The 72,089-nt window shown below is 40.4% G+C and overlaps 2 protein-coding genes and 5 pseudogenes across 4 annotated transcripts; 4 read left to right on the forward strand and 3 right to left on the reverse strand.

Moving 5' to 3' along the window:
- Positions 1 to 10,336: 10,336 nt before the first annotated feature.
- Positions 10,337 to 13,750, forward strand: LOC149113348 (uncharacterized). The gene is made up of 6 exons (XM_089288262.1): positions 10,337 to 10,380; positions 11,187 to 11,262; positions 11,363 to 11,393; positions 12,101 to 12,268; positions 12,778 to 12,945; positions 13,455 to 13,750. Exons 5-6 carry the CDS (start codon positions 12,846 to 12,848, stop codon positions 13,613 to 13,615), a joined length of 261 nt encoding a protein of 86 aa, XP_089144388.1. The 5' UTR covers positions 10,337 to 10,380; positions 11,187 to 11,262; positions 11,363 to 11,393; positions 12,101 to 12,268; positions 12,778 to 12,845; the 3' UTR covers positions 13,616 to 13,750.
- Positions 13,751 to 18,791: 5,041 nt separating this feature from the next.
- LOC149113349 (uncharacterized) lies at positions 18,792 to 21,025 on the forward strand (annotated as a pseudogene).
- A 124-nt stretch (positions 21,026 to 21,149) lies between these two features.
- On the forward strand, positions 21,150 to 23,183 carry LOC149113350 (uncharacterized; annotated as a pseudogene).
- Positions 23,184 to 26,915: 3,732 nt separating this feature from the next.
- LOC149113351 (uncharacterized) lies at positions 26,916 to 28,506 on the reverse strand (annotated as a pseudogene).
- On the forward strand, positions 28,493 to 30,018 carry LOC149113352 (uncharacterized; annotated as a pseudogene).
- Positions 30,019 to 30,020: 2 nt separating this feature from the next.
- LOC110046659 (uncharacterized) lies at positions 30,021 to 31,602 on the reverse strand (annotated as a pseudogene).
- A 9,856-nt stretch (positions 31,603 to 41,458) lies between these two features.
- Positions 41,459 to 45,589, reverse strand: LOC110048954 (uncharacterized). Of its 3 annotated transcripts, none has more exons than XR_016206770.1 (4): positions 45,059 to 45,589; positions 44,625 to 44,876; positions 44,068 to 44,248; positions 41,459 to 41,619 (listed from the first exon to the last, which is right to left on the reverse strand). XR_016206770.1 is itself a non-coding variant. In XM_089288252.1 (2 exons), exons 1-2 carry the CDS (start codon positions 45,298 to 45,300, stop codon positions 44,621 to 44,623), a joined length of 498 nt encoding a protein of 165 aa, XP_089144378.1. In that variant the 5' UTR covers positions 45,301 to 45,589. The 3 variants fall into 3 exon arrangements, 1 of the variants encoding a protein (XP_089144378.1); XR_016206769.1 differs by lacking the exon at positions 41,459 to 41,619 and adding an exon at positions 42,082 to 43,579; XM_089288252.1 differs by lacking the exons at positions 41,459 to 41,619; positions 44,068 to 44,248 and having other exon boundaries at positions 44,621 to 44,876.
- Between the last annotated feature and the right edge of the window lie 26,500 nt (positions 45,590 to 72,089).

Below are 72,089 nucleotides of genomic sequence, written 5' to 3' on the forward strand. Positions count from 1 at the left end.
GGGATTTCCACGCAAAAAAGGGCAGGATGGCGGGATTAACAGGAAAAAAAAAATGGGTGGGAAAAAGGGGAATTGATAACTCTATTGTTGACCCTCTGTCATAAACAACACGCCAAACAGTCCACAGACTTGCGCGTGATCATCTACATTTACAGTGCCAGAACGAACAAACTGGAAGAACAAAAAGCTCGATGAAATTGATGCAACAAACATAAGAACGGCACTCAGACAGACTTATGACTTTCCGCAAGGAAAGCTACAGCTATCTCTGGCGAAGCCGGACAAAGATAAATGTGACACCCGTGATAAGAAGCAGCATAACTTACAACAGTTTAGCAAACAGCCAGGTCCGGCGTAATGATACAAAATGCAAGTAACCAACATGTTCAGGGAATATTTCAAACTCTGTCCCTTCAGAGCTAATATTGAGAGAGCTTAAAACATATCTTGCAGTACAAATGAGCCAAAGAAAAAAACTAGCACGTGGCAAAAAACAGAGGTGTCAAACTCTACGAATTACAACGGAAACCATACAGACCTAAACCTCTAACGGCTTTACTCTGGTGAAATGTCCTCCCAAAAACACAGGATTATTGCTTAGAGAAACGTTCAAAGATCCCACTATCGTACAATACAAAAGGGGCAGATCCTTAAAGATATATACTAGTTCCAGTAAAACTTTCAAAGCGGCTTTTACACGTGGTTAGGAGTTGTGTAGGCCTGTCACCCCATTGTTATCACTGAGTTGAATATTTACATAGATATATGTGCTCTAAAGCCGCCCTCATTTTGCAATATTATTGAACATCGGCTCACTAAAACAAGTATTATCAAAGCTCAGTTTGCAGTTCCCAAGACGTACCTACACGTGTTGCACTTGAAAACGGCGCAAGCGTAGCTTCTACATTTGTTCAAGGGGAGGCTTCTTTCATGAAAAAAGAAATCGTCGAGACAGAATGACTGCAAGGGCGCTGATGATAAAGAATTTAAGAAAGGTATAAAGCCAGCTAGGAGAATGTCAAACTAAGACTAACAGCCATCCTTGCATTCTTAATGTCAGTCTTACGGAATTTTATTATTAGGTCATTTCCGAGTTACCTTGGGCCTCTTTTTCAAAACAAGTCTTTATGTAAAACCTTTGAAATGAAATTTGTCTATTTATTCATTCATTCATTCATTCATTTATTTATTTATTTATTTATTCATTTATTCATTTATTTATTTATTTATTCATTTATTCATTTATTTATTTATTTATTTATTTATTTATTTATTTTTTGCATGAAAATAAACATCTAGACGGAACACATTTTCATATGAATGGTTTCCCACTAACACTCGATTTCTTGCAGAGGGAAAAGGCAACACGAAAGTGGTTTATTTCATTTTATAAATAAGTTTTTCTGATTGCATTCTTTTTCATCTTTAGCTAGAACCAATGCATTTAAACGAGCCTTTAGATCACAGACAGTTTTTTAAAGAACGATAATTAATTAAGCGTTATTTGGATACAAATTTGTGCGTGTTAATAACATGTTTGCTTGAGATGTCACTGTAATGTAAAAATATCACACAAATTCATACTCCACGTCATGCATGAGCCCGCGCGCTAAGGAATGAAGCGAACGATGATAGGGCAGATGGCCACTGCTATAGCTTTTCCTGGACTTAACAATCTTGGACGTTCTGTGACCCCTATTTTTGTTTTGATGAATCGTTTTCTCTACCGATTTTCTACGTTTAGCGAAAAAAATGGAGAAAATCTATAGACTAGAATTTTTTTTTTTTTTTGCAAAATGCATCATCGAATTCCGTTCTTTTAAGCTTTTCGTTTACCTGTGCGACGGTTTCAACTGCCTCCTGAGGGGTTAAGTTTTGTGAAAACATTGGTAATATTTAGAATTATATACTCATCAGACCCACTTCTACAAAATATGACTAACATCGTTTGCCTCGGTTGACTCACCTTTGATATTTTTAACTATAAACCCCCTTACACCATGCTGAATTACATGTTTCAATTTTTCAAAATCAGGGTAGTTTTCCACGCGCTTAATCTCTAAAACGAAGTCTATGACCCCTAATTTTTTTTTTTTTTTTTGCATTTCTGATACAAGTAACTCATTATCTGACTGCAGCAAAAAAAATTTTTAAAAAGTCTATCGACTGGAACATTTTCCCGCCAACGTCCTTAATCCTTATGTTTTTTCCATCTAATTTGAGGCTCGATTTTCACTGAAAACAGTTCTAAACTAAAAGGATATTAAATTCTCTCGAGAGAAGATGACAAACTTGTCTAGTCGACCCTACTTCCACTCATTTTTGCCATCTTTTGTTTACAATTGTAATCTTTGATCGTTATTTTCATAAACAACGTTAGCCTTAAAATTGACATAAGGAAAGGAAGACTACCCAGTTTTAGTGTTGACGTTACTTTTAGATGATCTTAAGTTTTTTAAAGTTTCTAACGTAAGGACGAATTTGAAGTTTTTCCCGCTCGATAAAAATTTTTCGTAAGTAAATACTACGAAGCGTACCCCAAACAAACGAATGTGGGCATGCGCTGTTCACGTAGGGGCCAAACCACCCCCCTAATGTTTCATGATGGCTATATTTGCTTGGTTTATATATTTCTGAACCAAGTTTGGCACATGAGCTTTCTTTGTTCTCCAGTTTATTTTAATTTGGAAGGTGTGATAAAATGTCAGATTATGACGTCATAATTGATGACGTCACAAAAATTATTATGTCATTGGAAAGACCTTGAATTGAGGAGTAAAATGCCCGAAACCGTTTTTTGCTATGATGATTATTTTTTGAGATATGGTAAATTAAATATTTTTTGTTGTCCCCCCCGGAATTTGCTTAACCATGCTGTCGTTCTTAAGTCAGTCTCTCTGGTTTATTTTTTTCAGTTTTATTCTAGGAAGGCCGGTAATAATCTAGAAAAATGGAAAGCTTGATGTTGTCAAAAATCGTATGCTTTTAGAAATTTGATTTTCGGCTTTGTTAGGATGGTATTAACAGTAAAAAAACGGGTGACGTCACAGCTTATTACGTAACAAAACTAATTTTAACGCAATAACACTAGGGGGAACAGTTTTTGCTCCGAGTTTCTTCTCTATTTTTGCTTTAGTCATCTGGCACATCACATGTGCAACATAGCTGCATTTGCTGGAACAAAATTACGGCTCCAATTTGGGGATTTTTCTTAAGGGGGGACCCCATATTTTGCAGGGTTATTTTTCATATTTAAAAATGCCATATTTCATTCAATTTTTGTGATATGGACAAAATTTTTTCGGGTTTCAACTCCCCTTGATGTGCTCTTTCGAACACATTGTAAAAAATACGCATATTAAAAACTTCAAAAGTGGCAAAAAACATGAGGTCATCACTGTGACGTCACAACTTTGACATTTACTGACATTTTTCACGTAAATATAATTGGCAATAAGTCTCCTGCTCATCTGCCACGTTTGGTGTAGAAAGAGTCAATACTTTTTAAGTAATGCGAAAGAATGTGAAATACGCAAGAACTGACGAAACATTTGGGGGGTGGTTTGGCCCCTACGTGGTTTTTCAGTCAGCAAGAAAGAAACTAGGAATTTATGATGTACATGCGATGTTACATCGGTCATGGTAAGATAGCTAAATAGTAAGCCATAAAATGTTTGACTGAACAAACTACAGTAATCTGACACGTCACCAGATTAATGTAGATACCATCTTATTTTCTAACAGGCAATTTGATTCGTTCTTTGATGCAACCCACACTGTGATTGGTGTGACACGCGCACATGCATAGCTCCCTCACTCACCGATCACATAGCCCTTCCAACCCCCAAGAGGATGTTTTGCTCAAAAATGCTCCAGTTAGATAAGAGACCTTTTCGCATTTTATACGAGTCGTAAGTTTACCCTTTTTACACAACACAACACAACACTACTTAACCGAAAATAGAAAGAAACAGAAAAAAACCTCTCTGACACGTTGAAAGTCTGATTTAATTAAATTGCACTATAACTTGGTGCCACGCAGTTTTTTAATACTTTTTACCTTTAAAAATATCGGACTGAAATGAATGTCATCAAATAAAACTATTAAACTGCTACTGCAGAGACGTTAAAACCGTCCAGAAATGAAAGCTTCTTTTTTTTTTTTTTTTTTTTTTTTTTTTTTTAATATCCTGGAAACAATAGCCGATAGCCTGTTGGTTTCGCCGATGGAAAGGACTTTTCCCACTTGCAGCACGCCAAATTTTACCGGTGGATTTTTCCACCGGTGACGTAAATACACATTAACCAATGAGCAAACAAGTACTGACCACACGTCATAACGTCGCGCGCGATCAACGGCATAACGCGCAGAGCAAATGTCAGCTGAGTTCAAGCACTATAAAAAGATTTTTCATTTAGCTTTTGTTGTCGATGGATATGCATGGAAGTAATTGTATATGGTCTATCCAACTTAATTTCAAGTCTTTGAAAGAAGGACGGGGAATAGCAGTGGAACGCTCTGTATTCGACCAATACGTGTTTCTTTACTTACAGACCTGATCTGAGTTTCTGCTTGATCCGGATCGTTTGAGAGAATTAAGTTGGGACCTTTCGAAGAAGAACAGAGCCGTTCCTGCAGCTTCTGTAATTGTTGCACTTTTAGTTCATTTAATGAATGACCAAGTTTCTTCCCTACAAAGAAAGGGCATCGCAACAAATTTGCATCGGCCGTTTTAACGACCTAACCGTGTTGAAAGCAGTCGTCAATCGATGAAGGACTTTAAAGAATAGCGCTTTTATTCCCTGCCGTTCGTTGCGACTTCGATTCTCAACGTTATTTAATCAAGAGGGCTTTACAGAATTTAAGTTTTCCCTAACTAATTCCGTCTTCTTTATTTTGTTCGGATTCTTGTCGATACAAGCTTGATCTACATAGGTGTAAAGCATTTGTTAGGCAGCTCTCTGGTCGATCGCTGGATAATCTAGACTAAAACAAATAATTCCAGATCGGTTTGAACACGCTTTTGTCTTTTCAGGAGGCGATACTACATGCCACAGCTTTTGCCGTTTGTCAATATTGCTGACTACATACTGCACTGTACACAAATAAATTCATTTGAGTTACGGAAGAGAACTCGTAAACGTTTTGATGGAAATCATTTTCTGCTCCCGCGACGATCGCGCGCGGAACACATGAAAAGTGCGAAAAGTCATCGTGTTTTTCACGCCAACAATTTACGCTCTGATTCACATTCATGCAACTGAAACTAGTTGACCACTCACGACTTACGTCGCTCGCACTTGCCCTCACGACTTCGTCGCTCGAAGATTACCCTCTCACTTCACTCGAGGGAGATAAATAAGTCAAGGATTAAGAAAAGCTCTACTTGTGGCAAGTCTAATGGGGATATTGCAGACGCATTTCCATTCTAGAAGAAAACTTCTTTCTGACAATATAGATCTAAAAAAGAATTTTGCAAGAAAAGGAATCGATGCCCTCACGAGCTTTAAAACGTCTTCAGAGATTTTGTCTGAATTCGTTGCCTTAGATTTTCACGATTTAGGCAACAAAAAAATCGCTTTTGAAAATTCAGTTATTTAATGTTCTTAGTCATGTTCGGTCCCCTTAAAAATAACATACCGGTAATCTAACAACAACAGGTCGTTCCCACCGAGTTCAATTTCACCATCATGTACATGTTTTAGCACAGTACTCCTGCGCCAGTTTTAGGTTTCAGATCATACAGTCGTTTCAACAATTTCTGTAAACGGTTCCGCGAGACTGCCGCGCGCCACTTGTCGGCTTGTGTCAATGTGCTTCATCAACCATAGGTAAATAGGTAGCCTTCCTTACCCTCGGTCATAGTTTATAGCCAAAGGTTAGTGAGACCGAGCAACTCAATTTCAGGAATAAATAGTTCAAAATTAAACGTAAGCAGGTGAATATTAACGTTAAAGGCCGACGTTTCGGCGTCATCGTGACACCATTCTCAAGGCAAAGTGAACAAATTATGCAAAGATTTGATTTCTACACGATCTCTACAAATTAGCATAATAACAAAGCATCACAAGTTCTTCAAGTGAATACCTTTGCGCGAATCGAGTCCGTTTGCACGTCTAGGAATGGTTTAAGTTTTCTTATAAAAACGATGTTCTTAATTAGGCAATCCAATTTGCTAGAACATTTAGAAAGCACGTGAAATTGTTCTGAAAGACAAGGAGTACGTTCGAGTTATGTAATTCGCTCAAATACACGTAGTGTTTACAAATTGACGACGATTTATGTTTGCGTCTATCAACGCGTTCGTGGAGGTAGCCGCGAGTGTAACCAACATATCCTGCATCACACAGTTTAAATTGAAATTTACAAACTAGGCATTGTTGGTTAACAATGCTAATTTGTAGAGACTGTATAGAAATCAAATCCTCGCATTATTTAGTCACTTTGCCTTGAGAATGGTGTGACGATAACGCCGAAACGTTGCCTTTTAACGTTAATATTCGCCTGCTCGTGTTTTAAGAATCATTATTGATCAAGAAATTAAACGTAATATGCTAGAAACCTCTAACTCGAAGTAGGCAAACCCGTTACTATGTACAAACGTAGCCAAGGAGCGAAACTCGGGTCGTGAAACAACTCCAGCTGTCAGGGAGAGAATTGAACATGCAACCTCCGGATTTCAAGTTCAGCGCCCTAACTACTCAACCAAGCTGCCTCCCGGCAATAATCTAATTAATCGTCAAGGCTGATGGCGAATTTTGTATAAAATTTCCTGGCTTTTAGTTCCTAAATTTGACCATGTCGATATGATCTATAGAATTTTTGCAACTTACGGTTTTACCAAGATTCGATTACGTACGGATACCTCCGCTAAAAGCAGCGACGAGGCGGGGGTGGGGGAAAGCGGTAGGGGGTACAAGGACAGCGAAAGAATGCATCGCTGAGCATTACTAATTAACTCAAACCCAGACACAACGATTTTGGTCGTTTTAACACAAATTCGATACAACGGAGTTTCATCTATAACGAGCTCCCGTTAAAACAAATATTAAAGTTAATCTTTTGGCCCTTCGTTATATCTGGCTTCTAATGTAAACCCAAAATAGGTTTGTCCCAACAGACCAAGAAATAAACCCAATCAATTCACTTACGTAGTTCATACCAATAGAAAAAGCGGCATTGAATCTTAATTGTTTTCCGTTTCCTGAAGTTGTTTATTTCCGTTTCCGAAACCGTTCAGTTCGTTTCCGTTAGTTGTTCGTGTCTCCTTCTTGTTTTTTTCGCGCCTGATTAAGCTCATGTGCCCTACTGTACATTATGCTCGAATTATCTCAAGCATGTTAGAGCGACTAATGATAAATTAGAGCATTTTTTGATCGGTTCTTGCCCGAAAATCATAGTTGACTGGTCGTGTTTCAGAAAAGAAATAAATAGAGACAAAGGTAGTTCGAGATAAAATTGAAAAGAGACGAGCTTTCAGGCTCAGTGCTCTTGACTCGGTCGATCGCAACCCTCAAATGTCCACAGAGGACTCAGCAGAGATAAACTGTTTCATTTGAGTTAGGGAGCAGTACTCGTAAACGTTTTGATGATCGACGATCGCGCGCGGAGCGCATGAAAAGTGCGAAATGTCAATCATGTTTTTTCACGCCAAAAATTTACGCCCTGACGTTGCTCGCACTTGCCCTCACGACTTCGTCGCCCGAAGATTACCCTCTCACTTCGCTTGAGGGAGATAAATAAGTCAAGGATTAAGAAAAGGTCGATTTGTGGCAAGTCTTATGGGGATATTGCATGAGCATTTCCATTCTAGAGGAAAACTTCTGGAGATAATATAGAACTAAAAAAGATGCAACAAAAGGAATCGATGCACTCACGAACTTTAAGGCGTCTTCAGAGATTTTGTCTGAATTCGTTGCCTTAGATTTTCATGATTTAGGCAACAAAAAAATCGCTTTTGAAAATTCAGTTATTTAATGTTCTTAGTCATGTTCGGTCCCCTTAAAAATAACATACCGGTAATCTAACAACAACAGGTCCTTCCCACCGAGTTCAATTTCATCATCATGTACCTGTTTTAGCACAGTACTCTTGCGCCAGTTTTCGGTTTCAGATTGTACAGTCGTTTTAACAAGAATCAAAACTTGATCAGGATTTTAAGTTAGGCATGGAATCATGTCGTGTTTTATATCGCGCGGCGAGCACCCCAGAAAACAATTTCTGTAAACGGTACCGCGAGACTGTCGCGCGCCACTCGTCGACTTGTGGGTCGATGTGCTTCACCAAGCGATAAGTAAATAGATAGCCTTCATTTAACCTCGTTCATTGTTTATAGCCAAAGGTTAGTGAGACCGAGCAACTCAATTTCAGGAATAAATAGTTCAAAATTAAACGTAAGCAGGTGAATATTAACGTTAAAAGCCGACGTTTCGGCGTCATCGTGACACCATTCTCAAGGCAAAGTGAATAAATAATGCGAAGATTTGATTTCTATACAGTCTCCACAAATTAGCATTAATAACAAATGATCACAAGTTTTTCAAGTGAATACCTTTGCGTGAATTGAGTCCGTTTGCACGTTTAGGAATGGTTTAAGTTTTCTTATAAAAAGGATCTTCTTAATTAGGCAATCCAATTTGGTAGAACATTTAGTAAGCACGTGAAATTGTTCTGAAAGACAAGGAGGTACGTTGGAGTTATGTTCGCTCAAATACAGATAATTTTTACAAATTGACAACGATTTATGTTTGTGTCTATTAACGCGTTCGTGGAGGTGGCCGCGAGTGTAACCAACATATCCTGCATCACACAGGTTAAATTGAAATTTATAAACTAGGCATTGTTGGTTAACAATGCTAATTTGTAGAGACTGTATAGAAATCAAATCCTCGCATTATTTATTCACTTTGCCTTGAGAATGGTGTGACGATAACGCCGAAACGTTGGCTTTTAACGTTAATATTCGCCTGCTTATGTTCTAAGAAATGATTCTTGATCAAGAAATTAAACGTAATATGGTAAAAACCTCTAACTCGAAGTAGGCAAACCCGTTGACTATGTACAAACGTAGCCAAGGAGCTAACTCGGGTCGTGAAACAACTCCAGCTGTCAGGGAGAGAATTGAATATGCCACCTCCGGATTTCAAGTTCAGCGCCCTAACCACTCAACCAAGCTGCCTTCCGGCAATAATCTAATTAATCGCCAAGGCTGATGGCGAATTTTGTGTTAAATTTCCTAGCTTTTAGTTCCTAATTTTGACCATGTCCATGTGATCTATAGAATTTTTGCAACTTACTGTTTTGTCAAGATTCGATTATGTACGGATACCTCCGCTAAAAGCAGCGACGAGGCGGGGATTGGGGAAAGCGGTAGGGGTACAAGGACAGCGAAAGAATGCATTGCTGCGCATTACTAATTAACTCAAACCCAGACACAACGCTTTTGGTCGTTTAAACACAAATTCGACACAACGGAGTTTCATCTATAACGAGCTCCCGTTAAAACAAATATTAAAGTTAATCTTTTGGCCCCTCGTTATATCTGGCTTCCAATGTAAACCCAAAATAGTTTTGTCCCAACAGACCAAGAAATAAACCCAATCAATTCACTTACGCAGTTCATACCAATAGAAAAAGCGGCATTGAATCTTAATTGTTTTCCGTTTCCTGAAGTTGTTTATTTCCGTTTCCGAAACCGCTCAGTTCGTTTCCGTTAGTTGTTCGTGTCTCCTTCTTGTTTTTTTTTTTTGCGCCTGATTAAGCTCATGTGCCCTACTGTACATTATGCTCGAATTATCTCAAGCATGTTAGAGCGACTAATGATAAATTAGAGCATTTTTTGATCAGTTCTTGCACGAAAATCATAGTTGACTGGTCGTGTTTCAGAAAAGAAATAAATAAAGACAAAGGTAGTTCGAAATAAAAGACAAAGAAACTTGAGCTCTTGGGCTCAGTTCTCTTGACTCGGTCGCAACCCTCGAATGTCCACAGAGGACTCAGCAGCGATAAACTGTTTCGCCTTGTCGGAAAGCCTTAAAAAATTTCAAAATACGGGTATCAAAGAGCGTTATGCTAAGCATTTGAAGTCCTATGCACCAAGAATTAGGCTTCCACGCCTACCAAAGTGTGGAAAACAGAAGGCACAACAAATATTTTCCAAGGTTTTCTAAAATTAGATTTCCGTTTCCTGAAGTAGATTATTTCGTTTCCTGTTTTTCTTTGACTTGGATGTAATTCATTAAATTCACATCACGCAAAAGCATGAATTATAGAGGGCCTATTAAGGTATAAAAATAACGTCTCCAACCATTCGTTGTCAGTTCTTGAGGAAGGTGGTATTTGACATTGCGTTTTAACCTGTTGCAAATTCCAAGGAAAAGGTAAAGATCGAATATTGATTGATTCTGTCACTGCAGTATTTTAAGGTATACACAGAGACCTTTGACTGAAGCTACGCCAGACTGAAATAAGCTTTGAGTGAGGTTCTAAAGAGTTTATGCACGTAGGGAAAGTTCAGGGCTATCTGAACGAAAGTAGTTTCTTTTTTTTTTCTTTTCGTCTCATTATAACAAACCCCCCTGGACAGATACTACTATCATCTCTCTTGTACCACAGTAGATGGGTGAATTTACCTGTAGCTATGATTATTGTCTTCGATTCATTTCTTGAGTCGTCTGTCCAAGAGCAAGTCAGTTCGTTAGCCCCGATATTACAACGTATGGTTTTATAAGGAATCTTTGCCTGTCATAGAGACCTCGCAGACTATTGACCGAGATATTCAGGCATTTTTAAGGGCTTTTAACATCAGAGATGATGAGAGATGCGAATGCAGCCATAACACTACTGAACGGAGCCTTTTAGCATTGTTTACTGAATTTGATTAGTTGCATGTCATTTAATTTGATGTTTTTTGGGACGTACTTGAAAAGACAAGAAATGCAAGCAAATGGACCAAAGAAGGCATCTGTTTGGATACCATAACTTGAATCCATATCAAGTTCCACAAGTCGTCGTTACTTATTTTTTGTATAATTATGGTGACTTAATTATTGTATATGAGTTAAGGAGCCGCGCGGGAGCCATAAGTGTTACACTGATGCTTGAAATCAACCATGTGCAGATCTAACATGTCTAAACTTGAAGCTACTTTATATAACCTACATATTTTATTTCTTTATTTGTCAAGGAATATGAAGTGCTTTATTTTCTTCCTAATAACTTGGTCCTTGGTGGTGTCATTCCCTCTCGATAAACAAGCTCAGGTAAACACGATACCTCCATACCTCTCTACCTCTGTGCGTCTTTTTTGTTAAGAAATTGTTCTTGTCTCCCATATATGATTATTATTTTTTTCTTTATCAGGATGAAGATCGGGGCAAGGACAAAGAGGCTGGTTAGTATACCACTAGGTTTCTTTTAGCATTTTCAGATTCAATATCACTATTTAATTTCTCGCCAGCTGCTCATTTCTATCCCTCATCGTCGACAAGACCACAAACAAATAGATGGCACCATCGCACGTGGATCTTTAAAATGTTGCCAAATCCTTTTTCAGCGTGTTTACAGTTTTCAGTCATAGATTCGAGTAACCGATTGGTTCTAAATTGAATTTTCAAAGAGAGGCCCATCAAAATCGTATAAAAGAAATAGAACACATTATATCTTTTAATATTACTATCGAGGTAATGAAACTCGAGTAAAATGTATAACGTTATTCTGGTGTTATTTAGTCTAAAGCTAACAAAAATAAATCTTGATAGAAAAAGATACGATAACATTTGTGTTATGAAATTGCGCAAGGCTGACGAAGTGAAATGTCGTTTTGCATCTAAAACATATTTTCTTTTGGGTGTCTTAAATACATCATGTAAATTAAATCAATGTGATTAAAAATAGTTCCAAGTTATCTGATCCTTATTACTTTTACCTCTACTAGCTTTTAGTTGCTTTTGTTCAACGAACAAAAAAAAATCTTCATATATCTTTCTTGTTAAGTCCATAAACAATCATTTTTCCCGATCTGACTAGCTTAGTATATAAACCTACCGATAATAAGGAGAACTACGGGTTTTAGTGAATTACATTATGTCCTTTTCATAGAAACACGACTGAACGACCCACAGTACCTTCCATACATCCCTTATATCCCGTATAATGGCAAACGTCAGATGTCGTTTGGGGCCACCGGTGGCAATGTTGGCCAATAGGGAACCAACTCAGGGAATGTTGCTGTCGGACATCAATTGAACTACGGATATGGCCGACGAGGTGGGTTCTGCTTCTTGTACATGCAAATGTATCGAGACATAGATAAAGATCTCACTTACATAACTTAATTTCTTTTGGTAGGCTCTGAATAGAGCATGAAAAGGTTTCTCTGTCCTGCGATTTATACCAAAACTTGCACTTGTCAATGGGAATAATTTAAACCTTTTTTTACAACTAATTTGGTATATTTCGGGGTTGCTTAGAATTCATTGTTTGGTTGCCTTATCTGCGTTTGCTTTGATTGGCCAGCCGAATTACTTGGACTATTGTTTTCGGCTCCTAATTGAAAATAGTTCAAAATTTTCTGATCCTCATTACTTTTACTTTTCTATGCTTTTAGTTGCTTTTGTTCATCGACCGAGGCGTAAACAAGAACTGTGTATATACCTCTTTTGTTAAGTGTATGATGAATCATTTTGCCCGGTCCGACCAGCCTAGGATATAATTAAACCCACCGATAATAACGAGATATACGGGTTTTAGTAAATTACATTATGTCCTTTTCATAGAAACACGACTGAACGACCCACAGTACCTTCCATACATCCCTTATATCCCGTATAATGGCAAACGTCAGATGTCGTTTGGGGCCACCGGTGGCAATGTTGACCAACAGGGAACCAACTCAGGGAATGTTGCTGTCGGACATCAATTGAACTACGGATATGGCCGACGAGGTGGGTTCTGCTTCTTGTACATGCAAATGTATCGAGACATAGATAAAGATCTCACTTACATAACTTAATTTCTTTTGGTAGGCTCTGAATAGAGCATGAAAAGGTTTCTCTGTCCTGCGATTTATACCAAAACTTGCACTTGTCAATGGGAATAATTTAAACCTTTTTTTACAACTAATTTGGTATATTTCGGGGTTGCTTAGAATTCATTGTTTGGTTGCCTTATCTGCGTTTGCTTTGATTGGCCAGCCGAATTACTTGGACTATTGTTTTCGGCTCCTAATTAAAAATAGTTCAAAATTTTATGATCCTCATTACTTTTACTTTGCTGTGCTTTTAGTTGCTTTTGTTCATCGACCGAGGCGTAAACAAAAACTGTGTATATACCTCTTTTGTTAAGTGTATGATGAATCATTTTGCCCGGTCCGACCAGCCTAGGATATAATTAAACTAACCGATAATAACGAGATATACGGGTTTTAGTAAATTATATTATGTCCTTTTCATAGAAACACGACTGGACGACCCACAGTACCTTCCATACATCCCTTATATCCCGTATAATGGCAAGCGTCAAATGTCGTTTGGGGCCACCGGTGGCAATGTTGGCCAACAAGGAACCAACTCAGGGAACGTTGCTGTTGGACATCAATGGAACGGCCGAAAATGAATGCAGATTCCTTTCCTGGACATGGAAAACGGCTTCAGTTGTAGTTTAGTAGATATTTGGGTTAATGCTAACTGAACGCATGCAGGAAGAACTAATTGTAGATGTAGTAGGGCAATAAAAGGGGTTTAAAATGCAGTTTGACTGTTTGCTTGATGAGCTTTGCTTTGATTGGTCTTGCATTGGAATTGCATTGTGGGAATGTTAGGGAAGAAAAAGATGCCGAGAATGTTACAGAAAACTGGATCCAAAAGTGTTACGTGAGGCAGCTAGTCTAATTGAAATCTTAACTTATACCAGTGTCTATTTTCATCCTCCTTATAACTGCCATGACGAGCTCCTCTCCGTTCTAATTAAATAGCAGCCACCTCCAAAGTGAAACCAAATGCAAAAACCCGCCTGCGGATATTAAAGGAGTCTTACTACAGACTTGATGGACTATAAAAGCCCAACTTTAATTTGAATTCTAACAGCCAGAGCTAGCGGCCAAAGGATCTTCAATAGAAAGCGACCTCTCTGTGGAATGAGCTTAGCCTGCGCCCAAACTTAGCGCATCCGTGACAGATTTCAAGCGCCTACTCATGCAGGTGAAAGCTTCTTAAGAGCTCCTGCCTGAGAGGATTGAGAATCTTGCGACAGCGACTATTTTGGCACATTGTTCATAATTCACCTCAAGATATCCTTTGGTGAGCTGTTTTCAAAAATCATAATTTTAAGTTTCAGGGTTTTTTTTTTTGTTTTTTTTTTTCGGGAAAAAAAATCGAAAGTTTGAAAATGCGGTCAAAGTGTGTTTGTCGCCCAATGGAATGCTCATGATAACACGGAAAGACGAAGCGTTCGTTAAGTCTTGAAGTTTAATCAATTACTTTTAAATTTTACTCAGGCATAGAATAGCTATTCCTCTTTAAGTCTAACGTAATAAATATGTCAAATGCTCCAATATTCTGAATTTTCAAGCCATCCTAAAAACGCGTGCGATGACCGCTTAATGGGAGGCAAAATATTGGCTAATTTTTAGTGGGTATAACTCTTCCTTGTACGTTGTTTTTTCGAAATTTAACTCTGTGGCCTAGACGTTTTGTTCTTTAGATGTTATCCTTTCCAATCTCAAGCTCGAACTCAACGCGGTTCCGTCTCTACAAAACGAAGTTGTTTGTCATGTACAACTCACAGATGACCAGATAATTTGAACACAAAATGGACGCTGACCTTTGCGGTTGAGGAAAAAAAATATAAGCTCTTGTATTTTCTGGCTTGACCTTATAACTAATTTATCCCAAAAGTTAGATAAATCATTTAGAAACCATTGAAAATCCTGTGAGTGAAAAAAAAAAAAAAAAAAAAAAGAAAAGAAAAGAAAAGAAAAGAAAGAAAAAAATGAAAACAATGATAAAATTTGAAAACCAGTTGTCAACAGATAATCTGTAGAGTTCACATGGGATTGAAGAGTACACAAACACTAGTCGCAAACGTTCCTGAACTGAGTTGCAACGAAATCTACAGCATTATATCCTTATTAGCGTATAATTTATCATTTTACAGTACTTGAGAATACTGCTTACTTAAGCTCACTTGTCTGCTAACTCGACATCTTACTTTGACAACACATGTAGTACCCCGTCTCAGCATGCGTGATTCAAAGGAGTGTTGCGTTACTCCGGGTCTTTCGCGTTTCAACAACAAAACCGTCGTCATAAAATGTCAGTTATCCTTGATTGTAAAGGTACTTGATTCGAGAAAAAATGTGGCTTCAGAGGCTGCATGCGGTGTCATTGGGGGTAGGTTCGAGTTCTTGGTATGTATTGCGTTTACTTTGGATCTGAATATAAGCTCCGCACGATAAGCCGAGTCGTTTTTAAACATTAAGAGCTAGCAACAAGCGGGCGGAATAATATTGAGCCAAAAACTACAAGAGTCATAAGCGAAATTAACCTGTTGAGCTCCTGAAAACTGTCTTATAAAATCGAATATAACCCCGCTTATTTCCAGGTGTCACGGTTACCTTAGTATTTCACAAGCAAAATACAAATTGTGGCCAAACTTTTGCTGCGCATTTTTCATTTTTGGCGGAAAGCGACGGGGGAGTAGTCGGCGTCGTAAGGGTCTGTTAACAAAGAGGAAGGGTAACCCTAACGCCAGAGTTATCCTAACAGTAAGAAATTTTGTTGTTTTGTATCGGCGTGCTTATGAGGCAGCCGGAGTGCACTAAGGTGACAAACCCTAGCTGAGCGTGAATGTTACCCTGGCACCTGGGTTATATGTTGTCCTTGTAAACATTCGGCTGGGTACAACTCAGCTACCTGAACAACTTAATTTCAATTCCATGAATTAAAATATGTTCTACACACTGACGATCCACAATTAATCACCAGAATTTTTTTATATTTTGTTTGGCGTTAAAGTTTTCGATATGTTTGTTGCTACCGTCGCTAAAATATCCTTAAGCAGAATTATTTATAGTCTTGCCATCAAACGCGTTCTAAAATCAAGAAAAAATGGTGTCTGGATGATAAAGAGCCTGAAATCAAAATTTGATATTGCTTGTTAATTCGGGCTAGGATAACCCTACTAATACAGTACCCTCCCTTCTTGTAAACAGGCCTCAGTACAGTCTTTGTGGATTGTAGTGTTTGTTCATTGGTGACAAGAACAGTTCTGTGTTATGTCCTTTAGTAGATCCATGTAGGGAGCTCCCCTGCGCACGGGAGGCTGTGGTACATCTAGACCCAGGCCCTCGCATACACACTGTAGCATTGGTAACTTGAGCATCTTCAAGGTATCACATTTTGCCATTGAACAAAGATCGAAGTGGTCATACGTAATGGATGCTGAATTTGGCTTGCTGTGGCCGCTACGTCTCTGGTGCTAGTGAGATTTGTCTCCTCTTCTGATGCCTGGATATCTAACTCATCCATATCTTGTTGGCGAGCGGCAGCATTAAGACGCGAAATGTAAGAGGCGATCTGCGAGGCTGTAAGGAATTCTGATGACTGGAAAAGTCGCAGACACGAACACGGCGCATTTCACGAGCAACGACCTCTGCATCGAGCTTTCGGTCTGTTGTTTGGCCGATACGAAATTTAGCCGAAAGGTTGGACTTTTGTTTATCGCTGAACCGATAAGCTTTTTTGACAGCTCTTAGAGCCCATCCGTGTCTTGCGTCTCGATAATGGTGTCCATGGAAACCACTCGGACTCTCTCCAATCCTCCATGAGAAATCAATGCAATTTTCATGCCATTTGCAGTGCACACGTCGTGCCCTTCATTCATGTATGCCCTGATATGGAATTTGCATGACGCCGCCAATCAATCTACCGCACCTTTACCGCTTTGTGGATCGCTAAAATCAATGCGTGCCACCCGAATTCTGCAACGTGTTCCCATATGTCGGCACGCCAGGATTATGAGAGAAGAATGGTAACACCCAGCGTTATCCTGACGAAAAAAGGCCATGTTGATTTCCAGGTTCTCCTGCTTAAGTGTGGTGAGCACGTGGTGCATGATGGCTACGACTGCACAGCTTCCCTGGCTACATGACTGGATGACGTGGATGAACCCTTGCCATTAGGACCTCTTCCACCCGTCGGTATACGACCGATATGTGCCAGGATATACCACGCTTGCCAAACCAGTCTGCCTGCGACTCTCGGTACCTCTGCGGCAAAAACTCCATTGCCTAGTTTTTTTACAATGAAAACCGTTTCTTGGTTGAGGGCATCGATGATATCCAGACGAGCCTGATCTTGGTTTGCTGATCGTAACAAAGGACATTTCCATGACTGGATGGCAAGCGTGGCGTGGTTGGTAAGAAACAAAGCTTCGTCTCTGTCGGCATCCGTGTGAAACTGAAATGGCAGCCAGCGTAGAATTCAGGTTTTCGCACTGCTCGCATACGTCTTCGTGTCTGTGATCGCATTGCTCCCGAGGGTCTGGGTTGGTACAATCGCTAACGGCAAACATACTGCAGTGACTGGCTACCTCGGAGTTGGTGCCAATGTGAACCTGTCAAGGAATGCATTTGAATGCATTACACGTCATACCTGTATTGCCAAGATCGCTACACTAATAAGGTACATATTCAACTGGCCTTGGGTCAAAGAGAATAAAGGAAAAAATCGTGTGCGATTAAAACAAAATACCATTACAAAATAAATGGAAAAGGTGACTAAGTGGTACTTTTCCCGCCAATTGGCCGTTTTTCCCCCCTCTCGCCGCCCCCTTCTCCCTTACCAAAGCCTGATCTTTCGATGAGAGAGCTATTGGACGAATTTTGTTTTTTTTTTTTTTTCTAGAAAACGGTTTTACTGCCTTTTTTTTTACAGAATTAGATCTGTAGAATGAATCAGAAAAAAATAAACATTAGCATCTATGTTTAAAAGAATTTTGAGCACCCCACCGCGAGACAGATTTTGTCCCAATCCTAACAATTTTTTTTAAAGTTAATTATTTCCTTGAAATCGCCTTTAATATACAATTTGGCAGTCTTCAAGGATTCCTTTCTTAGTCCGAGGTCGCTAAGCTGGCGCACTAAGGATTCAAGGTCTTCAAAAGCACCTTCAAGAGCACCTTCTGCGGCAAAGTAATCAAGTCATTGAGGAGACTTGTGCACTGAAGCTTTGCACTCTGTTAGTATCCGAAACATGGTGCGCTCGCTGAAGGGCTTGAATCCCGTCTCATCGCAGTTTTTTGTACTGGCGCGCTATCCTCTGTGGAATGAGCGTACGGACTCGAGGTGTCCTGGATAGTGGCTCGATTGTCCGCAAGTGCTGGACCTACCTTGTAGCGTAATGTAGCTGCAGAAAAATGCCATATGCAAAATACAAACACTTGGGAGCGCAAAATGGCACAGCTAAGCCAACAGCAGGACTGGTCTCATATGTTACACGTTTTCCAGTTCAATGTAGTCAATAATTTTCAGTACCGCACCTGCGCGTGACTTGGCTGTTGTGTTACTTCGTAAAGGTCCTGTATGCTTTCGGGAAGATTTCAAACACATAAGTTTCTTACAACGGATGCTTTAATGTTAGCTGAAAGCTGGAGCGATAGCAAGTAGATGGGAAAACGGGTTTGGGTCCGTAGTTTTGTGTTTATTTTAGAAATATATTTATATGACTGTGCGTGGTTTGCAGGTGAAAGGTGAAATTAGCTCCAAGTAGACGCTTACTGCGTGTACCCAGGCAGTCGTTATTCTGAGAAGCATTTGCTATATTGCAATTGAGCTAAATGTTCTGCATTTGAAGTCGTACGAAATTCAATCGAATCGATGTGCTCAAACTATTCTGCCTTTGATTGCATTTCTTGGAATCGATTAATAGCTTATTACTAGCTTGCAGGTCTTTAGGGAGTGAAATGAGTCAAGGTTTTTATATCACACACATGTAAAGTGAGGGTTTTGGCACAGCGGGTAGCAAGGGGGCAACAACCGTCCGAAAAAGCCCCCCACCACCTTCTCCTCAGACTAAAGCTTCGGAGAAGGTGGCGGGGGGCTTTTTCTGACAGTTGTTGTCCCTTGCTACCGCTGTGTCCAGAACCCTCACTTTACATGTGTGTGTGTAACGCAACAGTACAGCAGTAAAATTGGGCGAAATAGCGGGTCCAGCGAAGCTGCAACGTCTGTAATCAATATGCGCGGATGTGCCACCTTGACTAGTTTATACAAATATGTGCCAGAATTTTTTTCCTATTGGAGAAATGTGTGCACAGTGTATACGCCGACATGGCTGCCGCAAGATATTCGTCCGATGTTCTACAAATTTTCTACGGCCCAGTACCGAGGGAGGAAAAAACAAACCTTCCCGAACCGTTAAAACCAGATTTTACCGCATTATTTGACGGGTTCCTAATATCCCAAAACAATTTCCAAGAATGGCTCCGTGTGTGGAGAATGGATATATCCGAAAGGAACCCAAACAAGAAAGATCTTTTAAAGTTCGCAAGAGAAAACAAAGAAAAGATCACCCATTTGGTTGAACAAGAAGCCCAAAGGTTAAACAGCGTTAAAGTAAGTTTTGGTTCACAAGTTAAGTTTTCAATAGAAAGAAACGGCGAAACGCAATACATGGAGCACTATTTCGAAGACGGCAAACCGCACGTTTTCGAAAGGAATGATGAGGAACAGATAAAACAAAAATTCGATGAATTCATTGAAACCGCAAAAGGAGAAATAGAGCACTGGTCTGAGAAAGGATCAGAAAGGGTTGTTGAAAAGATACAGATCGCGTATGTGAATGTTGCACGCTACCAGCCACTTCGCGAAGGGGCCTATTTGCCTCTTCCAGCCAAACTGGCAAAAAAGAAAGCAATAATCAACGTGCAAAACAAAGACAAGGAATGCCTGAAGTGGGCAATCAGAGCCGCTTTATTCCCCCCAAAAGACGGAAAGAACCCGCAAAGACCAAGCAAATATCCGGTCAACGACGGTATCAACTACGTAGGCATCGATTTCCCAACACCGGTAAAACAGATAGAAAAGCTCGAGGCCCAAAACCCGAAAGTCGCAATTAACGTATATGGCTGGGAAAACGATTGTGTGATTGTGCACCGGATAAGCCAAAAACAAGCGAATTAATGTGCCGCGGATAAACCTGATGTTAATCGAGTCAGGGGAAATCCAGCACTATAGTTACGTAAAAAGAGAAAGCGCTTTGCTTTTCGATCAGACCAAGAACAGAAACGCAAAGCACTTTTGTATGCTGTGCTTAACCGGTTTCTCAAGAGCAGACTTGCTCGTGAATCACAAAAAATATTGCAACGGTGTGAACGGCAGGCCGACAAGGATTGAGATGCCGAAAGAGGGGGAAAACACCCTTTCCTTCCAAAACTACAAAAAACTGATGAAGATGCACTACGTTATTTACTCGGACTTCGAGGCTCTTGTCAGAAAAATTCTGGGCTGTGAGCGTGAAAGAACGTAAACAAACTATACAGAGAAGACCGAATGGCACGAGGCATGCGGTTACTCTTACCTTGTTGTGAGAAGCGACGGTAAAGTGGTAGGTTCAAATACTTACAGGGGCGGAAACGCGGTGGGGAAGTTTTTAAGTGACGTTCTGTGGGAAGAGGAGAAAATAAGAGAGAGTTTGGCCACCCCGGAACCGATTGTTATGACGTGGAAGGACTGGGAAAATTTCAAAAAAGCAACTGATTGCCACATTTGCAACAAAGCTCTGAAAAAAGACGAATTCATGGATTCTTTGCCTGTCTGGAACGTTGAAGAAGGTGAAGGTGAAAAATGGAGTTATTGGGGACAAGGCCACAAAAAATGTTTTTACGAAGCACAGAAAGAGAAGAAATGGGCTGTTCAAAGGCTGAAAAGGCTGGAAGACGAAAAAGACCAGTTGGAAGCAAAATCACAGGAAAACTGTAAGTACTGTGAAAAACCTTTACTTCAGGAAAACTTCAGAGACGCGGTAAAGGACCATTGCCATATAACGGGCAGGTACCGCGGAGCCGCGCACGCCGAATGCAATAAGAAACTGCGGATTAACCCCAAGAAGGACCAAATACCACTTGTATTTCATAACTTGAGGGGCTACGACGCGCACCATTTAATGCAAGCGATGTCACAGCTGAATAAAGAGGTGAAATGCGTCGCCAACAACATGGAGAAATACATCACATTTTCGGTCGGAGGTCTGCATTTCATCGACAGCTTAAACTTTTTGCAAGCTAGCCCTGATTCACTTGTAAGCGCAACACCGAAGGAGTCATTGAAAATAACATCAACGATTTCGAAAGGCAGCGACCTGCTTTACAAAAAGGGATCTACCCTTACGAGTACATGGACTCATGGAAGAGATTCGGCGAGAAAAGGCTTCCGGACAAAGAGAGGTTTTACAGCAAGCTGAACGACGAGCACATAACAGACGAAGAGTACGCGCACGCACAGGCTGTCTGGGTGGCTTTTGGATGCAAAATGCTGGGCGATTATCACGATCTTTACGTGAAAACGGACGTCGCGCTGCTGGCGGATGTTTTTGAGAACTTCCGAAAACTGTGCCTTGAGCAATACGGACTAGATCCGGCGCATTATTACACGTCGCCAGGCCTCTCCTGGGACGCGCTCCTGAAAAAGACTGGGGTCGAGCTTGAGCTCTTCACAGACTACGAAATGCATCTCTTGGTAGAAAGGGGAATGCGGGGCGGAATATCCATGGTGAGCAAGAGATACGCAAAGGCAAACAACCCGCTAGTACCGGGCTACGACCCCGGCAAGCCAAAAAAATACCTCATGTATCTCGACGAAAACAACCTTTACGGATGGCCAATGTGCAACGCCCTCCCGATAAGAGGTTTTAAGTGGAAAAGCGTCATGCCCACAGAGGAGGAAATTCTTGGTATGAAAGAAAACGCAAAGATGGGGTGCATTCTCGAGGTCGATCTCGAATACCCGCCAGAGCTTCACGAGGAGCACAACAGCTATCCCCTGGCGCCGGAGAAAAAGGCCGTAAAAAAGGAGTGGTTGTCGGACTACCAAAAGGGGTTGATGAAAGACCTGGACCTGAAACCCCCGGACAGCGAGAAGCTGCTGCTAACGCTTCATGACAAAAAGAGCTACGTTGTGCATTTCAGAAACTTGCAGTTTTATCTGAAGCAGGGCATGAAACTGAAGCGTGTGCACAGGGTGCTGGAGTTCGAACAAGAACGCTGGATGGAGCCTTACATCCGGATGAACACAGAGTTCAGGAAGAAAGCGAAGAGCGACTTTGAAAAGAACTTTTACAAGCTCATGAACAACTCAGTTTTCGGAAAAACCATGGAAAACCTGCGTAACCGCGTTGTCATAAAAATAGTGCGCAGCAATGAGACGGACAAAATAAGGAAATTGATCGCTAGCCCTTTGTACTCAAGGCATGTTTTATTTTCAAACGACATGGCGGGAATCGACATGCGAAAAAGCAAGCTGCTTCTCAACAAGCCGGTCTATACGAGGATGACGATCCTCGACAACAGCAAGATCCTGATGTACGACTTCTATTACAACGAGCTTAAAAAGCAGTACGGCTCGAAGTGCAAGCTCTTGTACACAGACACCGACAGCCTTCTGATTCTGATCGAAACAGAAGACATCTACGAAGACATGAAAAACAACATGGACCTTTACGACACGAGCGACTACCCGAAGGAGCATCCACTCCACTCAAACACCAACAAAAAGGTCTTGGGCAAAATGAAAGACGAATGTGCAGGAACCCCCATCGCAGAGTATGTTGGTCTGAGACCGAAAATGTACTCCATCTTGAAGGCGGACGAAAAAAATATCAAAAAAGCGAAGGGCGTAAAAAAGAGCGTTGTCAAGAAACAAATAACACATGAACAGTACAAGGAAACGCTTTTCGGTGCGAAGCAGCAATGGCATGGAATGAACATTCTTCGAAGCGAGGGACACGAGATCTACGGCATACATCTTAACAAAATTTCGCTTTCGCCATTTGATTCAAAGCGATGGATAGGTGACGATGGTATCCATACAAAAGCTTACGGGTACACCAACATGGATATATTATCAACATTAACAGATGATGAACTAAGAGTGTTGGAAGCCGAAGTTTCAAAGTTTCTCTGGGGGTAACTGTGTGTTTGGAGGGACAACGAGCAGCTCTTCACACACGTCCGTCGCGCAGATAGTAGAGAACGGGTTGATCCGGTTTGGAAAAAGATCTTTCAATGCCGAAAACTTTCAAAGACAAGATTGGGTCTGTCGCTCTTTTCACGCCCCCTTCAAGCTCGGCGGGTTGGTAGAGATAACGAACTTGGACAAGAGAGGGGAGAATTTTTTCGCTTTTTCCAACAGGCCTCGTGTAAGGTGTCGACGGCCTTGCATAAACAGATTTTTCTTTGATGGCAACGGCGGGTTTCTTGCCGATAAGGCTTGTGACCTCGTTGTTCAAAGTCGAAACAACTTCTGGAAGTCTTTTCACCCAGGCAGTGGACCGCTTGCCCTCAGGGAGTCGCATCTCCACGGCGTACTGGTGGCCGAACAAGCGCTCAGCCAGGGTGCGGTTGAAACGTTCGACAATGACCTGGTCGCGGTGAATGTCAACGCGCCCGCGCCGGATATATGTGTTGTGCTTGTCCATCTCTTTTGTGACAGCGCCCATGAATTCGCGCCCGGGATCAACCTGCAACATTTCAGGTCATTTGAGAGGCCCGCGCTTGTAAATCTTATGAAAGGCCTGGGAGACCTCATCAGAATTTTTCGAAGTCAGGGGTTCAGCCTCTTTGTAGCGGCTGGCCACGTCGACAACGGTCAGCGCGTATTTGAAAACTTTGCGGCCGCGAGGGAGCTTGTCGTGCGGCAGAAAAAAAAGGTCCGCCTGATGTACCCTGTTGGGCGTGAGAACGTCGAATTTCGGACGAGGAATTCGCCTCGGCGCGGGGAGATATATCTGCCAGAGCGCTTGCCTGATCAGCCACTTTTTTTGCGGATTCTTCAGGTACCTTGGCGGCCTCGGCTAATTTTTTGATCGCGGCGATACCTTTCGAATAGCCCCCGGGGCCGTAGTATATCTTTGCGAGTTTGGCGTCCATATAAGTAAGACGTAAAAAAGTTTAAAGGAACCGGAAGGCTGCGTAGCCCAGAGCGAGCGCCCCGGCGCCCACGAACATGAGTTTACCGTCTTTCTGCTGCTCGCTCGGCTGATAGAAATCTGAGAACTTGGGCTCCTTGGGGGGTACAATCTGTTCGTCAGGATGCGCCTGGTTGTAGAGTTTGAAGGCATAGTCCGTGTTGGTGAAGTTCTGCTTGGCCTGCTCCTTTACTTGGGTGTTGGTCGCAATCCAGTCGAGAAGTTGTGTTAGATCTCGCGTGTATTTGGCGTAAGCAGCTTGATAATCTTCGAGAGCTTTGTCATGGCGCTTTTTTTCTTCAAGTGCAGCTTTGTCGCCCCCGCCAAACGCCCTCGCCAGATAATTGCCTCTGATAAAAGCCGTGGCGTTCAACACAGCCCCGCCAATCATGATCGCGATGCTCGCCATTGTATACGTTGTAAAATCTATTTTTAATTGTTCTCGTATGGCGGCGGCGGGGGTTCGTAGGGAGGAGGTGCAGGGCATTTCTCCGGTAATGGGAATTCCTCAGTATCAAGATCCTCAAAAGCGGAGTCTTGATCCTCAGAATCGGAGTCTTCATGGGTGATAATCTTAACCGCCCAAACAAAATCTATGGCATCAGCGGTATAACAGGTTATCTTGTATGCAAAAAATACAAGCGCAGCCGTTGTGAGGGCTTTGATGGGGAATTAAGAACGCGGCGTTGCGTTATAATGATGTGTTTTTTCTAAACGCTGTCGGGGAGGATTTTCTGGTCCTCGAGGTACTTTTTGAGAGCAATGCTGCCCGCCATGACGGCGGTAAACTTCACGTAATTCATCGGGCTGCTGCTGGGATCAGAAGTGAAATTCTCTTTCACAACTTTTTTTGCGGCCCAGCCGATGCCCGCGGCTAATCCCGTGAGAGTTGCGGCCTCAATGACGGTCTTGACAAGCTTGTTGTCGGACATGGCGCGTTTGATATAAGTAAAGAACGAAAGTTTAAAACAAAATTAATCTGTCTTTTCCGCGGCTTCTTCCTCTTCTTCTTCTTGTATTCTTCTTTCTTCGCTTCTTCTTAATATTTCTCCTATTCTTCTTCTTACTTCTTTTTCTATTTTTCTTTGTGTTATTTCTTCTCCGTCCTTATTGTCAAAAGCTGCATTCAAAAATTTGTATGTTGCGCGAAGAACCTTTCCGTTTAAGTCGAGCAACACATACGTGGCACCAAAAATGGTGGCGAAAGTGATAATCTTCTGCTGAACGTTACGTCCTGGCATCGTGATATACTCTACTCGCAAAAGTTCAAATCATTTTTTTTAATCCTTTTGGCTGTGTCGCGCGAGCAGGTTCTGTATCAACACATGCGGGCTCAGGCGCGGGCACCGGCGTTTTTATTTTGTCAAATGCGGCATTGGCCATGCCCTTGAGCTCTTCCCGTTTGTAATAAATCCCGAGAAGTGAAACGCCTATGCTGCCAATAGCAATCCATTGGTTGGTGCTGAGGCCGCTGCTCTTTGCGCTTTAGCCTTCTGTTGTCTGGGCTGGCCCAGGGGCTGGCTCAGGGGGCTCTGTGGCGGCTTTCGCCTTATTTTGCCCGAGAGCCCTATAAGCCTCGGCATCTTTCTTCTGTTGTTCCCGGGCCTGCCGTGTTCTTTCAGAAACCATTTTCCCAGCAGCCACACGCTTTGGATTTTTTACGCGCTGCGTGGTTGCAGTCGGAGTTGTCGCTTGCTGTGTGATATCGGCGGCAGGTGCTGCCTGGGTCTCGACCTGGGGTCGCTCTCGGATTGTTCGGTTGACATTCTGAAGCGAACCGTATTCTAAGCAAATGAAAAAAGTTTAATTGTTTAAACTTGTCAGCAAACCCTCAGCAGTTGTTGATGAATGCTGCCCAGTTATTTTGCAGTTGCTGAGCCGGATACTTCATCAGCGCCCTCAAGCGGATAGCCGTGTTCATCACGAGAAGGGTGGCTCTGCTCCGGCAACTGTGGACTAAAATCAACATGTTTTGTGGTGATGAACACCGCGTTTGCCGCAGCAAGAAACCGGCCGCACTTCAAAGCAAGATTGCCGGCCAGATTGGAGAGCTCTTTGTTCAAGATGTAGTCGTTTCTGAGATCTTTTTGATAAGCGTGGATGTCTTTGATTTTGACGGACATTCCGACCACTTTGGTTACAAGAAAAATAAAGCTGTCGATCAGGCTTTCTGTTGTCTTGGAGCCCACGTACGTCTCGTAGCGTTTGGTGTATTTCTCGACCTCTTTGTCGCTCAGGCGCTTCACCTGCTCGTGTGTTAACTGCACTCCGAAGGCCTCTTTGGCTTTGCCTGTAGACACCAGCACGGCCAGCTGCTTGCGAAGAGCAGGAATGTCAGGTCCGGGGGCGGTTGGAACAATGCCACCTGCTGACCCACTCGGCTCGGGCTCGGTTTGAAGAAGGTTCATAACTTCTGCAAACGCGGCCTCTTCACCCATTGTTCAAGGCTATATACAACTTTCATTTTTTTTATTCAAATAACTTTACCCCGTAGGGGTGGCGAGGCGAGAACACAAGATAAGAGAACTTTCGCTCTTTCAGCGTTGAAACCAGACCCTTGTACTCATCCGGGGAGAGCTCGCCGGCGTAATCCTCGAAGATGGCTTTCGTGGTCCTGGCCGAGGGGGTGTAAAAGAGAACGATAGCCGCCACGTTCTCCCGGAAGGAAGATGTTATGCCGGTCATCTTCTGGGTCAGCACCCAAACGCTGATGCCCATATGTGGAGCAGAAAAGGCGAGATTCACCAGCTCGCCTGTACGCCCTTTCACATCTTTGGAGGCCGCGCAGTCGTCGAGGATTATGAGCGTGTTGGTGCCCTCTGAAAGCCATCTCATGAGCTTCAACCACTTTTCCACGTCGTGCTGATCGCAGACTATCACATCCATTCTTGGATCGTTTTCGCCAAGCCAGTGGTAGGTCTTGTTGTGCGTGATTGTCGGGCAGATGAGCACGATGTAGTCGAACTTGAAGCGGAAAGGGCCGTAGATCTGGTCCACCACAAACCTTGATTTGCCTGAATTCGTCGGCCCCACGATGAGAGCGTTGAAGGGTATCTTGCTTGGGTCCATGTTATATTCAATTCTGTACAGATTCTAGTTGTCTGTCCATAACGTTGAACTGGTAGTCGGCGATGACGAATACGTGGCAGTTCACGTTGCCTGAGCCTTCGGCTTTCCTCTCGATTTCCAGCTGGACACCGTCTGTACTGTTCACAAGGCGCTTGCCGCTTCCATGCATTTCTTGGTCCGCCATGGAGCGCATATCAATCACAAGCCCGAACTTATCACCGGTGTAAAACTTTGTCGCATCCATGTGCTCGGTTTTATTTTTTTCCTTCACAAAGAAGCGTTGTGCCTCTTCCCACATGTCCTTGCCTTCGACGCCGTTGTTGTTAATCATGTTGGGCGAGCCGTTGATCGTAACGCTGACTTTCGTCAGATCCGGGAAGACGTATTTTTCTGAATCTCTGGCGCCATCAGCGTACGGCTCTATGAACAGCAGCAGGATGGCTTTCAATGACCTTTTTTGGGAGTTGACTTTGATGTTTTTCCTCGTGCCGGTGTCTTTTTTGAAGATCACCACTTCGGAACGCATCACGTGGTCATAAGCGAACTCTTTGGCACTGGTTTAAACGCTGTGCGCCTCGTCCGCCAGAGTCTTGCTGCGGATCTTTTCGTACTCGAGCTGGATATTGGTCAGCTTGTATTTCAGCTGGGTTGTATCAGAGCCCTTGACCACATGTTCAGCTTCAGCAAGGGTTAGTTCGAATACGTGGTCGTTGTAAAGGGCCTGGGTATAGAAAACGCCGTGATCGGTTAGGATCTGATGGTCCAGCCTGATCCGGTACTTGTTCCTGTACACCTCGTTTAGCTTGTTTTCAGCGGCGACGCCCGAGGTTTTCTTGTCTCCCGCGCCTGAGCGGATCTTGCATAGATCCTCGCTCTGAATCCCTTCGAGGATCCTGTTGTCTCCTTCTTCCTGCGAAAGGAAAAGATCATCAAAGATTTTGTAGATGTCATAGCCAACCGTGTCTTGCAGGGTAGTGCCTCCAAACTTCACGTGCAGCCTGTCAACAAGCGCTCGCGTGACGTTCTGGACAAGGAAGTTGTTGGCATGCCCTCCAGAAAGGTCGATGTTAAAGACAAGCGCTAGCGAACCCGGCGCCAGAACCTCGTTCACGTTCAGCTTGGGCACTGAAACATACAGCGTATCGCCGGGTTTGGCTTCAGTGCGGGAAAAGGTGATTCGCTTGACCGCGCGCTCGGCCTGCATGGCGCGTAATGTCTTTTGCTGTACGTTGGGCGAAGGTTCTCTGGAACTGACATTGTATAATACGCCGACGATTATTTTCTAATTTAAAAAATAACATGCTTGAAATATATTGCTATGGCGGAAGGCGGTGGCGAATTTGGTTACAAAGACCCGGACCTTGACAATCGGCTTGACCACGATGATTCTGATAACGGACAAGAGGTTAACAGAACCCAACCTTTTGACCCAGGCGCGGCATCAACTCCCTACCAACCTGGCGCCCCCTATCACGAGGGTGAACAAACGGAAATGTCTTCTATGTGGCACGAGCAGTCCGGCCTGCCTGACACTTCTTATGCCGAGACATCATTTTTTGGAGAAGATATCCCTTTGCTTGAACCAGATTCGGAACGGGAATTTATCATAGACCGGTTAAAAAGAGTATTTACCAACTTTAAAGAGAGTAGTTTTGCAATTATGAAAGGCACCAAAGGGAAAACCAAGGGTAAAATTGTTGCATTAGGTAAGCGGGGAGGTGGGTACAAGATTATGAAAGATGACGGGAGAGACTTCATGGAAAGTTTTTTGAAAATGTTTGAAGACAAAATTGGGCCAAGAGCTGCAGATCTCATTGTAGAAGACCGGGATACCATCAGAGAAATGAAACAAAGACAAAAAGAGGCAGAGAACCAACTACAACAGGCGGAAAAACTCGCTTCGCAAAGAGAAGAAGAAAAGAAAGAAGTGGAAGTTCTGAGACGTAAAATCGAGCAAACTGATGCCAAGATTGATGCCATTCAGGATGAACAAGGTTCGAATTTTGAAAGTGAAGCAGAGCTGCGTAGGCTGAAAGAAGTGAAAAAGAACTATCAAAGCGATCTTGAAAACAAGAAAAAAGAATTGGACTCGCTCACAAAAAAAGCAAGAAACATAGAAAAAGAACAAGAAAAGGTCGACAGACTCAGGGCCAGCATCGCAGCAAAAGAAAGTGAAACAAACGCCATGGAAGAGAGGCTCAACCAAACAAAACCGTTGGACGACCTGAGAGAGCAGGAAAGGGAGCTGCAGCGCCAAAACGAGGAAGACCAGGCGATCATCTAAGATGAGAATGCCTCGCCCTCCGAAAAAGAAGCCGCAGAAGACAGAGTGGCAGAAAGAAACGAGGAGATCGCGCGTTTGCAAACTCAGATCGCGGAAAGGGAAAGGGGGCGGCCTCTCTTGGAAAGGGTCAAGGAAATCTTCAAAAAACATGGCGTGACATTGACCGCTATTCTTCTCGCCGCCGGGGTCACAATCGGAGCTGTCATCGGGGCCCTCACCAGAGGTTTGAAGGCCACCGCCAAAGCTTTGGGAAATGGCCTCAAAGATGTTGCCGCGAAACTTGGTTCTCTGCTGCCCGGGCTGATTGGCTCGATTGTGAGCTTCATGTTCAAAGCCGCCGGCCAAGTCGTCGGGTTTCTGGCCGAGCACACCTGGCTGCTCATTCTTGCCGCGGTGGCCTTTTTGTTCGAACAATATTTTAAGAAGCAGCGTTAACTTTACCTCCAAGCCATGAACAGCAACGCCGATAATCCAACTACACCGACAATTACCGCTGCTTTGTTAATTTCGTGTTGCGGTGTTTTATCTGGAGCCGTGGGCTCAATTTTTTGCGCCGTCGGCTGTGCTTGCTGAGTTTCGGCTGAAGATGGTTTCCTTGATTCGGCTGTTGCGGCTTTGTGTATCGGGTTGGACGGATGGCTGTTGGGCGGGTTAATTTTTGATGGGCCTCCTGCCATGATTTTGAGCCAAGCCTTTTTTGTCTCCGGGTTTACCTCGTTGTTGACCCCCAGTTTCATCCCGGAGACCGCCTGTTTCAGCTTGTTGTTGTAACCAATCGTGCTTGCTGTGTTGATAATCATTTGTGCGGGCATGAGCCAGGCCATGGGGGCTACAGCGAGATTGAGCCTGACCTTCGCTTGATCCACCGCGAGCTGGTACCTTTGCACGCTCTTGGCCAAGTCGGGCTGTCTGATCGCGTCTTCTACCAGCACCAGGAACTCGCTTTGGGCTGCTCTCGCTCGGCCGCCCGAACCAAGAATGCTGCTGCGTACGTTGACTTGCGCGCCCAGGATGCAGTAAACGAAAGCCTCGATTCACTGGTTGATTCGCGCCAAGCCCGCCTGCGTCAAACCTGATGCTGTGTTTGGGGCGAACCAGTCCGATTGGGTATCAGAAGCGGCCCCCGACTCGATGTAATAAATCAGGTTTCCTTGAATAGCTTTCCCGTCTTCATCGCTGAATTTGTTCCATCCCGGGTATAGGTAGTCAGTTTTCGATGCGCCGCTCGCATAGACGTAAACGCTTCCCAGACCGTGGTTTTCCCCGTGCGTGTAGCGGAAATCACTCGACGGATCTATACCGAACTCGTTGCCTATCCTTTTGTACGAAGCGACATCATAATGATTGTTGAATTGGTTGAAAGGCGGGTCTCCGGGCAAAGCGCTCATGCTCTGAATTCCTCCTAGCTGGTACAAAATGCGTCTGACCGTGAAATACACGTGGAATTTGTAGAAAGCTCTTATCTGCGGGGGGAGATTCATCCCGTTGTCAAAGATTTCGCGAGAAACTCCACACCCCTGTGTCGCGCAGAAAACCGCGAAGTTGAGCTGTTGCGGCCAATATTTCATGTCAGGCCCTCCTAACCAGTGTTTTGATTCGGCTGCAGAAGTGTGCCTGAGTTTGGTTTCTTGAAATATTTCTCTGAATTTTGCCGTGAAATATTGGTCAGGCGTGACGTTGATTTGGGTTGCGTCGTTAAATATTTTTTTCAAGCTTGGCGCTTTGCCGTTGAAAGGTACCGCAGGGATTGGCAGGGAAACTTTCGAACCAAGTGGGGACATTTGATAAGGAAAACCTCCGCTGTCGCCCAAACCAAGCGCCTTTTTCATTTGCGCGCTCCAATATTCTCTGTCTGAGCCGAAGACGCTTTGAAAGGAGTCTTCCCTTTCTTTGAAAAACACCTCCGCGGTCATGTTATTTTTCTCGTCGACGCTTCCTTGCGAAACGAACCGGCTTTTGTCCGCTTTGGGGAAGTGGTTTATAAAGTTTGTCCACGCCTTTTTCTTCGCCGCCTCCGCTTTTTTTAACGCAGGACCATTCCACAAATTAGCCACCTTATTTGAACACAATTTTGTTTGTTAAATATAAAATGGTTGTTCTCACTATTGTCACGCAACAGAACGGAGGGACAATATCTTTTGAAGAACCGATACCGAAAGTGCATTTCATGAAACTCATTTCTTGCAGTTTGTACAACAGCTGGGACACTTTGAAAAAAGAAGGTTCAGGCTCCTTGGGAGATAAAAACAAAGATAGGGCTTTGTCAGTTAGTAAATTACCCCCAGGGCATTATAATTTAGAAAGAATGGCAAAAGAAATAGACGGTCTGTTCGACAAATATCAATATAAACAGTTGGAAACAGAAATAAACCAACCCGTTGGCCAGCTTGTAATCAGAAATTTTGGGGCAAAACCGATTAAACTTGATGGCGATTTAGCCAATTTGCTTGGTATTGGGCGAAAGATGGATCTTATTCGTAAAACGGGTTAGATATCCGACGACATATTTTATTCATTGTAATTTGATCGACACAGAACGGAATCTGTTCAATGGCAAAAGGTCAGATGTTTTAGCCTTGTTTGATGTGAAAGGGAAGCCTTATGAAAAGGTGAGCTACCAGGGTTCTCGGCAACAGGTTTTGCGAGACTGCTCTACAGACAAGTTCATAAATTGCATCACCATTAGCGTCAAAGATGAAAATGGCGAACTCTTTGATTTCAAGGGCTTCCCTCTTCTTTTTGAATTAGAGTTAAATTAAATTTCTGTATATACACAATGTCTTCGGCGAATCTGTTGCCTCCAAGCGCGCCGCCTGCCGAGAATGAAAGAACAATCCAACCAAGCCTTCCCGAAACGATGAATGCCGAGAATTTCCGGCTAACCGAGATAAGTAGAATTGAAAAAGAAATATCTGCTGAGGTCGAGCATTACAGGCTTGTGTTGAAAAAATACAAAAAAGCCCGGAAAGCGCTTCACTATTCCCTGGTTGGCCTTGGCGCCGTCACGGCAGTTCTGTCTTCTGGGGCTGTTGCAACATCACTCACTGGTGTTGGAATTGTTGTCGGCGCGCCTGTTGCCGGGATAGCCGCTTTATCTGGCGCAGTTTCTACTGGCCTGTCCGTTGTCAACAAGAAGCTTGAACGCAAAGTTAATAAGCACTCGAGAATCCATTCTCTGGCTATCGGGAAACATGACTCGATAAACCTCGCCGTCTCGCAGGCTCTGAACGATAATCGCGTTTCTGACAGGGAGTTTCAACTGATCACACGTGAAATGCAGAAATATCGCCAGCTTAAAGACACTTTACGCTCAAATTTTGCGCAAATACAAACAAATCCAATCCAGCCAGATATTGAAAAAAATAAGAAACCAGGTTCGGGACCAGGTTCGGGAAGAATATAGAAAAAAACTTGCGGATTAAACAGCAGATTTGAACTAAATTTTGAGCGAAAAAACACGAAACTATCTCTTAGTCTTGTTAAAAACAGATGATTGTGTTACACCGCGTTACCTCCACGTGTGACGTTGCGTGACTGGGTTACGTTACTGTCACGCGTGACGTTGCGTGACAGGTAACTCAAAAGGGCAAAACACTGTCGGGGTGATGCTCGTTGGCTGTTCTTTTGCCTAGCCCAGGCTAGGACTTTCCCGCCGCTGACAAGGCGGCTGTCGCCCGTTTTACCTCCGGAGGAGGTTTGGGGTCCCTCTGGGCCGGGGCGGATTCACCCGGTGTTATCACCGTGGACGGTCTCACCCCATACCCCTGACAAGCGTCTGTACGTGCCGTATTAGGAATCAGAGGTGGCCACCCTCACATCCAAAAGCGCCATCATTTGCTCGCTGATAAATATTATAATTACTCAAGCTATATACACTAATCCAGTCGCCTCTCCTAACACTTGTGGTGTTGCTTCTCTGTCCTTTACCTAAATTCGCAGGTTTTCACACAAACGCATGCGCTTTTGGGTGGCGAGATGATGTCATGCTTGAGCTATATTTAGAGCTTGGATGAATAAATTATATCCCAACAGCTTTTCTGAAGGCCAAAATGATTGTGCTTTTCCACGCGATTTGCTTTATTTTCACGGAACTTTCTACGCCCGTTTGGCAGAAAGAGGTCAGACAGATAACATATTAAAGTGCACCTAACCCCAAAGTTTTTTTTTCGCTAAAACAAATCTAGACTTTATTTGAAGCATTTGGGCGAAGAAATTTTTGAATTTGGTTGAATCCTCGGTTTTCTATGCCCTTTCAAAGTCGCGATTAAGTGTTTCACGATCGCGTTTTAGGGAGTCTGGGGCGGCGGTACCTGATGACGTCTACCCAGGAACCAAACACAATAGCGCCTCAGTCAACTCTCTGTATTTGCTCGAGAAAATAGAACGCAAAACTAATCGTTCCGATGTATTTTGGGACTAAAACGTCCAAGTTTTGTCTCAGAATCATTTCTTTTTCGTCACTGGAGTCAGAGTTAAGTTTCGATTCGGAAGGCTCCGAAATAAACTTCGATCGAGCACGTTCGACAACTGTGAACTCACTGCTTAGAGCTTTGAGAGCAATTTACAATATTTCAAGCGACGACGGGGAAGACGTCTCTGCGGACGAGCTGCTTGTATATTAGGAATGGAAAGCTAGATACGAAGTGGAGGAGCAAGCAAACGAAAAGCAGGAAAGAAAACTCAAGGACTGCTTTGGATGGTAATTTCGTCAACTAAACATAAGATTCCCACGCGTGTTTATAGCCCGTTTACCTGTGTCCTTACCGAGAATGTATTTTGTCAAGGTTCTGTTAAATCCAGTTTGTGTTTTACTTTCAGTTGAATGCTTCATGTTTATAAGAGCGACGTACGTGTTGCAGTTTTCGAGACTTGATGACCTCCAAAACATTGGCTTCGATCGATTGAAAATCGTATTGTTTGGACCTGTATTTTTGAAGCTGCGGGAAGCAAGGCGGAAGGAAACATTTCATGCAATTACCGATTTCACATTGTCACACGTTTTAAGTAGTAACTCCAAATAACCAATGTAAATTGTTCTCAAAGTCTGCAGTGAAATTCGTCGGATAAGCGAAAAGGATGTGTTCCCTAAGCGGTCCGCAGATAATGTTACGCGGTCATATTTTCGACGCTATTGCACAGAATCTTTGTCGCACTGCTCATTTCCAAACCTTCGAAAAACTCTGTGAGTCTAACAATTTTGTTATCATGTAATTCTAGAGGATTAATCTTCGACTTTCATCTAAATCGAAAGAGAAATAAGTGTTGGTTAGCGGCGTACAGTTGCGATCTATTTACATATCAGTATAACGCTTCTTGATCCTGATGACCGGATCACACAACTTTGCCGGTTATGTTATAAATATCGCGGGATTGGAAGATATAGGTTGTAGGTAGTATTTCTACAAATTTCTGGTTAGCTTTAAGCAGAAAATTTATGAAAATAGCGTTCGAAAGTCTGCGGAACAAATTCCAGTGAGAGTTCTTCAATGGTTCTCACAGATTCAGTTCGACAAAATCAACCATCGTTTACGTCTTTATTGCACCATTAGCCGATCATCGTCAGTAAATTGTACAGTATATCTTTCTTTAAATCTGGAATATTGCTGCAACAGCCGATAGCACCTCTGGAAGGCGTTTTCTGCGCACTTTTCGAATGCGTATTGCACCATCCTGAAGGAAATGAGAGGAAATGAGATATCCAACCTTCCTGGGTAGACGTCACAAGAGCCGCTGGACCCATTCTCCTCAAACTCGGTCGTGAAACAAAATGGCGGTGTTTTGGAGCTATTTTCGAGATTTCGTCGTGGCACAGAAAATCGAGGATTTAACGCAATTCAAAAATTTTTTCGCAGAACTATTTCAAATAATAAGTAGATTCGTTCTAGCAAAAAAAAAAAATTTGGGGTTAGGTGCACTTTAAGTCGTTGAAGCCATGCGAGAAGCAGAGAAGACTTAAACGGGCTCGATTGAGTCCCTTGTTAAAGGAATATCACATGTTACGAGCGATCGAACGCTGCGATCAAATCTTGCTATTTTCTCGTTTCCTCCTGCTCGCTTCACTCCGGCAGCTTCTGTGGTGAAAAAAATAACTTACAGCGCGTTGACTGAGCGTGTTTTTTTGGTAAATTCTGTTCTGGTTCGTTATTTTCGGACCAAACAAAAAACTCTTGAGTTGTCTTCCATGTTTTTCAGTACTGCTCGTCCAAGGGGACTGGGGAATATTTGGTTCCAGTCTTTCTGAGAAAAATGTCACGCAACTCGCCGATTTCAAAACAAAACTTTTGCTTCGAACGAAGGTTAATAGGGTCGCCGCTCAGTAAAATTTCTGAAAGATTTCGGCGTATTCGTTCTCGTCACACACGGGGTAGCCGAGAAAGTGTTTTTCTCCATTTTTATAACACTCGTAACAGAGTCCTTTTAGGCCACAGGAGTTGCATTTACGGCAAAACCTGACCTTCACCAATTCTTGATCGTTTTTCGCAGATGGGTGCCTCTTCAATCTCGTCATGTACCTCGTCCCAGCCCATTTCCTTTCTTTGCCTCCTTTTTATTGCGAGATACTCCTTGTAAATTGTCTCACGAAGCTCTGGAGGGAGGTTTTGAATGGCCTCGGAAAGTTGACAGTCGATTGTTTGCAGAACATCGGACGAATATCTTGCGGCAGCCATGTCGGCGTATATACTGTGCACACATTTCTCCAATAGGAAAAAAAATTCTGGCACATTTTGTTTTATCTGTTCCTCATCATTCCTTTCGAAAACGTGCGGTTTGCCGTCTTCGAAATAGTGCTCCATGTATTGCGTTTCGCCGTTTCTTTCTATTGAAGACTTAACTTGTAAACCAAAACTTACTTTAACGCTGTTTAACCTTTGGGCTTCTTGTTCAACCAAATGGGTGATCTTTTCTTTGTTTTCTCTTGCGAACTTTAAAAGATCTTTCTTGTTTGGGTTCCTTTCGGATATATCCATTCTCCACACACGGAGCCATTCTTGGAAATTGTTTTGGGATATTAGGAACCCGTCAAATAATGTGGTAAAATCTGGTTTTAACGGTTCGGAAAGGTTTGTTTTTTCCTCCCTCGGTATTGGGCCGTAGAACATTTGTAGAACATCGGACGAATATCTTGCGGCAGCCATGTCGGCGTATACACTGTGCACACATTTCTCCAATAGGAAAAAAATTCTGGCACATTTTTGTATAAACTAGTCAAGATGGCACATCCGCGCATATTGATTACAGACGTTGCAGCTTCGCTGGACCCGCTATTTCGCCCAATTTTACTGCTGTACTGTTGCGTCACACACACACACATGTAAAGTGAGGGTTCTGGACACAGCGGGTAGCAAGGGACAACAACTGTCCGAAAAAGCCCCCCCACCACCTTCTCCGAAGCTTTAGTCTGAGGAGAAGGTGGTGGGGGGCTTTTTCGGACGGTTGTTGTCCCCTTGCTACCCGCTGTGCCAGAACCCTCACTTTACATGTGTGTATATCAGCCTATGAACGTTTCAGTCTATTTTCCTTAGCCTTTGTTGTTGTTGCTGTTGTTGTTGTTGTTGTTGTTGTTGCTGCGTTTCCCAAGCAAGCGAGACATTTTGAATTTCAGAGTTAGGGCGGTGCGTGACATTGAGGTACGAACGCGTTTGTCGAAAAACATATACTTATCTCGTGATTTTTAGTCCATTCATAAGTTAAAGTATTAGGAAAAGTGCTTATGTAAATGCTTGTTTGCTCAATACAGATAATCAGTCGCCTAGATAGCCAAAGTAAGTTCCAGATGTTTGCACTATTTTCCGGTTGCAATGTTGCTTTACCGCGGAGGTATACCAACATGGCGGCTGCATACTGGGCTCTGTAAATTTGTGCAAAATATTTCGACGAATATCTGAGGCTTGGGAAAACGCACAGACTTAAAAATTACATAAGTTTCATCTTTATTAATCTGCTATAACATCACAATTTCTTGACTTTATCCACTAAATGGGTTTGGAAAAATTTTATTATTGCATCAGGATTGCGCGACAATGGAAGCCGAGAACTGTTTTGCTGGGCCATGGTCAACATACATTAGTTTCTTTCAGCTAAAATGAACAATAATTCGTTACATAAGTTTCATTCTTGTAAAGACACATAACTCTGTTACTAGAAAATAACGAGAGAATATCGTTTAGTTCGAGATTTTAACTTTATCATACTTTACGAAGTTTCTCAAAACCTTTTACCCAGGTGTAATCGAACAGATACATTCGTAAACAAATTCTCTAACCTTCCTGCTCTTGTTGCTCAGACGTTCTTGAGTCCGTGCGGGGATTCTACTTGGTTCACGACCACGACTAAAAATACGATGAGGCTTCTAAGATGCTTTGAAGAGTTGATAGCCCCGGTTGATAGCTCCATGATTCTTGATAAATTCACTCAAAATGTTCGCTCGTCAATTGATCTCTCATAAGGCTTGCAGACCGATCCGTTCCGAAAACGCTTTAAGTCCAATAGTGTTGGTCTACCTCGAACGGTATGTTCGTTTCTATGTGATGTCATCGCCCTAGAAATCATGGAATCCGTGTTAACTTTTCACGTCGGCAAGTTCAGTAAATTCCATGTGCTGTACGCATGCACAGGTGACGCATGCGCCTTAGAGACCAGACGGCGATTTGTGACTGAACGTGGAAAAGAAAAAAAAAAACGTAGCCGAAATTTAAACCCAGGCCTCACTGCCTGGGTAATTGCAGTCCAGTCTGAAAATAAGAAATAACAAATAAGTTTACACCATTGTGCGTAAAATAAGCGCTGTTAGACACTAACAAGGTGTTATCTTTAACCAAATCTTGTTTGGAGAGATCTGAAATGCATTTATAAAGTTGAAAATACATCCGAGGAAAGACGACCATTCCCGCAATGTTTACATAGCAAGTCGCCATGTCATTTTAAAATAGGTTTCCCACAACAAATTATCTTGAAATCTCAAGGTAATAATCTTGAAATCTCAAGGCAATAATCACACGATAAATATATATTTTAGGGTTTTATTTCTTAAGTTGCTCAGAAATAACGATAATCCAGTCACTCAAACGTACAAAACAGCGAACATTGAGGTTTCGGTCTTTCTTTACGCCGAAATGTAGATAAATATTTTGAAAGATGTGCTGAACATTGTTCGTAGATTCCAGGTTTTTTCAAAGGGAACCAGTGCAAGTCTGACCTTGAGATTTGGCAGGATAACAGTTAAAAGACAAATCTTTGCAGCTGTAAAGTTAGATTCTGAAATAATTAGGTACCAAAGAGGGTTTTATCCAGTCAAAAATAGCCAATATTTTGCCGCTCGTTAACCGGTCGCCGGAAGTGCTTTTTGAATGGCTTGAAAACTTAAAAAAATTGAGCATGTGACATATTTTTTAACTTTAGCTGTAAAGAGGAATAACTATTCTATATCTGAGCAAAATTTAACGGTAATTGATCGAATTTCAAGACTTTACCATCGCTTCGTCTTTCCGCGTTATTTGGGGCATTCCAATGGACGGAAAACGCACTTTGACCGCATTTTCAAACTTTCGAATTTTTGTCAAAAACAGAAAAGCGCTGGAACCTAAAATTATGATTTTTGAAAACAGTTCACCAAAGGGTATCTTATGGCAAAATATGAGCAATGTGCCAAAATGGTCAATGTCGCAAGATTCTCAATGCTCTCAGGCAGGAGCTCTTAAGAGTCACTGACCCAGGAGGGAGGGGGCGTCTCCAAGCAAAACATTGGTTGAATCATCACTGCCAGTGTGACGTCACGTTTCGCTTGGATGAATTTCAAAATGGCACCCAATGGGTGAAGTACAAGAGGTAGATAAAAATGCGGAATTTCGCTCCGATATTCTGCCCATTTTCTTAGGTTCGTTAATATGTGGTATATATTACATTGAGGAATCTTTATTTGGTACTTTTTGGTGGCCAAAATATTCAAAAGGTAGATAATTTGATTGAGAACTTTCTGTTTTGTAGCCAATTTGTCGAGCAAAACTATTAGCTGGTTGACCTTTCGAGGGCCACTGCATAGCGAAGCAGAGCCATTTTGATCCAAGAATAGGAGGTTCGACAGAGGGTATACTTGGCTTCTTGTATGTGGAATTTCAGTTCTTCAGTGCCCGTGGTTCGTCTCATCAATCCCTTCAAAGTGCAAAGAATGGCTGTATGGAAAGAACAGCCCTGTTTCAGATGGCCAGATTAGGTAAGTTTTCACCTTTGTCGTACTACAGTTTACATTTAGAGCAATATCCATAATTTGGTTAATAGTTATGGCTTGATTAGTTATTCGGTTCTAATTTATTTTGATTTTATTTGAGAAAGAGGAGCCGTAATTTCCTTTTATATGCTAGGTCTGCAGCAAATATTATACCAAGACACCATATTTTCTCTTGATTGTTCATCTAAAAGTTGTAGCCCACTGAAAACAGGTTATTAAAGACACTTCTCGTGGTTTTTTGCAGGGAATGTCACTGGAAGGAACATATCATAATGCACAAATTTCCTTCCAGAATGCCACACTGGGCAGCACTTTGGGATTCTGATGAACATTTTCCCTTTGAAGGCTAATGCCCCCCTCTACCCCCAGATGATAAACTGGCATGGAGTTTTTAACTCACCTTAGTTTAGATTATTAAAAATTTCTTTATCACCTGTCAAGACATGCATATGAGAGCCACGATTTGTTTCATGTGTTTAATCATGCTGTCAAATTTACAACTTCCTGCTTCATTTTTGCACCCCCTTAAAGTGCCCCTAAAATCAAATTTTCCGTCTTTTATGTTTGAACGCTTTCTGAAAGTACATGCTGTTTTCACTTACCTCCCAAAATTTGGGTTTGATACAAGCAAGAGAAGTCACATTTTTCGAACGGGAAAGGTAGCGATATTTACCGCCGCCATTACCGAACAGTGTTCCAGTGAGCCAGAAGAAGACGCGGTTACAATTTAGAGGAAGTGACGTCAGACTCTCAACTCACCGAAGGCACATGGCTAATTTCCCATACAAAACCTCTATATCCGAGTGTGTTATTGTAAAATAATTTTATAAAATCGTGCTTCCAGAGTGGTGAAACGGACAATGCCTGGTAGTCGTTGTGCAGTTCAAGGCTGCAGCAACTACTCAGATCACAGTGTCGGCGTTTCGTTGCATACAAGCCCTGCAAATAAGAGCGACGGCGACAAATGGGTAAGGTTTGTTCGAACGCATCGAGCAAATTTTAATCCGGCGGGACGCTTCGTGGTCTGCTCCGAACACTTCGACGAAACCTGCTTTGGCAGAACAATTCATTTCGAGGGATCAAGAAGATATCTTCTGCCGCATTCTGTGCCAACCATTTGGAAGAAGGTTGTCGAACAACCTCTTTCACAGCGGAGTCGTCGTAAGGTAAACCATGTGTGTTTTGTTTGTTACCCTACCTCCTAGTAAACAGGCCCTATGAAATGTTCCCTTTCGAGGAAAAAAAATGGAGTATGCAACAGTTCTAGAGTCGGACGTTCTGGGTCACTATTTCTCCTATACACTCTTATTTAGTTTATTTGCCCTTTCCCGCGAACAAGACATATAGGTATCGGAAAACGTACGGGGCATCTTAGATGTCTTCAGTATCCGGTATCTACAAACTCTAAAAATTATGCGACATCTCAGATCTCACATTCCTATCCATGATGGCATGTTTCTTTCACACATAACTAGCTATAACTTGAATACTTTTGTTTCTATAGATCATCAAGGAATTGGTTTCCGAGCCTGCCACTGCGCCTCCAGTCCCAGTAACAGCGATTGTTTGATAAAAGTATAATATCTGTATTTCTTGCCAGGAGGAATTTGACCAATGTCCACGTGTTTTGATGTCCCCTGTAGCATCCGGATCCGGAGAGGCTTCTGTAAGTTATCTTACTAACACATAAAACTTTACAATTGCTAGCACAACTCTTATTTATTTCATTTCTCGCAGAACGATCCTTGTCCAGCTCCTGGTTCTCCGGCCCTCACTTGTGGATCAGACACATACATGGACATTCTGTCAAGTACTCCCATCAGTTATGAGGTATTAATTTGTAGAGATCTCTGTTCAATAGCTAGGAATAATAAGATAGGGTGGTTTGATCAGCCAAGTGATACAATAACAATGTACATACAGTGTACTTGTGTTCTTTATATGTGTTCATTATATGGCACCAATAAAGCCATGTACATGTATATATGTATTTCACAGGGTCAGTCGCCTATGAAAAATGTGTGAAGTACTTTCCCAGGCACCTCTGTTGAAGGCAATTAAGAAGGCTTCTCCAGTAGCACAAACAAGCTGTCTTGAGGGTTATAACTCTGTCGTGAATCAGTTTGCACCCAAGATGCTGGCTTACTCTTACCTGGGGATACTTGCCAGCTAAGAACCTAAATTAGTTGTGTGGCCTGAAAGAAATGGCCAACAGTTGCAGTCTAAATGCTGGTTCACTAGTATTGTTGCCACAAAATGTTTACTGATTTTTCAGGCCCTTAAATAATATTGCTGCTTTAGAATTATTCTAATACCACCGCACTGAATTTTTTTTATTTATTGTGTATAATCAATATTGACATTAGCTATCATATCGATATCAGTCTTGCTGGGTGTCGAGACAAGACAGAAAATAACAACACACTAGTTCTTGTCATGATGTCAAAATTAATATTATAAATCTGTGAAGCCAGTTACATTGAACAGTAGAAAAGCTGCTACTAGACTTTCACTCAACAAAACGAGCACTGTGATTGGTTGATTCTTGTTCACCTGCCTCTGATCAATTCCTGACTGGGATACAATTCCACAGTTGATGCCCGCGCCGGATACAACATTTGTTTGTTTGTGGGTTTTGCTGTGATTGTTGAAGGGAAAGTCTAAATATATAACAATGCACTTGATGTCTGGTCCCTCGGGAAACAAGTTGGTTTTGTTTTCCCTTGAGTCCTGATGTTTCCCTTGACTTTGTCTCGGGAAACATGTATCAGAACTCTCTGGAAAAGAAAACTAGCCCTTTCCCTTGAGACCATACATTAAGTGTATATTATTAATCTACAATGGGGGTTATTTCCTTAACAGCTGTTTACTGTGCATTTATTATAATACTTTTTTCAGGACCATCCTTTCTGCCATACATTTTAATTACAACCTTCAAAGAGAGGCACAAGTTGATGATCAAGGCAATCCAAAGCTAAAGGTGACATATGCAAAATCCAAGGAGGGTGAAGCCACTGTCAGAGAGGTGAAAGTGGAGCAAAATTATGGTAATTAAATTTAAAGCTGTCTATTATACTATATTCTGACTATCAGAAAACTAGTGGTGATCACGAAGTACATTTGGGGGTAGGGGGAGGGTTACCTCTGAGCAGTACTTTTCCCAAGCCAAACACTGCAGTTGATGTAAATATGACCTTGATACTAAGTCTGCGCACAATTTTTTTTGTTTATTGTAATTTTTTTTATCCCAAGTCTGAAACATTTTTTTCCTTAAATCACTCAACCCCTACACCTTCAATACATGTAAGAGGAAAAACTAATATTTATTCATTAGTATTATTGACATTCAGGCCAACTACTCTCACTAATGGGCTAGCTCGACTAGAGTATTGGAATTAACATTTCTTTTTATCATTCACAGTGCATCTGGAGCTCTATTTGTTACTTATACATTCATTATGAAAAAAGCAGTTCACCATAGGAACATGTAACATTCATACTGTAATCTAAAATTGTCCTATCGATAGTAGTTCTGAATGACTGTGTATATTAGTTCAGTTTTCATATTTATATTTCCATAGATTATGTGTCTGAAATATATGAAACCCTAAATTCAACATCAAGGGCAGATCTAAAGTGTATAAAGGATGAGTTGAACGGACAGATTCCTGAGGCCTTACACACTATGCTGGCAAACAAAGAGACAAGTGAAGATGCCAAGGAAAAGTATAAGTCAAGGAAAGGAAGGGAGACACTGATATGCCCTCCAACTGCAGAACTTGAGGAAGTCGTCCAGCCTCCCACATCCAAAAGGAAAGCACCTGTATGTAAAAATTGTGGCAAACCAAGAAAGGGACATAAGAAAGGGCAGTGCAACAACTAGAGGAGACATTCTGACATTCTCTCTGCATGCCACTACACAGTCCCCTTGCTGTTTTCACATCATTTTAGCAACCAAAATAATTGACAAAAGCAGAAGGCTAATTAATACTCGGTGAACATAATTTTTTGATATAAACAGTTCGAAGGAAACGTCCAAGTCGAGTCCAAAAACAGGAACATTGATTTTTGCCATCAACACCTTAACTTATGATTTCTCTGTATTCCGATACTATAAATTACATTTTGATGTCATAAAAATGCTGATGCATGGATATTACCAATTCAGACTGAAATACATGTTTTCATGCTTTTATCTAACTTCATTGTCTCAGAGGTTAAACATCAATGTTAATGAAATAGTTGGCATGTGTACACATTGGTTCAATGCCTTTGAGGTACTGTATGTAAAATGTTTCTTAACTGATACCTGCAAATACATGTAGTCAGTCTTCAGTTTCCTCCTCATAGCCCCGATATTGTTCTGCATTATTGGGGAAAGCTTTCCTTATTCAGAGTAGACACAACTTGGGAGGGGGACTCTGTTGGAGGATCCAACATATTCCCAAACAAATCGCACAAATTGCCGGTAGGCAACAGATCTATGGAATCTAGATATTGAAAAAGAACAATGCCACGGTAAGTAATTTTTACATGCAAACTAATGAATCATCCCAATTTCAAGGAAAATGCGTTAGATGTACATGGACCAAATAGCATAATTTTCTACAAATTATGATATTAATTTATGAAAATTAAAATAATAACAAAAGATCACTAAAACGATAAAATGGAGGCAGGGTTATGAAAATCTACAGGTAAGTTCTAGACAATTAATATACAATATCCGTCTAGTACTTGCGTAAGTAGTAAGAACAACTGAAATGCCACAAACGTTGCCAACAAAACATAACTAACATAAAAAGAGTAAGTTACTGGGACTTCACATTTTGAAGAATCATTTTAGCTACACGAAAACAGACTTACTCATTTTCAGCTGCTCCTAGTTGAGTCATCGTGGTTGAATAAGACTTGTTCCGTCTTGTTTTAAGTCCCACTCCAGCAGTCTGCAATACCCACGTGTTTAGGCAAACAGTATCAAAGCCTGAATGTGTTGTAATACAGGCGCCTTCCATATCTATTTCCTCCATTTTTTCCGAACAGCGATCAACTTCCGAACAGCATCTGCACTCATCAGGCTTGACAACAAACTCCAATGAACAGTTAGAGCATTTGCACCTGAAAGATTGCAACATTCCAATGGCCCGCGAATAAGTTTCACAACTGTAGATAGCAATACCGAAGGTAAGAGAGCGACTGAACACCCAGCAATAGCCTCTCGCGATCCGACTTGTAAAGTGAGTAAGTTTAGATAAATGCTCGCAATAGTCAAAAGAAGCAAAGAGAAAAGTAGTACAGACCAAGTTCCAACATCAATTTCACCAGAAAATCTGCTCCAGAGCATCTCCTCTTCCTCTTCTTCGATAGCAAGCTGCTCTGCGTAGCTGGCTATCTCTTCTTCGGTTGCAATCGGCTCTAAACTGTCGTCATATCGTTCTACGTCCTCAGCTGTCGAATAAAAACTTTCAGAAGATTCAGCCGAAGACTCTGATCCACTGATTGAAGAAGTTTCGGAGAAATCTTCGGCAGAAACGTTGGACATTTCCTCAAACTTTTACTCAAGAGCCTACTAAACAACACTGAAATCAACAACGAGGGTTGAGAGTCTGACGTCATGATTGATGCATTCCGCTGCCATTCCGCGGACTCAACTGGAACACGATTACAGTAATGGCGGACAGATTTCCAGCGATTTCATAGCAAAAATACCGTACCATAGAACGCTTGGTTTGAAGTTTTTTCCATCCTACGATCCACTAGGGAACCCAAATAGCCATTTTCAGTTGAAAAATATTGGAAAAGAAACACATGATTTTTCGTTTTAGGGGCACTTAAAGCACTTTTCTACACCGCTAGTTAAACTCCCATTGATTGACAGCCCAAGCTATTTCCTTTAAAGGCACAGAGGCATACAAACGCTTACCACAGCTTAATTGTCAGTATAAATCAATTGACAAGTTCAATTTGGAATTAATTTGAGATCCCAAATTTACGATAGTTTCAATTAATTGGTGTGAAGTTAAAAAAAATGTGACTTTTCTGTTATATCAGCAACTAAAATAGATGCCACCAACCTTATTGACTTAAACACCATAATGAAGAAAAAGCTTTTTACACAAGGATAACTGAACATTGAGCTATGAAGACACAAAACAGAGCAAAAGAGGGGAAATTCTCTGGAGCTAACATCAAGGTTTTCAGTGCTAACTGCTATCACACTAACCACAAATAAAACCACGAACTATGGATCAGGCACGATATGTATGGCAATATATGGCTAGAATGAGAGCACAGCTGCTAAGCACACTGGAGGAAAATGAAGCTTATGGGCCTCCGGAGTCTGAGGGAGAAATTGATTCAGTTAGTCAATCATTCCTTTATTTGGTAATGCAGGTTTTATGAAAAGTAGCCTTCATGCGGTGTCCACTCCATGGACATTATCCATTCCGAGAAGATAGGAACAGATAATGTCCAAGGCACAGAGTCATAATTGAAACTATAGGCTGATGTGGACCTGTGAAGAGCAGGAGATGATTATAAAAGCAGAATAGATAAAAAGAGCTTATAGGAATAAAACTTGTTAAAATTAAAAAAATAAGAATTAAATAGAATAAATGTCTGATTGTCTTTACAGCATTTCAGCATTCGAACACATTTTTTAGCATTTGCTGTCATTTATTTTGAGTGCTATGCTGCAATATCTATTTGGTAACGTTTAGTGGAGGGTTGTTTTTTAGTTGGAATATGATGAGAACTTAAAGGGATGAAACGACTACAATGCAGCCTTGAAATTCTTGGAGGCTTAAGAAATAGGAGCCATTACAACATGGCAATGCAGGACAGTTGCAACATCATCAGCCTGTTCCAGGCTCTCGGTCTCTTTCTCTACCTGAACCCGCTCGGCCACTTTTTTCGATCATGCCCACTGACCGAGAACCAGGAACAGGCTACAGCATCATTCAAGATGTGACATTGTTCAGGAATAAGCCAAGTTATCAGGTTATGACAAAAGATAAATAAATCATACAGCAAAATTGATTTCACCAAAACTGTAATTATTTAAATGCTATATATCTTTACACCAAAATTGTGCACCAAAATGTAAGTGGCAAAAAGAAAACCAAAAACAGCTTACTCAGGCTTTGAATTTGAATTTGAACTTTGTTGTAAATATGAAATTACAACCCTGAACACCGCAATTGCAGTGGACAGCAATAAGTCAACAGTTGCAACGAGACAGGAAAAAAGCCAACAAACCTTCACAACAAAAGCCAACAAAGCTGCTGTACGATTAAAGTCAACAAATTTCACCATACAGCGGGCACAATTACAACACAAAAGGCCAACGAAGTTGAAACACAAAGAATTGCATTTAAAAGCCTGATAACTACCACCAAAAGTGCTCCAAAACAGACAAAAACCGATCACATCGCAGGGAAATTTTGGTGGAAATCAAGAAATAAACAACATCTCAACACTCAAACGGATTGATGAGAGGAACGGCTGGTTCAATCGACACAGAGATACACGCGGATTAAACGTATACTATGGACGCATAAAACCTCCTATTGGCAAGACTATTGGTATGACATTTAAGAGAGAAAATGCGAACGTTTTACGTGGACTTCTCTAGTCCCGTTTTCAAGATGGCGGTCCCGCCACTTACCCGCAACAAAATTCAACAAGAATACACGATAACGCGCGCACAAAACTAAAACAGATAATGCACACAGACAAAAAATAACAACAAACTGTACACAGCTACACTAAGTTAGTGAACAAAAGCGATATTAGGCCTGTTTTTTTCGTCTTTTTTAACCTCTGTTGTCCTTCTTCAATGGCGTAATCTGAATAGGCTACTCGAAGCGCTCGCTTGTTGCTATATGACGTCACACCGGTAGCGATGAGTATGTCACGAATCAATACCGGAAAACAATAGGGTCACCCCCTCCCTCCCGCACTGACCGGAAATATCAAGAATGGCTGGCCAGGTTCGAAAAATCGGAAATCCTGAAACTTTGCCTGAAGAAAGCTTTTAGGGAGCTACTTTCGAAAATATTAGTCCGATTTTCTTAGAATTTAACGTATTCGAGAAATTCTCAAAAAACGAAAATACAGCTTTTTGCCTCATTAAAGATGCAAAAATTATCTGGAAAATTGACAAAGTTCTCGGTATTCGCATTGAAACAATTTACAAAACTAGAACACGGGGTAAACGTAGCATAAGAGCTTTACCTTTCTTCTACCTAACAATGGGAAGTTTTAAATTTTTCAAGCATTTTGAAGGGTTTCGTCGACCGTCGAAGAATTGCCTTTTCAAGCCCTTATGAAAACGGCAAAACTTGCGTAGTTTTACGGGCTTAAAACGCATCTTGGTATGTCCGATATGGAACTAAAACAAGTACTGTGCAAAAGAATGTCGCTTCTACTATAATAACATGGAAAAAAAAAATTCTGGGCAATCGAGGTTCACACAGGTAAAATGCAAAAGTTCGCGACAGTCTCTTCTCAAATTTGCATAATGCGGTATGTTCAAAGAACTCTATTGTTGAGCACTCTAGCCTGTTTTTGTTCCATTTGTGGGCCATGCTTTGTGGGAAATATACAAAAACGGAGTTGATCCATGTCGTTATTACAACATTGTTTCATTATTTCACGCAAGGTACATGAAACTACAGAAAAAGACCAAAATATAAGTTCAAAGTCACATAGACTAAACACGCTACATGTATTACGTGACTGGCGTCACGTAATATTTATTTTCAGTTGGCTACAATAGCTGGTTTTCACATGACGTCACTAAAATTCGAACTAAAAAACTATTGATCTTCCTGAGATTTTACTGAAATGATGTATAAGAGCAGCTGAAAACTAATGTTCATACAAATTTTCGCTCCGAATGGGTTCTTGGTTTTGTGATACGCTACGCTTGAATTTCCAAACTTTTGCGTGACGCGGCATTTACATGACGGCCTAGAGAGCTGTCATGATGGTTTAAAAAGTGCCTTATTTCGGGGAACTTAGCTATGTGAACAGTTCATGTCTTAGAAAAAGTATTATTTTAATGTTTAAGGGTTCCTTGAGGGATAAATCCAGGCTTTTTTTAGCAAAACTCAGTGACAGATGTTTCTGTTGGTTTCCGGCCGCCATGTTGGTACCCATATGGATGGGCACCAGCATGGCGTCTCCATACAAATCTCTATAAATTTGGGAAAAAAAATTCTCCGCATATCTCGCATAAGAAAAATTGCTGTGACCAGAATTTTGGCGAGAGTCTTTGCATATTTACGTTCTTTCATTTTCCAGATTCTGGACTTTATCGATTGACCGTTTTGATTTTTATTTTGATCTATTTTGAATTGCGTGACACTGAAAACCGGCAATTGGAATTACCAGATTATTGAGGTTTAGACACTTGCTCATAATAGAGACATAGCAGGATTTGTCTTTTCCGTTTATATACACTCGATTAATCTGCAAATATTCGAAAGGAGACTGGTCTTTTAAAGTAAATTTTAGCATGTGTCTCGATTTTGATCTTGATGGAAAACGAAGTAATTAAAGACACGAAATGAAACGAAGAGGTTTTATTAACGTGATCCAGCCAGACCAAGGAAGCAAGTTTTCTTGAAAAATAGAGTAAGATCGTTTGAAATCGATCCCGCGATCTGACCTCGGTTGGAATTCGGCCTAGTCCAAACGTCGCGTTTCTGCCGTGCCGACCTCAAATAAATTTGTCCCGGCATTGGCAATGACAAGAGAACAGCGGTGATTCCAAACGTCGAGTTCAATCAGTCGCGCAGAAGATCGGAAGACGCTTGCTTTGCTGAAGGCCCTTTTAAATGCTACAAATATTAGCAACGGCAGCTGATGCAGGCTATGAATTCAGTTCGGCATGGTACGTAAGAGCACGCCGAAGTCAAGTCGCGCTACACGGCACGCAAACTTTATTCATTCCCCCGCGAAGGGGGTGTGGGGGGGGGGGGGGGGGCGGAGACTCATAAAAATAACGGGGGTGCTCATCGTACATTTTAGGGATTAATCTTCAAAAGGTCCACCGCGAGAGCTTTTGCAGGGGATAATGTGTTATGTAAACGGTTTTCAGCTTAACCATCGATTTTCCCTCTTTCTTTATTATTTGGAAACTATTAAGGCTAAGTAATTGAAGACACCAACAACGACAAAAAAACACTGTTAGAAATATATCGAGTAGTCACTCTATGAAGAGACTATTCAGTTATGCAAAAAAGTTCACCTAGTCTTGAAAACGTTTCTGTTTGCTGGCGCGCGTTCTTACTGCCCAGGTTTTTGTTCCAAATACTGATTGAAGACGACCAAAAGTTAATCGAAGTTTTTATTTCGACCCGATATTGAGTAACCTAAAACGCCTTTGAAGCCCGTAAAATTACGCAATTTTTTCTGTTTCCATAGGGGCTTGAATTCTTCGACAGTCGACGGAACCTCTCAAAATTTAATTTAATATAAAGCTTTCAATATGCTTAGTTTATCCGGTGTTCTAGTCTTGTAAATTGTTTCAATGCGAATACCGAGAACTTCGACTCAGGCGCGGCAGTAGCGCGACGTTTGAAACCATACATGCACTCAGTTCGGCAGGCTGAATTAAAGTCGGCGCGACTACGTATAGCACGGCAGGCCTAATACCGTTCCGCACGGCAGTAGCACGACTTGGCTTCGAACGGCATGCTCTTGCTATGTACGTGTCGAACTGAACCAGAGGGGCGATGAATGGTAAATGCCAGACTGCGCGAGACGGCGAGACCAGGGCTATTCTTTGCGAACCCAAGACATATTGACTTTTTAGATTGCGAAACCGAGACTTCAAAGTGTTTTGAGTGCGAGTGAGAGGGGCTCAGACTCTTTAAAATTCAAGCTCCAGATTTAGTTGAGAGCTATAACAATGAGCGAGAATGAGCTTGTACAGAACTCTTACAAAGGAACCTTTTGTCGTAAATACTTGTGCCTTTACACAGTTCCACAGGGGACAACAGATAAGTTCTTCGACTTCGTGGGTTTCATCATGAACTATCGTGGGTTGTGTGTGGCTTCTTGATTCTCCTTTATGACGCATGTTATTAACAAAGCCGCGCATGAGCACTGTGTAGGCCAAGCTTGGTTTGATGAGAACGGAGAAAGTGAGTAAAAAGGATCACACCTTGATTGGCAAACTTTTAGCCACGTGAGTGGCCGTTTATTAAATCAATAAAGTGTACAGCATTTATTTGCCAATCACTGATCCCTAAGGGAGAGTTAACCCTTGAGGGTGAAAGCCGCTGGCGAGCCCCAGAATAAGACTATGTACCGGAGGAGATGGGTTGGAGGAGGGGATGAAATTCTAGCACGATGCTTTCTTCAATAGACGTTAAGGGAGTAAAAGCGCATTGAGGCATGTGACGTCATACCCGTGCGTAGTCCCGGAAGCCCCTTAGGCGGAAGTGAGAACGGAGTCATAACAAGAACCATAAACACCATTTATTTTACCGGGTAAAATAAATCTCCTTTTAGCCTTTTAGCCAGCCTTTGCGAACAAGCTGCAACTAGAAATTCGACTACAGCACACTACGTTAGGACATCCTAAAACAAAATAACTGTTTTTTGCGCCAAAATGATGTTGCGGTAAGTTTTGCAGCCTTTTGTGGAATTCAGACAATTTGGTAGAAGTTAGCATTAACATTTTCTCGGAAATTTGAAAGTTGCTTTATTGAAATTCGGTATCAAGTGGCGAGAAGAGGTCATTTATTAAAACAAAGAAAAGATTCGGAACTTCGAAACTCTTAACCTTGCACTCGCAAAAAGTCGAAACTCCGAGAGAGCTTCGTATAAAAATCGAGACTGCGAGACGCATATAACCGCTAAAAAACGAGACTGCGAGACCCGTGAAATTCAACGTTTTTGAAGGACCATTCGCCACCCCTAACCAGGGACGGCGGAGCCGGGGTGGGGGCTCAAGCCCCCTTCCCCTCCCACCCCCCCTTCCCCTCCCCTCCACTTTTTACCACGATGACAGTTTATTTTGTTTTAGTATGAGGTACAAATGAAGAACCAAAGAAGAAAAAAAAGAAAACGAAAAAAGTCTGGTTGACTACAGATTTACCAAGAATTTAGAAAGCTACAACCTCGTACCAAATCTGTAGGATGCTTTTTCATGTTTACATAGTTTTAATCTTTCCGCAGCGTGCACTTCCTTCCCACACACGGGGTGGCTTGTGTAAAAGCGCAGGTCGGTCAGCGCTAAGGCCGTGATATATCATGGAGGGCTGAGAAAGATGTACCAAGCTCACAATACCTTGAAAATATATTGCTGCAAATGCACTAAAAGTACCTGTCATTTTATAGTTCATCCACTAGGTTGATTTTCTTAAGAACTACACCATGGAGAATGTCAAAAAATACCATTTCTGAGCCCCTAGATTTAAAATGTTTTTTTGGGGGGAGGATGCCCCTAGACCCCCCTATAAACTTGCCCCGGCACCGCTCGTTTTCAAGCCCGCAACCTCCCCCATCCCCGCTCTCTTCCTTCAGTTGAAATAAGACTCCGCCGTCCCTCTGAATTCATATCCTGCTACATCAGCTGCAGTTGCTTTCTAGCATTTAAAAAAGTCTTCAGCAAAGCAAACTTTTTCCGATCTTCTGCGCGACTGAATTAAATTAAAATCTTTCATAGCTTTTTGCCATGCCTCTGCCGGGCCAAATTTATTTGAGTTCGGCACGGTAGACGCACGACGTTTGGACTAGGCCGAGTTCCAACCGAGGTCAGATCGCGGGATAGACATCAAACAGTCTCACCCTATTTTTCAAGAAAACCTGCTTCCTTGGTCTAGCTGGATCACGTTAATAAAACCTCTTCGTTTCATTCAGTGCATCTAATTAATCCGTTTTCCATCAAGATCAAAATCGACACACACTGGTTAAAAAATACTTTAAAAGACCAGTCTCCTTTCGAATATTTGTAGAGTAATCGAGTGTATAGACGGTAAAGACAAACCCCTATATGCTTCTATTATAAGCAATTGTCTAAACCTCAATAATCGAGGAATTCCAATTGGAGCTAACTGAAAATATCCCTTACGTGACGCCAGTCACGAAATACATGTAGCGTGTTAAATCTAAGTAACTTTGAACTTATATTATGGGCTTTTTCTATAGATTTTTTGTATCTTGCGTGAAATAATGAAGCAATGTTGTAATAACGACATGGATGAACTCTGTTTTTGTATATTTCCCGCAAAGCATGGCCCACAAATGGAACAAAACAGACTAGAGTGCTCAACAATAGAGTTCTTTGCACATACCGCGTTATGCAAATTTGAGAAGAGACTGTCGCGAACTTTTGCATTTTACCTGTGTGAACCTCGATTGCCCAGAATTTTTTTTTTCCATGTTATTATAGTAGAAGCGACACTCTTTTGCACAGTACTTGTTTTAGTTCCATATCGGACATACCAAGATGCGTTTTAAGCCCGTAAAACTACGCAAGTTTTGCCGTTTTCATAGGGGCTTGAAAAGGGAATTCTTCAACGGTCGACGGAATCTTTCAAAATGCTTGAAAAATTTAAAACCTCCTATTGTTAGATAGAGAAAAAGTAAAGCTCTTATGCTAAGTTTACCCCGAGTTCTAGTTCTGTAAATTGTTTCAATGCGAATACCGAGAACTTTGTCAATTTTCCAGATATTTTTTGCATTTTTAATGAGGCAAAAAGCTATATTTCCGTTTTTTGGCGAATTTCTCGAAGACTTTAAATTCTACGGAAATCAGAATAATATTTTCGAAAGTGGCTCTCCAAAAGCGTTCTTTAGGCAAAGTTTCAGGATTTCCGATTTTTCTAACCTGGCCAGCGATTCTCGATATTTCCAGTCAGTGACTCTTAATGACTGTTTTATTTAATTTTTTTTCAACCTTTGTTTTCTTTTTACGTTATCATTGTCATGTGCTTAGCTTTCTGCGTTTCTTTTCTTTTTTTTTTTTTTTGTCTTTTTTTAACTTTATAATGTCACATTGATTCTGAAAAGTCTCGTGGGGACGGGCCAATAAAGTATGTATGTATATGTAACTTTTTTGATTACTGTTTTATTTTTACTGTGATACTTGAACTATGTAAACCTTAAGAAACAGCCAAAATGAACGACCAAGCGCATAGGAGAGACTGGGAACTAGTAGTTTTATTGACGTTATATGTAACTTTATTGACGGTTTTCTCGTATGACCCCGCCTCATAATTGTTATTGGGCATAATAGATTTTTTACGACTTTATTTCCAGTTTAATGGCTTACATTAATTTGTAAAAAAATTACTAAAAAATAATATATGGCTTTTAAGCTTACATGAGTAGCTTACGTTACATTACAAGTGAAAGAAAAAGAAATTACAACAAGAACAAAGGACAGCAAAAATATATATATAAATGAATAACTTTATGATTACAAAAAGCGAATCTAAATTGTTGTTGTTGTTTTATTTTTTAGTTATTATTATTTTTTTTTCTGGTTACCAACGTATTTATTCTATTTACTTATTGATTTGATTTCTGGCCAGGGCTAAATATCCAACTTGTAACTTGCTACCACAATTTACAAGTTAAAAAGGGCGCAAATTAGAGTGATGGGAATTTCAATCTGGAACACGACCCTATACTTTACATATTACTTGCATTTTGTTGTTTTTGGCGATGCAAATGTCCCGTCTTCGTAAGCCATGGTTTATTCCCAGGAACACATGCATACAACAACAGGAATATGCAACGGCTTTGCTGTATTCTGACTAGTTGTATTTTCTATGGCATGGTTTAAAAGATGGATTTTAACGATCTCTACCAGTGGTTGAGTTGTATTAAGGTTCAGTCAAAATACAGTCAATAAACGGAGAGACGTGTAATCAGAACAGTGGAAACAAAAACATCGACGCTACGCTCCAAAACTGTTGCGCAAAGAAGACTTTTGATCGTGGCTTAACATGACAAGACAAACCCCAATATGTACTGTATACGCATGTAATCAGCCCAGTAACATTATCAAAGGCTCCTTGGAGCTACCTTATGGTATGTCATACTAGTCGATTAAGTTGTGTCCTTCGCCTCTCTTGCAACCAATGAGTGTCGACCGACTTGGAATGCAATTAGGTGATTAGGTGAGCGTCTGTATAGTAATAAGGACTCCTGATCGAATCATTCAACAGGTTTTCTTTTTGTTTTGTTTTGTTTTGTTTTTTTGAGAAAATAATACAAGCCGTTGATATGCCTTTGCAGAAAATGATAATGTTTTCCTATACCTTAGTTTGTTTCATTAAGTAAAAATTGCAACCCAATTAGGATTCTATTAAAGTTTTACTTAAATCTTTGGACAGTTTTAAGATAATCGTCAACATCAGCAAAGAACTTTGAACAGTGTGTGATTGTTTTATACTCTCACGAAAGTATGGAAGTCAAGCCCAGGAGGGAGATTCTGATGGAATTTTCAACTCTGTATTCCATTTTTTCTATGACACACTCTGGAGCATGAAGCCCTCGGCTGCCAAATCGCCTCTACAACCTACTTACCAAATAAAGTTTACTTACTTACTTACTGACTGACTGACTGACTGACTTACTTACTTATTTACTTACTTACTTACTTGTTAGTCCATCGGTCATACCAAATTTAGGTGTCAAGTCATATTTTACCTCAGTGGCTACTGATACTAATAACTATAACCCCATTGTCTTTGTTGGATCATCTGGAATTTTATCTTTTATTTGTCGGTTGAGATCATCTGAAATACCTCCAATTATCGTGTCCACAGTCTTAATCTAAGCTTTAGCAGTCTTAGAGAGAGTATATAGATTATGACATTGTTGTGAGCATCTACTGAAGCGTTTGCAGTAAATAAATGTGCTATGTCCATTGGATAATTATCAGTTTCTGGTGTTACATTTAGAAGTCGTTGTTTCAAAATGGCTATAACTATCATCTTCAGAGCTTTTTCCTCTCTCAAACGATTAAACAGCTGTGCGAATTGCTTGTCATGTTTTTGTCTCATTATTTCTGTCAGTTCAAAGAGGATGAAGAATTCTGTCCAAATGTTAGTTGCTACTGAAAGCACAGCCAGATTGACAATTTTCAAAGATCCACCTACAAAAAATTGGTTTTAGCTGGAAAAGATCTCCAACAGTTATCAAATTCAGTCAACGAAATGGCTCCTCGCTTGGTTCCCATTATTTGTTGTAATCGTACATTCAAAAAGTTGAACATACCACTTCCTTAAACATAAAGATTTCATCAATAAATATAAGCTTCAGTTTCTTTAGTTACATCCTAATGGTATTTAGTCTGTCGCTGTTCAGTGCACAATACTCACAACCTCTAGTTAGTTGGAAATACGTCTGCGTCGCAGGCTAGAATTTCAGAGATCTGGCTTATTTCTGAGGAAGGCTGTAACTGTTGATGATTTCCTTCCCTTTTCCAATAAGCACCTCCTTTCTTATTAGCGACCCCCTCGAGATTCGCTATTTTAAAAATAAAACGCTCGTATTCTAATAAGCACTCCCATCCTACGAGCGATCTGTATCGTAGGTGATATTTAAGACATTGACATGGGACAGACTGATTAGACAAATGAATTATCAGGTCTGATTCTCATCTGAGCGTAACATTGAACATTACGAGCTGCAGAAATGAAAAACCAAACTGGATTGCTTCGTTTATGATTTCTTTTTTTATTAGAAAACGTAAACCGGATCTAAACACTCAGTCTGACTCTCTCCACGCCAAACATTTCCTTCAGAGCAATGCGCTCCGATCCCAATCTTTACACCTATATTTACGTTGACAAATACTTCCCTGCAGTTATCAGACATTTCACTCTAGGTCTATGATTATACCCATGAAATTTCATCGCACTCGATTCTGAAATTTTCGATTTTACAGTGCTGTTATGAGGCCGTTCATTTCTGATTTGGTTAGGTTTTATTTCAAAATCTTTCTCAAAAACGTCTCTAATTAGAATCAAGTGAAATGCGGGCCTGACAACATAATTATTATTAGTTCAATTTGTTTGTTTTAAGATGTCAAGAGGTTTTGAGCTCGTGGAGAGCTATCGGGATGGTTGGGAAACCAGGATGTCAGGCGTAAACAATAGAAAATTTGTATTCGATTTCCGATCGTCTCAAGTTCGGCAGGCGCATTCATGCATTCGTTAAATGGTCGTTAAGAATGCTCTTATTCGGCTACCAATGAAAGACGTGCAATATGTCACGTGATATTTCGGTGTTCGATACATGTCTTCGGCAAATCAGCACATGTGGTTGATCACACGTACTCTGTAGGACGTAGCCATTTTCTGAGAAGTTCTATTGACCTGGTGTTCGATTGATTTACGGAGTAGAGGTGAGTTCGTCGTCATTTATTGTCTTTTACTGTGTCATTATTTCTCTGAATACTACTTTTTGTCCTTGGATTGAAAAACTCAATCCGAAATCACTGGTTTGTAAGACACAGCCAACAACCGTAGGGCCAAAAGACTTGTTCCAAAATCCATTAAAGCAAACACGAAAACCAAAGCAGAAATCCAAGTTAATTATTCCTGGTACCCATTTTGTCACTTTAGGTTACCAGGAGAAAGCGGGAGAAAGCCATTTACATCTCTCCTAAGGTGAGAAGCGAAATAAATATAAGCTAATCTACTTACGAGGACACATCGCTTTGTTATATACGCTGGTGCTCGGTTGCATCCTTTGTCGTTATGCTGGCGTACTTTACAGTGCTTTGCAGCATTGTGGCGTTTCTTTTGATTACTATATTATTTTTGTACCATTCAGTCAAGATACATGTATATAAGCAGATAGAAACTTCGAGGATTGAAATACATGCGCACGTGTTCGAATCGCCATGTCAAAGCAAACTTGACAAAGCGCCAGTCACAGATAGTCGATCTCGATACGACAAGTTTATCACGGGTAAAGCTAGGCCATGTAGGTATCGAATCCATTGTCACACGTTTGACCGTGAACCAAGCAGATTACCTGTTACTACGATTATCAGTTGAGTACTGTGGGACGAAAGTTTGGTCACCAAGTTTTAATGTAAAAATCGTGTTGTTGTCACGGGCAACTTACCTCGTTTCCGTTGGTAACAATATCAACAGCCGTTGGTCGCCTGTCGCGTCGCCTACAATTTCGCGCACTTTGCTGCCAATTGACGTCAAAGGCGGACAAGCTGCCAACGGATACGGAGCCAGTTGCTCGTGACAACAACACGATTTTTACGTTAAAACTTGGTGACCAAAGTTTCGTCCCGCCTTACTCAACTGATAATCGTAGTAAGAGAATTAATCGTTTATTAAACAAGTCAAGAAAAACAAGACGAATTACTCGTAAACATATAGCTAAGGAATTTCCTAAATCGTCCAGAATCCATGAATGGACACGAAAAAGCAAAAAGGGAGACGACTTAAAATATCCCAGGCAAACATTCAAAACCAGAAAATTTTACTTCAAACACACACATTGTTTCGTTTCTCGCAAAAAGAAAAGTACCAATAGTTTTACAAACAGAAAAAAGAAAAAAGATTATCCAATCTGGCTGATGTTTGTGTAAGAGAAAAAACTATGAAACAATTACCCATAGAAAGAACAACTAAATTAAAAGTCTTTGGCAAGTCTTACCTATTTTACCCATCAAGTCCCCTTTCATGTGAAGTAGGACACAATGAGAGGTTTTGTCCATCTAGGGAAATTTTAATCATGTCTGGCGATATTGAGCTTAACCCTGGACCAAAAGAAATAGGAAACACCAGGAATTCTCTACTTGAAACGCTACAAATCAGGTTAGCTGAAAATGGATTGAGATACTTAGATTGTGGAAGCGAAGGAGATTGCTTTTTTCGAGTTATCTCTACAAAGTTATATGGATCACCTGACAATCATATGATTGTGCGCCGTAGTGGTGTCAGCTTTCTAATGAACAACCCAGAAAGGTTTATTGAAAGTAATACAGACATTCCGTAGGCATCCTATCTTAGTAACATGTCGTCCCAGGGTACCTGGGCTGATCACTTAATTATACAAGCAGTTGCTGATGCTATGAATCTGATAATACAGATAATTGAATCAAATGACACCTTTTCTTCAGTGACTATTGTCAGACCACTGAATAATCAAGGTAATCCACCACTGGCTCTTACCACTGGTCACCTAGGTGAAACGCATTATGTTTCTATTTTTCCAATTCGTGATGATATGAACAATGTAAGAGGTTCATCTTCTGTCAACGGGAAAAGCACTTATGAAACAGATGCTATTACAAACAACCAAGTCCAGTGTAAAAATTTACACAAAACTGATGACAAACGCATGAAGAATACAGAAAGAAAAACCTATATTCGAGACTATATGAGAAAAAGAAGATCAAATGAGAAATTAAAAAGTCATGATAATCAAATAAGAAGGTCTCACAGAATGACTAATATTGAAAAGACCAGAGAGAATAACAGAATTTATCAAAGAAAATCCAGAGAACAGAACAGATCGACTAAAATGGGAAATGAATTGAAAAGAAAATCATGCCAGAATGTTCTTCCTGTCGAGCCAAAGAAGCAATGTATGGATGTCAATGGTTGTTTTGGTCCTGTAGGAGATATTAACAAAATAATTGAATCTTTTCATTGCAAAATCAGCTCTGGTCCAGAATATTTATGTCTCTGCTGTCAGCAAATACGGTACAAAACATCTCTTAAGAAATTCAATGTTCATAATTATAAATCATGTAACCAAAATGTATTGTCTAAGTGCAATTTAATTGATGATAAGGTCACACTTGGCAATCATTGGATTTGCTTCACATGCAATTCATATCTTAGGTGTGGAAAAATCCCTCCTTGTTCAAAAGCAAACAAAATGGAATTTCCTAATAAACCTGCCTGCCTGAATCTTACATCTCTTGAAGAAAGATTAATTTCCCCCGGAATTCCATTCATGCAAATACGTGAGTTACCAAGGGGTGGACAGTTGTCTATTAATGGTGGTGTTGTCAATGTACCAGCTGATGTAGGCTCCACTGTTAACACTTAACCTCGATCTCTCAATGATTCACAGACAATTCCAATAAAACTGAAGCGACGCCTTAGCTATAAACATCACTACCAATTTCAACACATTCGACCTCGCAGAGTGCTAGAAGCAATCAGATACCTTGTGCAAACAAGTGAATTATTTAAAAAAGAAGGGATTAAAGCGCAAGAGAGTTGGATTAACAATATATGTTCTGAAAACTGAATACTGATGAATGGCATAAATTTTTGAGAGATCCTAAAGCAAACACAGACTGTTCTTCTGATGAGTCTCAAGAAACTTTCAGTGAAACCCAAGAGATTTTGTCTAAAAACAGTCCTAGTGATGTAAATGTTAATGGAGACAGCCTTGAAAGTGCAAATACATGTAGTACTGACTCTGTTGATGACACTGATGACTGGTGTGAAGTTGAAGAACGTTTCTCAGGTTCATTGGACACTTTGCTACAACCCCAAGAAATGATTAATGGTTTTGACAAAATTATAAGCTTTGCACCAGGAGAAGGGAATAGACCTCTTGGAATATTCATGGACACAGAGGCTGAATATTTGTCATTCCCTGCTATTTTTTGTGGAAAACAAAGAGCTTCTTCCAAAGAGAGAGAAGTGCCTGTCGCCTATAGCACTATATGTAAATGGGAATTGAGAAGCAAAGACAGGAGAGTTGCAGAGTCTGTGCCAAATATATTTTACAAACTGAAAAAAATTGCAAATAAAGCAAATTCAGGATACCGCAAGAATATCATTAAGAAAATGTAAGACAAAGGGAAAAATATACACAGCTGGTGAACTTAAATCTGATGATTATCTTTCTAAACTTAAAAATCTCGATGAGGGCTATAGAGTTTTAAGAAATTTAAGAGGTTCACCCCCATACTTTGAAAAGTCCAAAAAAGATTTGTTTGCAATGATGCGTCAACTAGGTAATCCAACTTGGTTCTGCTCATTTTCTGCAGCCGAAACAAGGTGGTCTCACCTTTAGAGGATATTGGGAAGAGTTGTACATCAAAAAGATTATAGTGATCATGAGATTGCAAACATGTCTTGGCAAGAGAAGTCAGACCTTATTCAAAAAGATCCTGTTACTTGTGCCAGAAATTTTGAACACATGGTCCAGTTGTTCATAAAAGATGTCTTGAAAAGCACTGCAATGCCTTTGGGAGAGATAGCAGATTATTTTTACAGAGTTGAATTTCAACAAAGAGCTTCTCCCCACATTCATGCTTTATTTTGGGTTAAAGGAGCACCAGCCTATGGAAAGGCACCTGATGATACTGTTGTACATTTTGTGGACAAGTATGTAGCGTGTAAAAACAGTCAATCTGATGAAATGAAAGATTTAGTCAATTTACAATTGCATAGGCATGCTAAAACTTGTAAGAAACTAGGGCACAATGTTTGCCGATTCAACTTTCCTTTGCCTGCAATGAAAGAAACTCTTATCCTTCAACCTCTTGATGAATTCATGCATGAAGAGAGTCAGCTTAAGATAATTAAAGACAATTACACCAAAGTCAAGGAACTACTTGATGATATGAAATATGGAGAAGATATAACATTCCATCAAATTCTTCAAAAACTACAATTATCAGAGTGTGATTACATTACAGCTATAAAGTATTCCTTGAAATGCCCAACATTGTTACTTAAAAGATCACCATCAGAAATAAGGGTAAATAATTATAATACTAACTTATTAAAAGCATGGCAAGCAAACATGGACGTACAATTTGTACTAGATCCCTACGCATGTGCTGTTTACATTTTGTCTTATATAACTAAAGGCCAAAGGGGTATTAGTAAATTGTTAGACAAAGCAAGCAAAGAGGCAAATTCGGGCAACAAAGATATTGTAAACAGAGTACGGCACATAAGAAATGCATTCTTGAATGCTGCTGAAATAAGTGCCCAAGAAACAGTTTATCTAGTTTTACAAATGCCTTTGAGAAGATCATCTAGAGAATTTCAGTTTATTAATACTTCCAACCCAGATGAAAGGACATTTCTACTGAAAAGCCATGACAAAATTAAAGAACTACCTGACAAATCTACTGATATAGAATCTGATAATGTTCTCAAACGCTATGGAAGAAGACCTAAACAGTTAAGTGATGTTTGTCTTGCAGATTTTACTACTTGCTTCAACTGGATCAGAGATAAAGATATTTCTTTTGATATTTCAAATCTTCAGGATGAATATCTTCCTGAAAATGATTTTCGTGAAAACACTGATGATGATCCTCACAACAGTGATGAACATTTAGAAGCATCACTTGAATATCAAATGAGAGGTGGATTTAAAATTTTTAAGCGTCGAAAATCTAGAATTCTCAGATCTATAAGATTTCACAAAGACAAAGACCCTGAAAACTATCATCGTGAGCAACTCATGTTGTATTACCCTTGAAGAAATGATCGTAAAGATTTACTTGGAAGTTCCCTTTCATATCAGGAAAGGTACAAGCAAGTGGAACATATAATAAATAAAAACAAAAAGAATTATGAGCACCGCTCAAATGTCCTCGATGCAGCTCTTGATGACATACATGTACAGCATCAAAATAATGAAGAAAATTCTCAACCTGTTGCTCCAAACACCCAACATATCAATGACAAAACCAAGTGAACTATGTGGCTGTTTTGACCCAGGTACTAGTAAGGAATATAGTCAATGCGACATTTATGATGATAGTGGAATTTTGCCAAGGTCAAATGATGAAGAAGAACTGCAACAGAATAGAATAAGTGATAGTGATTACAGGAAACTTGCGCGCTCCTTAAATAAAAAACAGAGAATTTTTTACCATGTACTGCATTCTATGAAGACCAAAGATGAACCTTTGAGATTATTTTTAAGTGGTGGAGCTGGAGTTGGGAAAAGTACAGTAACTAATGCATTATACCAAGCACTCGATAGATATCTTAACATAATCCCAGGAAAAAATCCTGACAACATTAAAGTCTTGAAAGCAGCACCTACAGGAAAGGCAGCATTTAATATAAGGGGGAATACATTGCATTCTGCATTCAAAATACCAGTAAACAGAGGTTTTAGTTACTGCGCATTGGACAGAGATCGACTGAATACCATTAGAACACAATTAAGAAAGTTACAAGTTATATTTATTGATGAAATCTCAATGGTAGGAAGTGGTATGTTTAATTTTCTCAATCTGAGACTCCAACAAATAACAGATACCAACAGACCACTTGGTGGCTTAAGTATAATTGCTGTAGGAGACTTATATCAACTGCAACCAGTTTTTGACAAGTGGATTTTTGAAAGAAGTAATGATGTTTACAGTGCATTTGCTACCAACATATGGAAAGAATATTTTTCCATGTTTGAGCTAACAGAAATAATGCGCCAAAAGGATGATAAAGATTTTGCAGAACTGTTAAATCGTTTAAGAGAAGGGAAGCAGACCCAAGATGATATCACAGTACTTAAATTAAGACTTCTGAAATCAAAACCAGGTGAACCAAATTATCCAGCCTCCCTGACACATGTATTTTCAAGCAATGCATTAGTAAACGCCTACAATGAAGTTGTGTTCAATTTGTCCCAAAGTGCAAAAGCTCAGATAAATGCTATAGACATTGTTATTGGTGATATATCCGATGAATTAAAAGATGAAGTAAAGAAAAAATCCCTGATGATCCTTCAAAAACAATGGGCTTATACAAAAAACTTAATATCACAGTAGGATCAAAGTATGACTTGACTATAAATGTTAACGTAAGTGATGGACTAACCAATGGAGCAGAATGTGTAGTGCAAGATATTGACTATAGAGTCGCAGAATCTCAGAGACCAAGCATTATTTGGGTAACATTCTCAGATGGAAGTATAGGCAATAAGCAACGCAAAGAATAGTCTTTTCTATTAAGAGATAAAATGGAAAACATGACGCCAATTTTCGAAATAACGAGACAGTTCAAAATATCCAACAGAAATCAACTTCAAGTTCTAAGAAGACAATTTCCTTTAAGACCAGCTGCAGCAAAGACTATCCATCCTTGCCAGGGTGATACACTTAATGAATTAGTTGCTGACCTCCACTCAACAAGTAGGGATCACATGCATTATGTTGCACTTAGTTGAGCTCGTAATATTTTAGGATTACATATACTTAACTTGAATGAAAATGGAACTGCCGTTTATGTAAAAGACACATTAACGTGTCTGACCACACCAACTAGGTTTCACATGAATTATGTAGAAATAACTGTTACAGTACTAAAAGACCCAATTCCAGATTTACACATAATAGGGATATATCGTTCAAAAAATAAAGTTCCACTGCAAGTCTTAATTAACACACTAAATCTGTTATTGGATGCATTTCTACCAGAATCTTCCAGCACTACTCTAGTAGTAATACTTGGTGACTTCAATGTCAATCTTCTAGAGGAATCATCAAGCAAGAAGAAGTTGCAGAAATACTTTCAACAACAAAGACAGTTTACACAAACTATTTCTCATTGCACAACAGATTACCATTCCCTCCTTGATCATATTTATACTAGTATACCAGCTCAGGTAGAACACTCGGGTACTCTAGAATCCTATTTTAGTGATCACAAGCCAATAGTTATTTGTTTGTCCCATGGCAAATAAAACATTATGTGATTACTTTTTCTTTACAGTTGTAGCAATGGCTTCCTCAACCCCTGCATCTTCACCCTCCAGTGACACAACAAGTAAGAACCTCTGATTAATTTCCATTTTCTTTGCCTTTGAAAAATGCAGTTTCCACTCTTGTAACCCTTTAGCTCATATACCAAGTGTACAAAATTAATAAACTGAAAAAAACTTTGACAGAAATATTTACAAAATATTCAAAAACTAACAGCACCACATGAAAGTAATTCTCACTAGCTTTCCAACAAGTGATAATTTCCCATGGTTTTGTTCAAAGATGATGAAGTTAGAACCACCTCGTTCAATGAAAATTTTACTTCAGCGGTCAAAGAGATAAAAAGAAGTTGAAATCCAGATACTACTACTACTACTACTACTACTAATAATAATAATAACGGAAAAAAAAAACAATATTCTCGTTAATATTTATACACTCTCTGGTGATCTGCTGTTATAGGGCAGAGCATAGGACTGCCCATTGGCCTTTTGAGCCCAAAACGTATGAAATTTGGAGAATCACCACCTTGCTCACCCAGCAAGATGACAGGTAAGATTTGATTTTCTATGTATTCAAGCATCTCTATGTACTTAACAAATAGATTCCATTTTGCAGTACTCTTATAATGCACGGATGACATCAAAACGTGGTAAGAACAAAGAAGTACAGGGTGTGTATGCGATGACCCACAGCCAAGCACCATGACTTACATTCTTTCCACATTTTGATGTCCTCAGTGCATTATAAGAGTACACATGAACTGCCAAATGGAATCAATTTGTCTTATACAATGATTTTAAAAGCAAAATATTTTGAGATGAAAACCTTTCTGAGTGCACTTGATGATGTCAATCCTGCATCCATACTCTGATCAAAAACTCCCATAGGCCAATCAAAATGCACTCTACCATTTGCTACTACATGTATAATCAACACAGGTAAACAAGACTGGTCTAAAAGAGATTAAACAATGTTAATGTTGTAGGACAAACCCCAACCATATATGATACAAACTCTTTTTAACATGTATGTTTTACCTTGCAGATTTGGTAGGGTATGTGCAAGTCTGTACTGAAATACAGAAGAGTAGTCAGTCATCCAACACCTTCTTTGATGTCCATTTACACAAGAACAAAAAACGGTCTTCAAAGTAATGGTGAAGGCACACGAGTTTTCAAAACGCCAACTGTTTCTTGATGCCATTGTTGCACAAAAACCAATTATGGTAAAGCACTTACAAGTTTCAAGCACTGGAACTCTTTTCTTCAATTACAGCAGTGCAGTATTTGATGTACCTCCACATGATGTGGACTTCAAATTTTCTCCACCAACAAAGGAAGTAACAAAGATTGACTCTTTGCTCACAAGCCTGACATCTGGTATCTTTACAGTCAGTGGAATGATTAAATGGAGCTGCCCTGAAACTACTACAGAAAAAATGGGGCTGTGGTGAGAAATGCGCTTCTCTACGATAGCACTGGCACAATCGAATTGTCTGTATGGCAAGATCATATCAAGCAACTGGATGAAAATACATTTTACACCATAACAGACACCAAACTGAGATATCATTTTGGCAAGTGTCTGTCTACAACCAAGAGAACACAGATTATGAACGCTGGGCCACAAGACTTGTCTCAGGGTGCCATAACCAAAGACAACACCCAATGGCTGTGCTGCCCAAGCATAATGAATGTAGCCATAAATGCCTACCTAGTTTGCAACAACAAAGATTGTTCAAAAAAGATCACACTCAACACAGCAGGATCACGGGTAATCCACTGTCAAAGCTGCAACAGGGCAATGCTGTTGAAGCAATGTTACTATGAAATGAACATAAACTTCCACTTAGAGAAAGATGACACAATATACAAGGTTACTGCTTTTCCCAAAATAATCAGCGCCTTACTATCCGAAGATGTATACAGTTATAAACAAGACACCGACACCCTGATTGAAAAAATGCTGCTGATCGAAAATGTAGACTCCCAACTTTCGCCTAACCAAAGGCTTGTAACTAACATGAGACAGCACCCTCAGGAGGAAATAACAGATGAACAGCTAGTGAAATCCATACCCAATGTCAGCAGCCAGGAGCAATCACAGGAATCTCAGCAAGGACAAAGAAACAAAAAAAGTACACCAAGACAAAAGGACAGAAACGCAACCAAGAAAAGAAAGGACAAACCACTAAAATCCAACAAAGTTAACTAAAAACAAAGATCAACAAGCAGTGAAACATTTAAACGACAAACAAACTTTAATCTTTTCTGGTACAGTTCCCATTGATAGTGTTTCAGCAGTAAAATTGAAATGTTCACTGTTGTTGTATTTAAAACAACCACAAAATAGGATCAATTACATTTTAAGAACAAACAAACTTTGATCTTTCCTGTTGCAGTTCCCATCGATAGTGTGTCACCAATAAAATTGAAATGTTCACTGCTGTTGTATTTAAAACAACTAGAAAAGAAGACCAATCACGTTACAGTTCAATTGACTGAATACCAACATTGAGGTTAACATATACAGTGCATGTAACGTGAAAAAAGGGGATCAAGCACGTTCAAGGGACAAACAAATTTTATTCTGTCCTGTTTCCATACAATAGTATGTACGCACTGGCATTCAGTTGTGCAGTGCAGTTGCGTTTACGAATAAATGTACCTTTACAGTTATTGTTAATAAAATGTTACTTGCTATTACAGTATTTCTTGAAAAAACTACTCTTCTACTAGAGTGGTTTCAAAACTCCCATTCAACAAAGTATATTAGTCAATGAGCAAGACTCAAGATACAACAACTACGACAAACGAATGAAATCGTACAACATAAAAATGTATTACACTGCATTTGCAGCCACTCTATACGCTTGATAATCCGCTATATCAGCTCCCTGACGCAGTATCTTACTTACTCCACGAGCTTACCACAGGATGCCTTTGATTCAGGATAGTGAGAAAAATGAACCATAATTTCCGGTAAGGTAGAGCCAAAACAAAAGTAACAAAACATCATATCGGAGGAGATATCTCAAAAAGATTCGTAATCTTGACGGCTTTCTGGGTCGGTGTTAACCTTGAGGTTAACTACATTTTTTTATGGGGAAAACATTATCTATGAATGAATATGTAGCTCTTCTCGTCCTTCTCATTACCACATAAGAATATTGCCAGCATTGAAAATTTCAGTTCTGTTTATGCCTGATCTTCTTAGAAACTGGGTTATTACTAAAGCCCTATTTGAAATTTTCGGGAGACGGACATTTAGGCCAAAAAATAAAAAAAAAATAAAATAAAATAAAATAAAATAAAATAACAGGATACGGGATATATATTTCGATGGAAAATTATATCCAGCATATCAAGTGGCTAAATTATCAATGTTTTAAACCAAATTAAATTAAAGGGATATGCAGACCCCTCGAATGGGGCCATGCGCCTCTGCATTGGAAGTTGTTGTTGTTGTTTTTTTTAATTGTTGACCCTACTGGAATCAGATGACTTTGCTTTAGCGCTGCACTGCTGTTTCTTCGTATCCTTCGTATGTTTTTAGTCTAACTTTCGATATTGCCAGAAGTTGCGGCGAAAGAAGGCGACCTTAACCAACATATAGAGAGTTTTGATAATTTTAAAAAGAAGTCTTCGAGCTCGGCAAAGCTCTACACCATGCATTAAAAGCTTTGTAGACCAAGAAAAGAACCCTACAGATCATCAAAAATCCTAAATCAATCTTATACGTAAGTATTTCAATACTTGCTACATAAGATTTATGTATAATTAAAATTATCTTTGTGCGGCTTTCAGAGTTGTTTACTTGCAGTAAACATTCACTGTATATATGGATCACATAGTTAACACGCTTAAGACGATGGAATACATTTATGGGCCTTTTTTACCTTTTTCGGTCTGCAAATGAAGGTGGTTTAATCAATCAGGATCAAGTAATCATGCCCTCATGATTACCAAACGTGCCCTCGTGATAAGAAATTATGCTCAGTCTCTCACTCAATCAGCATTCAGCAATTTGTCACGCGTGTGATAAAGTGCGTAATCTACAATGGAGTCTACAACATTTAGGAATTTTCTTTGAAGAAATTCTGTACTTTCTAGTTCACTAGTGTTATTATAAGATTCTGTGCTATCAGATTCAATTTCTTTCTCTCGCTAGTTTTTCCAGTTTTGTCATTGCTTGGTGCCTTTTAATATTCTTTGCTCCTTGTTAGCATGGTGTTCATACAAGAAATTATCTCTTTGACAAGGCGTTGAATATGCGAGACAACAATTGTGCCTTGTACCAAGATATTAGGCGATAACCTAGCTTGTAAGGCGTAAAATATTCTAGAATTTTTAGTGAAATTTGTTCGTAGCATGCTCACAATGTTGCGAACCAATTTTGCAGGGTGAGCGGTCCGATGCAAACCCGTACCCAGGGACTCTCTTTTACTTCTCGCCCCGCTCACTTGGGGTTGGGTCCGATGAACTTGGCGCCCGCATCAAGAAGCAAAACTGGCACCTGATTGGCTTCCTTTATTTCACTAAATATTATTCTAAAACATTTTCATTAATGGGTCATAATAATGGAAGTTTCTATCACTTCTATCATAGTCAAAGTTCCACAGTTTGCAGCTTTGCTTTGATGTGGTAATTTCGCCCAGGGCTTTTTGTGTTAATATTCTGGATGGTAAAATCGGGATGATACGTCGCGAAAACTAGGCTATCCAGAAATAAACCTCTTAAATCTTACCTTCAAGCAATCAAGATATAATCCCAAAAGCAAATATTTGGTTTAGCCCTGAGTTTTTAATTTCTTCCAATGAAAAAGCCGCTTCATAACAAAGTTTGTTTGCATTTTACGCAATTAATAACTTCTTATTGACCGAGAGTGAGGTCTTCACGGGAAAATCTCAGACCGAGACTTTGCTGCATTGACCGAGCGATAGTGAGATCAATACGGCAAGGCCGGGGTTTGAGATTTTCGCGTAAGGAGCGAACATTCAAGGTTAATAATTTTTATTATTATTATTACTATTATTATTTGGCCCTAGAATTGGCCAATCAGAGTGGGTGTTATATCGCGGCTACAAATTCAAGCCATATTATAACACTGACAATTTTTCACGTCTACTTTCAAATCTGATTGGCCATTTTCAAATCTAACTTTGGAGATATCCTTATCTCCACTCTGGAGATAAGGACCGATAAATTGTAACTATTTTATCGTTCTGTAGACAAAATAAAAATGGAAATAAATAAATAAATAAATAATAATAATAATAATAACAATAATAATCACATAAAAACTATTAAATTATTGAACCTAACATAAGAGCCACATGATTTGTTATAAACTACAACTAGATTATAGTTCCAGAATGGAAATTTTCTTTTGTCTAACGTTTACAACTAGATTCTAACCTGGGGCCTGGAACAAATTTGATTACCCATAATATTTTGAAATTTAAAACACAACACTTAAGTATATTGGAGTAGACTATTTTTCCTTTATGTTCTGAAGATACTACAATTTATGCATTACATCATTTAATCCGTACTGAAATGCACTAAATAAATCGCTCTTTATGAAAACAGGCGGGACTTTTATGCATTGGACACATTTCACTTGCCGCCAATGCCAACTTGCATGAGCTTTTTCATACTGTTCATACTGTTCCATTCGTCGCATGGAATAATAGGAATTTTAAACCGGGATATTTGGTCGAATGGAAAGCGCCCCTTAAATATCAGCAGGCGGGATTTTTGCATTTGGATTCATTTAAGAGGTGGCTAATATTTAGAGCGTAGAGGAGCTTGTTATGGGAGTTTTAAGGCGCATAAAAATAAACACTAACATGAGATTAGTTTTCAAATAGACTAGCTCCCTCACGTGACACTTTTGGATCTAGTTTTCTGTAACATTCTCGGCATCTCGCTCTTGTCCTAACCTTCCCACAATGTAATTCCAATGCAAGACCAATCAAACCAAAGCTCATCAAGCAAACAGTTAAACTGCTTTTTCAAGCCCTTTATTGTCTTACCCTCCTATAATTAGTTCTTCCTGCATGTGCTCAATTAACATTAACCCAAATATCACTAAACTACAACTGGAGCCGTTTTCCAATTCCAGGAGAGTTATCCTGTGGATTCATTTCCCAGTCAGCTCCATGTGTGGGCCCGAACCACATCTAACGTTTGCCATACGGGATATATAGGATGTATAGAAGGTGCTGTGGGTCGTTCAGTCGTGTTTCTATGAAAAGGGCATAAAATCATTTACTAAAATCCATAGTTCTCGTTATTGTCGGTAGGTTTATATGGTACGCTTGTCAGATCTGGAAAAATGATTTTTCATGGGTTTAAACAACAAATATATAGAGATTTTTTTGCTTCGTTCGTTGAACAAAAGTAACTAAAAGCTAAGAATTAAAGGTAAAAGTAATGAGGATCAGATAATTTGGAACTATTTTTAATTACGACCCTAGAACAATTATCCAAGCAATTAGGTTAGCCAATCAAAACAAACCCAGATAAAGCGATGACTAAAAGAGAAAAAAGCACTTCTAGAGAACTCAACAGGTGAACCAAATGCAACTAACACAAAGTAGTTCAGGAAAAATCTGTTCTTTATTACATCTCTCTCTGTCAAGTATGAGTTACGAATATTTTTACGAAAGGTTTGTAGACGGCACACGGGCCTATTCAATGACAAAGTTGCGCAAACAAAACCATTTGTACGCCAATTTACCGCAGGAAAAAAAAAATAAACATTGTTATTGGCCGCATTAGGGCTGGTCCGTTGAGTTAAAAACTGTGCCCTCGATCAGGCTTTAAAATGCCGACCTCGGCCGAGTTCAAAACTGACATAAGTAGAAGTAGAAAAGAGGCGGAGAGGAAAAGGCTCGGAACATTAATTGAAGAAATTCCACCACCTAGCGTGGAAAGAAACAAAGCAAAACTAAGAGAACTTGAGCGGAAATCGCGCTCTAAAAATCAACCTAGTACATCGACTAACACTGATGTAAAGCGACACCGTGCTAATAGACAAAGAAATGTGACGCCTTATTTCCAGCGCAATTAGATTATCTCAAGCAAATGATGGAAAAGTTAGACAACGCTAACCAGGATAAAGAAAGTGAATCTTGTCCTTGCCGGTTATTTGAGTGTACAGACAAACTTAAGAGGGGGAATATATGGAGAAAGGGAAAATAATAAACAAGAAACTCAATACGCGTAGAAAAATAGCCAGCCAGAAGCAACATAGAACAACATATGAGTCGAACAACCGACACATTAGACGTCAATCTAGCGAGTTCTAACTGGGTTGAAAATCGACCATTTTCATTCGATTCGCATGTCGAAACTATTGAGTGCACAAAAGTTGTAATACAGCCAGCTTATATTGCAGAACTATTAATTCCTTGTCCAAAAAAGTGCAATTTCAAGAATATTGGATTATTCTAATCATTTGGCGGTAAACAAAACCAGACTGTTCTCTAGCGTTGAGTTAGTCGGTCGGTGAAAAGAATTGTCATTTTGACCATGTGCCATGTCTCGGAATTCCAAAAGATTTTAGATTCTAACTATTCTATGATAGGTCTTTCAATATATATGTAAAGTTTAGTTTAAGGTCCG

Source organism: Orbicella faveolata, unplaced genomic scaffold (genome assembly GCF_042242905.1).
Source record: "Orbicella faveolata isolate gen_17 unplaced genomic scaffold, um_ofav_v1 contig_15, whole genome shotgun sequence".
Classification (NCBI taxonomy): domain Eukaryota; kingdom Metazoa; phylum Cnidaria; class Anthozoa; order Scleractinia; family Merulinidae; genus Orbicella; species Orbicella faveolata.

Bases quoted from the DNA above. Each gene is read 5' to 3' on its own strand.
- LOC110048954 (XM_089288252.1), bottom strand. From the start codon at position 45,300: ATGTCCAACGTTTCTGCCGAAGATTTCTCCGAAACTTCTTCAATCAGT. The intron at 44,877-45,058 runs GTCTGTACTACT...GCAATCTTTCAG, and splicing joins GAAATTGATGTTGGAACTTG to GTGCAAATGCTCTAACTGTT.
- LOC149113348 (XM_089288262.1), top strand. From the start codon at position 12,846: ATGTCGTTTGGGGCCACCGGTGGCAATGTTGACCAACAGGGAACCAAC. The intron at 12,946-13,454 runs GTGGGTTCTGCT...TCCTTTTCATAG, and splicing joins CTACGGATATGGCCGACGAG to AAACACGACTGGACGACCCA.